Raw genomic sequence first — 72,089 nt, forward strand, 5'->3', positions numbered from 1 at the left:
TAATTCTTTGTGTTTGATTTAAAGTTCGGCTAAAAAATGCCACGGGCTGCTGATTTTGCGAAAGTACCGCTCCTACCGCATAATCCGAAGTATCCGCTGAAATTTCTAAATTCTCATCCTTTTCAGGAAATTTCAACACAGGGGCTTGCGTTAATGCTTGTTTTAATGTTTCGAAAGCACTATTGGCTTCGGCCGTCCACGAGAATCTTGCCTTTTTCCTTTTTAATTTTAACAATGGCTCAGCGATAGCTGCAAAATCTTTTATAAAGGACCTATAATATAAACAAAGTCCTAGAAAAGAAGAGAGCTTCTTTGTCGTGTTTGGAGTCGGATACTTTTGTACAGCAATTATTTTTGATTCGTATGTCTCTATTCCTTTCTGAGAAATTTTGTAACCTAAATATTTTAATTCAGGGGCTGCAAATTTGCACTTTTCGACATTAACTTTTAGACCGGCCTCATTTAATAAAGAAAACACCTGTCTTAAATCCTGTACATGTTGGTCGAGATTATCACTAGTAATAATGATATCGTCTAAATAGATAAATGTGGACTTTCCAAGAACAGGTCTTAACACAATGTCCATATATCGCTGAAATGTTGCCGGCGCCACTGAAAGGCCAAACGGCATACGCAAAAATGCATATAAGTGCCAGACTTGGTTTTAAAAGCAGTCTTAGGCACGTCCTCAGGCCTAACCCCTATTTGAAAATAACCAGTCGTCAAGTCTAAAGTCGTCATATATTTGGTGGATGTTATGTTCCTTAGAATCTCCTCAATAATAGGTAACGGATATACCGGATATTTAGTTATGGAGTTTAATTTACGGTAATCAATTGCGAATCTCCACCTTTTTGGATGTGTCAAAGGATAGTCATTATTTTTCTTACATAAAACCACCGGGCTAGCATAACTACTTGAGATGGGCGTTATGATCTTTTTACGTAGCATATCGGTGATATGCCATTCTATAATTTTTTTCCTTATTCTTATCATGCCGGTATGCTTTTTGGCGAACTAGCATTGAATCTCCGGTGTCAATACTATGTTAGGTGTTAGTAACCTGAGTAAATCCTGGAATATCACTAAATAACGAAGCAAATTCACTTACCACTTGTCGGATTCTTCCTTGCTCGTCATTAGGCAGGTGGTCAAGATTTAACATCGGCGGTTCAGCCTTTTCTTCACGAACTGGTTTCATTGTCAGCTTAAGGGACGCTTCATTAAAATCCAGCGTTGCTTGTGCGTCTGAAAGAAAATCTATTCCTAAGATTATATGTGCTTGCAGATTCTTTACTATAAAAAACATCACCTTTACTTGTTCGTCCTTGATACGGACATATAGCGGTACTTTACCTATACACTTACATAGTTCTCCTTGCGCCGCTAACACTGTCGTATTATCCGAATTATATATGCGGTATTTCCGAAAATACTTCCTAAAAAAATCTTCTGCCACACAGGAACACTGCGCGCCTGTATCCAGGAGTGCGGTGGCTGGGATATTATTCACCAACACTTCAATCTTCGGAAGAGTCAAATTTTTCACCATTACTGTATTTAACTTGAAGGAAGAGGGGTTTTCTTGGCCTTCGGATTTCCGCACCCTCTCGTCAGCAGAAATCCGTTTTAGTTTAAATTATTTTTCATTTCCGTGCTTTCCTTCTTTTTCCACTGGCCTTGAGACCTTTTTCCTGGATTGCTATTGAACTGTCGATGTTCGCCGGCTGTCTTTGAATGCTCGGGTTTCCTTGCCCACTGATTCGCTTTGCTTCCGTAGCCGTGTGCTTGAGTTTGCTGTAGTCTTGACGCACCAAATTGGTTCCGCTGTTGATATTGGCGTCTTCTTTCAACGTCCGCCGTTCTTCTACTTTCAAACTGGATTGCTAGCTCAAATAACTTTTCCAGTGTAGTCGGACTTCTTAATTCAATAAAGTCTTGCACTTGGGGCAGTAACCTCGGCAAAATCACATGAATTATCTCAGGATCCGGACGGTTTCCATACAAGAGCTTGAAGACGTGAATTTTTCTTAAAATAAAGCTTGAGAGGTTTTCGATTCTTTGTTGATATATACTAAAAAGTTCCGTTTCTAATTTCGCACGATCCCTTACAACAGGGAAGGCTTTTACTAGGGCAGTCTTGAAATTCTCGTAAGTATAGGTGGGACTTCCTGCTTGACCCAAGAGACTTCTGCCTATACATTTGAACCAATTAAGCGCTTGGCCCCTCAAAGCGCTGGTAGCTAAGGTAACTTTTTGAAATTCGTGCACGGGGTAGAGATGAAGTGGTCATCCAATTTTTCCAATAAACTGGTTACCGGTGAGTTTCCATTAAATGTGGCTTCTGGTTTCATCGAAGCGCGCATCGTCTGGACGATGTAACCAAATCCTTCCAGGGCGGCAGCTGGCATTTCTGGATTCTGAGTCGCTTCTGCAGGCAGCACAGGTTTTTCTTGAAACTCGGCCATGTTTATTCTTCTTCGTCGGGCGCCACTATCAGGTTCAATGTTCCGTCTTACTTTCTTCGGGAACATGCAAGGACCTGACTCGGAACAGAGAGCTTACTAAAGCTATGTTCAATAACTGTGGTAAATAGACAGGATACACAAGAAGGGTATACAAAACCCTTTATTTTTCTCTATTTACAATAATTTCCGTACTTCGGAATACAAAGACCCACTACTTGTGGCCTAAACGTAAAAATATAAAAATAAAACTAAACTCTAATTTGACTTTGAAATAATAAACGTGGAAGATTGGCGTTATATTAACAGGAAGCCGTATGTAGTACAGAGAACTGTGAACACTACAATACGTTTAAAATTTATCAAGAGGATTAAAACCTCTGGCCTGGAAGGCAACCAGCAACTGCGTAAAACTTCTAAGGTAAGCGGCCTGCTTCGACTCACTGCTTCCTCTCTCTCGCTTGGCAAAAAGCCGCAACTTAAATACCTGGCGTTCGCCAGACAAACTTTGCATAAATACTTTAACGCTTATAATTCTGCCCAGAAGTAGAAAATTAGAAGTGATAGTAAAGATTTAAAATAAAATAAACGTTAGTAAAACTTAAGATCCTTACATACTTCCCGCCAGAGTTAATTAGTTTGAAACTGAGGTGTAAAACGACCTTGTTGAAAACTTTTAGCTCTAGAATCTAACGCGAGGCCAATCTTTTACAAACATTTTTCGCTAGAAACTAGAAATTTAAAAGAAAGAAATTTGTTTTTACAATAGCAGCTCCCAGGACACACAATTTGTTTTCATCTGTACTGCATCTAAACAGGACCTTTTATTCAAATCTGGTTCCTTCCAGAGATCTGGAAGGAAAACTAGTTTAATGAAATATTACAAAATGAAATGGCAAGTAACATGTATAATTATATTTCTCTTAACATTCTTATTTCATTCATGACTATTTTAATTATCTCTCCCCGTGCTCTCTGACATGTGTTGTAAAAGAACACCAAACACGAATGTGTTTATGTCTATGTGTTCAACACTTCCTCCTACAATCAAAACACTAACGTGTTAAAATTCAACATACCAAGACCTCGTAACACACCCTAATTTCAACTCTAAACCCTGACGTACTATTCTGAAAATGGCTAACTCTGAAGTGTAGCGTCAGAGAGCCTAACTACATCATTCAACCTTTAACACACATTCACCATCATTTAGTCTTTTTACAGTCACACGAATAAAAAAAAATTTTAACATTACTTTCACTTTTACCATATCACGGTATTTCTTAACATTTAAAATAACAGTTCACATTGTATATAAGAACATATTAACATGCCGTTAATTTTACACATTTGAAAACATACATTAGTAGTACATTGTTAACTTCTGTTCTTTTCAAAGCAAGTGCCAATTCTTTCTACATTGAAATAATACATTTCAAAAAGTCTTTCAGACTAAACTTCTTTCTTGCCAGAATGTTTTAAATAATATTTATACAATAACTTTTTACAATATTTAAGTCTTTACAAAACGCTATTATACACCAACTTTAGTTTTACGCGCGAGTAATTGAAAAACATAATACCAAAATCGGTAACAACTCATTTCTCGCCCTTTTGGCGATAAAGGTAGACCTCGCATGAGGTAAAACTTCTTGAAATCTGCCACTTGCAGTAAGAATGAAAGATTAACTTAAGTTTGCAAAGTAACATAAAATTTTACTTATCTTTGTGATATTCGGACATTCTTTTCTGGGCCCAGTCCTTAAAGGTAGTGCAGATAGTTGTTTGATTTATCCTCCTTCTTGTACGGGCTCGCCCTTCAGTGCCTTCCTCTAGATGCTTTCTTTTTTCTCCAGTTCGGTCACCCTTGAATACCTTCTTTTTCGCTTCTGCCTGTGGTCTTGGTCGTTTAATGGCAGCTGGTCTTGGCGGAACCGGGAAACTTCTTTCGTGTTCCTGCTTGGACCTCGTAGCTGGCCGTTCAAATTTTCCTTGTAACTTTTCCTCCGCCGCTGATGGCCCTTCCGCAGTTCGGCGACATTTGCTGCGGAGAGTCCTGTCGGATGAGTAGATCTTCCGTTTTAGAGCCGGGTTATAGTTGCCGTGATTTCTCCTGGCTCTCTTTGCATACGTCATCCTTCTCCCTTCTTCATTCTGTGGGTGTTCGTTAGCTCTCTTTTCTGGACGGTGGAACGGTTTCTTTTTCTTGCCACCTTTAATTTTTCCTCGGGGAAACTTTCTTTTCACTTGCTCCTGCCTCTTAATGGCTTGCCCTTGTACTTGTCGTTTTTCCACCTCTGGAGCTTGTGCCTGCGGTGTCTGCCGTGCCGGATCCTGCAAAAGATCTTGGAATATTTTCATTTTATTACGATCATAGTAGGGTTTGATTTGATCAATGTTTGCGGAGCAGGTTTCACCATTTCTAGCTTTTAACACTACTACAGCGTGAGTTATTTTTTCTATGACATATGGTCCTTCAAATCGTGGAAAAAATTTGGAAGTTTTATCTTCTGGTGCTGAAGAAAGTTAATGCTTAATTTTTAAAACTTCATCCCCTACTTTATAAGTTACTCCCCATCGTTTCAAGTCATAATATAATTTTTGTTTTCTCTGTGCTACTTCAGTATTCTTCTTTGCTTCCTTAATTAATTTTTCTATATCACCCATTTTAAATTCTGGGGCTCTTTGTTGCACATAAAATAATTTATCTAACGGCGTTATAATCTTTCTGCCTAAAAATAACTCAGCAGGAGTTTTGCCCGTTGTATCATGTTTTGCGGTCCTAAGGGCGAAAGCAAATTCATTGACCTAGTTATCCCAGCTTTTATGAAAATTTTTAACATAACTACGGATAATTTTCACTATATTTCTATTGACCCGTTCCGCTATATTTGATTGCGGCCGATACGGGACCATTTTCAAATGACGTATGCCCTCTTTTTCGCACATGTCTTCAAATATATTACTTACAAATTGAGGACCATTATCCGATATAACTTTTAGGGGCGCCCCGTATTTTAAAATATATTTATTTAAAATAGAATCAGTAACTAATTTCGCGGAGGCTCGTTTTAAGGGAACAATTTCGGTCCATTTACTAAAATGATCAACCATAACAAGGAGATAGCGACTTTTATTTAACTGACTTTTTGGAAAAGGGCCCAATAAATCGATGCCAATTATTTCATTTGGAAATTCGGATTTAATACTATTTAGAAACCCGGCCGGGCGGAAATTAATATAATTAACTGCTTGACATGTTGGGCAGGACTGGACATACGCCCTTGTTAACTTTTGCAGTTCAGGAAAATAGACTGCCTCGCGTACGCGTTGGATAGTTTTTCGAATACCAGCATGAGAAGCTAAAGGGCTGTCATGGAGCTCCTGCAGGATATTTAATCTAAGACTAGCTGGGATAACAGGTCGAAATTCGTTGTTGGAATTCGTAGTTTTGTATAAAATAATAGACCATCTATTAGTTCGTAATGGGCCGCCCTATTTCTTATCGCCACAATATCTTGGTGGCTAAAATTTTCAGGATCCTTTAAATACTCATAAATGCTTCCAAACTCAGGATCCTTACCCAGTTCGGTTATTACAGTTTCTCGGGAATTTATTGTACAAGCTGTGAGCATTGCCACCTTTACAGTATTACCTTGTTCATCTATTTTAATTCTTGATAGGGCATCTGCTACGATATTTTCCTTTCCGGGGGTATGCTTGATTACCAGATTATATTCTTGTAGTTTGAGTGCCCATCTTATTAACCTTGGGGATAAGTTTTTCCCTGAGTACAATCTAGTTACCGCCGCATGATCAGAGTACACTGTTATTGGCGCCTTTCCAAAATAGACTCGGAACTTTTGCACTGCTAACAGAAATGCAAGTGCCTCTCTCTCGGTCTCGGAATAATTCTTTGTGTTTGATTTAAAGTTCGGCTAAAAAATGCCACGGGCTGCTGATTTTGCGAAAGTACCGCTCCTACCGCATAATCCGAAGTATCCGCTGAAATTTCTAAATTCTCATCCTTTTCAGGAAATTTCAACACAGGGGCTTGCGTTAATGCTTGTTTTAATGTTTCGAAAGCACTATTGGCTTCGGCCGTCCACGAGAATCTTGCCTTTTTCCTTTTTAATTTTAACAATGGCTCAGCGATAGCTGCAAAATCTTTTATAAAGGACCTATAATATGAACAAAGTCCTAGAAAAGAAGAGAGCTTCTTTGTCGTGTTTGGAGTCGGATACTTTTGTACAGCAATTATTTTTGATTCGTATGTCTCTATTCCTTTCTGAGATATTTTGTAACCTAAATATTTTAATTCAGGGGCTGCAAATTTGCACTTTTCGACATTAACTTTTAGACCGGCCTCATTTAATAAAGAAAACACCTGTCTTAAATCCTGTACATGTTGGTCGAGATTATCACTAGTAATAATGATATCGTCTAAATAGATAAATGTGGACTTTCCAAGAACAGGTCTTAACACAATGTCCATATATCGCTGAAATGTTGCCGGCGCCCCTGAAAGGCCAAACGGCATACGCAAAAATGCATATAAGTGCCAGACTTGGTTTTAAAAGCAGTCTTAGGCACGTCCTCAGGCCTAACCCCTATTTGAAAATAACCAGTCGTCAAGTCTAAAGTCGTCATATATTTGGTGGATGTTATGTTCCTTAGAATCTCCTCAATAATAGGTAACGGATATACCGGATATTTAGTTATGGAGTTTAATTTACGGTAATCAATTGCGAATCTCCACCTTTTTGGATGTGTCAAAGGATAGTCATTATTTTTCTTACATAAAACCACCGGGCTAGCATAACTACTTGAGATGGGCGTTATGATCTTTTTACGTAGCATATCGGTGATATGCCATTCTATAATTTTTTCCTTATTCTTATCATGCCAGTATGCTTTTTGGCGAACTAGCATTGAATCTCCGGTGTCAATACTATGTTATGTGTTAGTAACCTGAGTAAATCCTGGAATATCACTAAATAACGAAGCAAATTCACTCACCACTTGTCGGATTCTTCCTTGCTCGTCATTAGGCAGGTGGTCAAGATTTAACATCGGCGGTTCAGCCTTTTCTTCACGAACTGGTTTCATTGTCAGCTTAAGGGACGCTTCATTAAAATCCAGCGTTGCTTGTGCGTCTGAAAGAAAATCTATTCCTAAGATTATATGTGCTTGCAGATTCTTTACTATAAAAAACATCACCTTTACTTGTTCGTCCTTGATACGGACATATAGCGGTACTTTACCTATACACTTACATAGTTCTCCTTGCGCCGCTAACACTGTCGTATTATCCGAATTATATATGCGGTATTTCCGAAAATACTTCCTAAAAAAATCTTCTGCCACACAGGAACACTGCGCGCCTGTATCCAGGAGTGCGGTGGCTGGGATATTATTCACCAACACTTCAATCTTCGGAAGAGTCAAATTTTTCACCATTATTGTATTTAACTTGAAGGAAGAGGGGTTTTCTTGGCCTTCGGATTTCCGCACCCTCTCGTCAGCAGAAATCCGTTTTAGTTTAAATTATTTTTCATTTCCGTGCTTTCCTTCTTTTTCCACTGGCCTTGAGACCTTTTTCCTGGATTGGTATTGAACTGTCGATGTTCGCCGGCTGTCTTTGAATGCTCGGGTTTCCTTGCCCACTGATTCGCTTTGCATCCGTAGCCGTGTGCTTGAGTTTGCTGTAGTCTTGACGCACCAAATTGGTTCCGCTGTTGATATTGGCGTCTTCTTTCAACGTCCGCCGTTCTTCTACTTTCAAACTGGATTGCTAGCTCAAATAACTTTTCTAGTGTAGTCGGACTTCTTAATTCAATAAAGTCTTGCACTTGGGGCAGTAACCTCGGCAAAATCACTTGAATTATCTCAGGATCCGGACGGTTTCCATACAAGAGCTTGAAGACGTGAATTTTTCTTAAAATAAAGCTTGAGAGGTTTTCGATTCTTTGTTGATATATACTAAAAAGTTCCGTTTCTAATTTCGCACGATCCCTTACAACAGGGAAGGCTTTTACTAGGGCAGTCTTGAAATTCTCGTAAGTATAGGTGGGACTTCCTGCTTGACCCAAGAGACTTCTGCCTATACATTTGAACCAATTAAGCGCTTGGCCCCTCAAAGCGCTGGTAGCTAAGGTAACTTTTTGAAATTCGTGCACGGGGTAGAGATGAAGTGGTCATCCAATTTTTCCAATAAACTGGTTACCGGTGAGTTTCCATTAAATGTGGCTTCTGGTTTCATCGAAGCGCGCATCGTCTGGACGATGTAACCAAATCCTTCCAGGGCGGCAGCTGGCATTTCTGGATTCTGAGTCGCTTCTGCAGGCAGCACAGGTTTTTCTTGAAACTCGGCCATGGTTATTGTTCTTCGTCGGGCGCCACTATCAGGTTCAATGTTCCGTCTTACTTTCTTCGGGAACATGCAAGGACCTGACTCGGAACAGAGAGCTTACTAAAGCTATGTTCAATAACTGTGGTAAATAGACAGGATACACAAGAAGGGTATACAAAACCCGTTATTTTTCTCTATTTACAATAATTTCCGTACTTCGGAATACAAAGACCCACTACTTGTGGTCTAAACGTAAAAATATAAAAATAAAACTAAACTCTAATTTGACTTTGAAATAATAAACGTGGAAGATTGGCGTTATATTAACAGGAAGCCGTATGTAGTACAGAGAACTGTGAACACTACAATACGTTTAAAATTTATCAAGAGGATTAAAACCTCTGGCCTGGAAGGCAACCAGCAACTGCGTAAAACTTCTAAGGTAAGCGGCCTGCTTCGACTCACTGCTTCCTCTCTCTCGCTTGGCAAAAAGCCGCAACTTAAATACCTGGCGTTCGCCAGACAAACTTTGCATAAATACTTTAACGCTTATAATTCTGCCCAGAAGTAGAAAATTAGAAGTGATAGTAAAGATTTAAAATAAAATAAACGTTAGTAAAACTTAAGATCCTTACATACTTCCCGCCAGAGTTAATTAGTTTGAAACTGAGGTGTAAAACGACCTTGTTGAAAACTTTTAGCTCTAGAATCTAACGCGAGGCCAATCTTTTACAAACATTTTTCACTAGAAACTAGAAATTTAAAAGAAAGAAATTTGTTTTTACAATAGCAGCTCCCAGGACACACAATTTGTTTTCATCTGTACTGCATCTAAACAGGACCTTTTATTCAAATCTGGTTCCTTCCAGAGATCTGGAAGGAAAACTAGTTTAATGAAATATTACAAAATGAAATGGCAAGTAACATGTATAATTATATTTCTCTTAACATTCTTATTTCATTCATGACTATTTTAATTATCTCTCCCCGTGCTCTCTGACATGTGTTGTAAAAGAACACCAAACACGAATGTGTTTATGTCTATGTGTTCAACACTTCCTCCTACAATCAAAACACTAACGTGTTAAAATTCAACATACCAAGACCTCGTAACACACCCTAATTTCAACTCTAAACCCTGAGGTACTATTCTGAAAGTGGCTAACTCTGAAGTGTAGCGTCAGAGAGCCTAACTACATCATTCAACCTTTAACACACATTCACCATCATTTAGTCTTTTTACAGTCACACGAATAAAAAAAAATTTTAACATTACTTTCACTTTTACCATATCACGGTATTTCTTAACATTTAAAATAACAGTTCACATTGTATATAAGAACATATTAACATGCCGTTAATTTTACACATTTGAAAACATACATTAGTAGTACATTGTTAACTTCTGTTCTTTTCAAAGCAAGTGCCAATTCTTTCTACATTGAAATAATACATTTCAAAAAGTCTTTCAGACTAAACTTCTTTCTTGCCAGAATGTTTTAAATAATATTTATACAATAACTTTTTACAATATTTAAGTCTTTACAAAACGCTATTATACACCAACTTTAGTTTTACGCGCGAGTAATTGAAAAACATAATACCAAAATCGGTAACAACTCATTTCTCGCCCTTTTGGCGATAAAGGTAGACCTCGCATGAGGTAAAACTTCTTGAAATCTGCCACTTGCAGTAAGAATGAAAGATTAACTTAAGTTTGCAAAGTAACATAAAATTTTACTTATCTTTGTGATATTCGGACATTCTTTTCTGGGCCCAGTCCTTAAAGGTAGTGCAGATAGTTGTTTGATTTATCCTCCTTCTTGTACGGGCTCGCCCTTCAGTGCCTTCCTCTAGATGCTTTCTTTTTTCTCCAGTTCGGTCACCCTTGAATACCTTCTTTTTCGCTTCTGCCTGTGGTCTTGGTCGTTTAATGGCAGCTGGTCTTGGCGGAACCGGGAAACTTCTTTCGTGTTCCTGCTTGGACCTCGTAGCTGGCCGTTCAAATTTTCCTTGTAACTTTTCCTCCGCCGCTGATGGCCCTTCCGCAGTTCGGCGACATTTGCTGCGGAGAGTCCTGTCGGATGAGTAGATCTTCCGTTTTAGAGCCGGGTTATAGTTGCCGTCATTTCTCCTGGCTCTCTTTGCATACGTCGTCCTTCTCCCTTCTTCATTCTGGGGGTGTTCGTTAGCTCTCTTTTCTGGACGGTGGAACGGTTTCTTTTTCTTGCCACTTTTAATTTTTCCTCGGGGAAACTTTCTTTTCACTTGCTCCTGCCTCTTAATGGCTTGCCCTTGTACTTGTCGTTTTTCCACCTCTGGAGTTTGTGCCTGCGGTGTCAGCTGTGCCGGATCCTGCAAAAGATCTTGGAATATTTTCATTTTATTACGATCATAGTAGGGTTTGATTTGATCAATGTTTGCGGAGCAGGTTTCACCATTTCTAGCTTTTAACACTACTACAGCGTGAGTTATTTTTTCTATGACATATGGTCCTTCAAATCGTGGAAAAAATTTGGAAGTTTTATCTTCTGGTGCTGAAGAAAGTGAATGCTTAATTTTTAAAACTTCATCCCCTACTTTATAAGTTACTCCCCATCGTTTCAAGTCATAATATAATTTTTGTTTTCTCTGTGCTACTTCAGTATTCTTCTTTGCTTCCTTAATTAATTTTTCTATATCACCCATTTTAAATTCTGGGGCTCTTTGTTGCACATAAAATAATTTATCTAACGGCGTTATAATCTTTCTGCCTAAAAATAACTGAGCAGGAGTTTTGCCCGTTGTATCATGTTTTGCGGTCCTAAGGGCGAAAGCAAATTCATTGACCTAGTTATCCCAGCTTTTATGAAAATTTTTAACATAACTACGGATAATTTTCACTATATTTCTATTGACCCGTTCCGCTATATTTGATTGCGGCCGATACGGGACCATTTTCAAATGACGTATGCCCTCTTTTTCGCACATGTCTTCAAATATATTACTTACAAATTGAGGACCATTATCCGATATAACTTTTAGGGGCGCCCCGTATTTTAAAATATATTTATTTAAAATAGAATCAGTAACTAATTTCGCGGAGGCTCGTTTTAAGGGAACAATTTCGGTCCATTTACTAAAATGATCAACCATAACAAGGAGATAGCGACTTTTATTTAACTGACTTTTTGGAAAAGGGCCCAATAAATCGATGCCAATTATTTCATTTGGAAATTCGGATTTAATACTATTTAGAAACCCGGCCGGGCGGAAATTAATATAATTAACTGCTTGACATGTTGGGCAGGACTGGACATACGCCCTTGTTAACTTTTGCAGTTCAGGAAAATAGACTGCCTCGCGTACGCGTTGGATAGTTTTTCGAATACCAGCATGAGAAGCTAAAGGGCTGTCATGGAGCTCCTGCAGGATATTTAATCTAAGACTAGCTGGGATAACAGGTCGAAATTCGTTGTTGGAATTCGTAGTTTTGTATAAAATAATAGACCATCTATTAGTTCGTAATGGGCCGCCCTATTTCTTATCGCCACAATATCTTGGTGGCTAAAATTTTCAGGATCCTTTAAATACTCATAAATGCTTCCAAACTCAGGATCCTTACCCAGTTCGGTTATTACAGTTTCTCGGGAATTTATTGTACAAGCTGTGAGCATTGCCACCTTTACAGTATTACCTTGTTCATCTATTTTAATTCTTGATAGGGCATCTGCTACGATATTTTCCTTTCCGGGGGTATGCTTGATTACCAGATTATATTCTTGTAGTTTGAGTGCCCATCTTATTAACCTTGGGGATAAGTTTTTCCCTGAGTACAATCTAGTTACCGCCGCATGATCAGAGTACACTGGTATTGGCGCCTTTCCAAAATAGACTCGGAACTTTTGCACTGCTAACAGAAATGCAAGTGCCTCTCTCTCGGTCTCGGAATAATTCTTTGTGTTTGATTTAAAGTTCGGCTAAAAAATGCCACGGGCTGCTGATTTTGCGAAAGTACCGCTCCTACCGCATAATCCGAAGAATCCGCTGAAATTTCTAAATTCTCATCCTTTTCAGGAAATTTCAACACAGGGGCTTGCGTTAATGCTTGTTTTAATGTTTCGAAAGCACTATTGGCTTCGGCCGTCCACGAGAATCTTGCCTTTTTCCTTTTTAATTTTAACAATGGCTCAGCGATAGCTGCAAAATCTTTTATAAAGGACCTATAACATGAACAAAGTCCTAGAAAAGAAGAGAGCTTCTTTGTCGTGTTTGGAGTCGGATACTTTTGTACAGCAATTATTTTTGATTCGTATGTCTCTATTCCTTTCTGAGGGCTGCAAATTTGCACTTTTCGAAATTAACTTTTAGACCGGCCTCATTTAATAAAGAAAACACCTGTCTTAAATCCTGTACATGTTGGTCCAGATTATCACTAGTAATAATGATATCGTCTAAATAGATAAATGTGGACTTTCCAAGAACAGGTCTTAACACAATGTCCATATATCGCTGAAATGTTGCTGGCGCCCCTGAAAGGCCAAACGGCATACGCAAAAATGCATATAAGTGCCAGACTTGGTTTTAAAAGCAGTCTTAGGCACGTCCTCAGGCCTAACCCCTATTTGAAAATAACCAGTCGTCAAGTCTAAAGTCGTCATATATTTGGTGGATGTTATGTTCCTTAGAATCTCCTCAATAATAGGTAACGGATATACCGGATATTTAGTTATGGAGTTTAATTTACGGTAATCAATTGCGAATCTCCACCTTTTTGGATGTGTCAAAGGATAGTCATTATTTTTCTTACATAAAACCACCAGGCTAGCATAACTACTTGAGATGGGCATTATGATCTTTTTACGTAGCATATAGCTGATGTGCCATTCTATAATTTTTTCCTTATTCTTATCATACCGGTATGCTTTGTGGCAAACCGGCATTGAATCTCCGGTGTCAATACTATGGTTAGTAACCTGAGTAAATCCTGGAATATCACTAAATAACGAAGCAATTTCACTCACCACTTGTCGGATTCTTCCTTGCTCGTCATTAGGCAGGTGGTCAAGATTTAACATCGGCGGTTCAGCCTTTTCTTCACGAACTGGTTTCATTGTCAGCTTAAGGGACGCTTTATTAAAATCCAGCGTTGCTTGTGCGTCTGAAAGAAAATCTATTCCTAAGATTATATGTGCTTGCAGATTCTTTACTATAAAAAACATCACCTTTACTTGTTCGTCCTTGATACGGACATATAGCGGTACTTTACCTATACACTTACATAGTTCTCCTTGCGCCGCTAACACTGTCGTATTATCCGAATTATATATGCGGTATTTCCGAAAATACTTCCTAAAAAAATCTTCTGCCACACAGGAACACTGCGCGCCTGTATCCAGGAGTGCGGTGGCTGGGATATTATTCACCAACACTTCAATCTTCGGAAGAGTCAAATTTTTCACCATTACTGTATTTAACTTGAAGGAAGAGGGGTTTTCTTGGCCTTCGGATTTCCGCACCCTCTCGTCAGCAGAAATCCGTTTTAGTTTAAATTATTTTTCATTTCCGTGCTTTCCTTCTTTTTCCACTGGCCTTGAGACCTTTTTCCTGGATTGCTATTGAACTGTCGATGTTCGCCGGCTGTCTTTGAATGCTCGGGTTTCCTTGCCCACTGATTCGCTTTGCTTCCGTAGCCGTGTGCTTGAGTTTGCTGTAGTCTTGACGCACCAAATTGGTTCCGCTGTTGATATTGGCGTCTTCTTTCAACGTCCGCCGTTCTTCTACTTTCAAACTGGATTGCTAGCTCAAATAACTTTTCCAGTGTAGTCGGATTTCTTAATTCAATAAAGTCTTGCACTTGGGGCAGTAACCTCGGCAAAATCACTTGAATTATCTCAGGATCCGGACGGTTTCCATACAAGAGTTTGAAGACGTGAATTTTTCTTAAAATAAAGCTTGAGAGATTTTCGATTCTTTGCTGATATATGCTGAAAAGTTCCGTTTCTAATTTCGCACGATCCCTTACGACAGGGAAGGCTTTTACTAGGGCAGTCTTGAAATTCTCGTAAGTATAGGTGGGACTTCCTGCTTGACCCAAGAGACTTCTGCCTATACATTTGAACCAATTAAGCGCTTGGCCCCTCAAAGCGCTGGTAGCTAAGGTAAATTTTTGAAATTCGTGCACGGGGTAGAGCATGAAGTGGTCATCCAATTTTTCCAATAAACTGGTTACCGGTGAGTTTCCATTAAATGTGGCTTCTGGTTTCATCGAAGCGCGCATGGTCTGGACGATGTAACCAAATCCTTCCAGGGCGGCAGCTGGCATTTCTGGATTCTGAGTCGCTTCTGCAGGCAGCACAGGTTTTTCTTGAAACTCGGCCATGTTTATTCTTCTTCGTCGGGCGCCACTATCAGGTTCAATGTTCCGTCTTACTTTCTTCGGGAACATGCAAGGACCTGACTCGGAACAGAGAGCTTACTAAAGCTATGTTCAATAACTGTGGTAAATAGACAGGATACACAAGAAGGGTATACAAAACCCTTTATTTTTCTCTATTTACAATAATTTCCGTACTTCGGAATACAAAGACCCACTACTTGTGGTCTAAACGTAAAAATATAAAAATAAAACTAAACTCTAATTTGACTTTGAAATAATAAACGTGGAAGATTGGCCTTATATTAACAGGAAGCCGTATGTAGTACAGAGAACTGTGAACACTACAATACGTTTAAAATTTATCAAGAGGATTAAAACCTCTGGCCTGGAAGGCAACCAGCAACTGCGTAAAACTTCTAAGGTAAGCGGCCTGCTTCGACTCACTGCTTCCTCTCTCTCGCTTGGCAAAAAGCCGCAACTTAAATACTTGGCGTTCGCCAGACAAACTTTGCATAAATACTTTAACGCTTATAATTCTGGCCGGAAGTAGAAAATAAGAAGTGATAGTAAAGATTTAAAATAAAATAAACGTTAGTAAAACTTAAGATCCTTACAACATCATACTTTTACTGAAGTGACATGCTAATTTTTTCCGTATTTCAATTCAAAATTATGCCTAGATTTTAAATTTTATAAAATCTAGTGAGAAACTTACCAAGATATTTAAAAATTTATCTTAGCGCACTTATGGTAACATATTTAAAAATTTATCTTGGCGCACTTATGGTAACTTATTATTTTTCATTCATGATGCACGAGCAGAAAAAAAGAACCATCCTTCATTCTTTCAAATAATTTTTTAACAAAGTGCATAAGCAACATTTGTAAAAATACAACTACGTTATACAACTACGTTATAATACAATACGTTGTAGAAATACAACTTCTTTAAAGTGATGGTAAAAAATTTATTATTTCAAAATTTTTTTCGAAAAATTCGCGAAAATCTCTAAGAAATACAAATTTAAAAAATAAGTAAATAAATATCTGCAAATTTTATTTGAATTGACCCTAAATTTCGAATTCTGAAAGGAGGAATCAAGTAAGTTTAATTAAAAAAGAGACATTAATTAATATATACTATATTCAATTAACATATAAAATTGTTATTTCGGTTTTGTATCAGAATACTTATGTTAGAACAATGCTATAAGTAAGTCTAATATATAGCCTAAGGCGCGCTTTCGAGATATGCAGAACGCAGGTTAGATTTTCGCCAATTGGCCCAGTAAAACGGGCGATATAAAATGGCCCTCTGTTTTTTCAGAGTGTATCAGTTTGAAGGTTTTAATATGTCTTTTCATAACCAAACTTAAATTCGACAATAGTTTTCTTCCTCATAAATATACACGAATACCTAATAAAGAATCACTTACGATTATTTGTTTAGGTTAGGTTGTAGAGACATTAGGCTTTACCCTCCTTCTCGAATAAGCGCCGAGTGTGCTAACCATTACACAAGGAAGGCATGCTAAAAGGAGAGGGAATATACCAAGGTTATTTGGATATGGCAAAATAAGCGAAAGCAATCCACCTACGAGAAGTGATACTTTCATGGAGGACCTTTAAGGTATATTAGTGCGTATTCACTTTACACAGGAAAACTCCGGAAACCATCATGCAGCCAGCTCGTTTTCCTGTGTTAGAATCCAGGTCCAGCAGGTTAAGCAGTCGTAAGTAGTAGTAATTACTTAACTTCAAAAAGGTAGACAGCCCTTATATGCTTTGTTGACATGTGCCATTCGCTCGTGAATTGATTCCAAGAACCGATTCACTTTACTGAGCGAGCGAACGGCGATTCGCCAAAAGCAGATGTGTAGATCCTTTTTATTTCGCTAACAATTGTTGCTGGAAATGTGCCAGGAAAGTTTAGTTCCCCTTTTAGAGGAGAAATGTATGTTTGTTCTATCATGTCTAAAGTAAGTTTAAGTTTTATCTTTTCGAAACTTTTTTAACACTTCTTTTATTTCAGAATTTTATTACTGACTCTACGTAGAAAGGAGATTGTAGGAAATCTGAAACTACAGCTGAAAGAAATCAACCCAAGGAGTTAGCGGTTTGACTGAGTCGATTCTCTGGATCTCACTGCTCATTCAATTTTTTTCGCTCTTTATTAACTCCCCGTTCCTGAACTTATCCATCATAAGTTAGTAGTAGCCAGTGGTGGTTCAAAGAACAGATTCACTTCAGTGAGCGAACAGCTCTTATCTGATCACATAAAATTAGCGGTTTTTTTCCAGCTCTAGTACTCTTCCGTGTTCAATTAAAAACAATATGCAATCACTAACTTAAATGAAAAGTAAATAATCTGATTACTCTATAACGTAGATGTTAAATGTAGGGAAATGTGTGGAAGAATTTTATTTTCAACATTAAGACTAGACGAATAATAAAGTAAAGCAATAAGCGAAAAATTACAACTGATTTTAACCCATTTAGAAACACACAATGCTAAAAAGGTTATCTGCTAAATCGAAGTAAATAAATACTTTAAAATAATGTTTAAAACTATGTTTAAAATAATGTGTTTAATGTGTAAAAATAATTAAATTTGCTGATGCAATCTTGTTATGCGGCTTTCCAAAACTTCAAAATATTGCCAAAATTTGTTAGAAAGTTCTTTGCGAGCAAAACATTTAGCCTTCAATTATTCAATTCCAGATATCGAATTACATTATTTCAGACATTAAATTACTCAATTCCAAATAAAATCCATTTCTGGATTTAATCTGGATTTTGCATCTGATGTGACCTGACATAGTTCTTTCTGGGTGTGTAGAATCAGCTTTATTTTTTAACCAATTTAAATTTCAAGATTGGAAGACGTTCCTCCCGACAAGGAAGAACACTCAAGTGAACAAAAACATTCTTTGTTTGGTGTAAAACAGCTGATGATATGTACACAACAGAAGTTCTAGCGCAACTGAACAAATCCTTATAATATAGCAGTCTTAGGTTCGCTGTGCACCGAAGAAAGAAGGGTAAAATTTGCAAACGCTTTCTCTTTTAAAATTAGATTAACTGAAAACCTAATAACAAAGTTGGAGAAGTGGGATAAAACTACTCTAATTGATAGAGTACTCTAGATGATACTGATACAAATTATCATTAACGTAAAGTACGGTAACCCAGAGAGATCGGTACTAACCACCTGAGGCTCGATAAAATTTTAAAGGTTTTTAATGATGATCAAGCGGTCGGTAGAGATTTAATTGATTTAAAAACATTAATTCTAAAATTTATAATTAATTGTTTATTGATATATAACTACATCAGAGCACGGTTTCCCAACGGTATCGGTACTCAAAACTTTGGGGATGTAAAAATTTTAAAGGGGGTTAATGATGATCAAGGGGTTGATAATCGAATATGCAACCTCAGTTGATATACATAACAAAAATCTCATTAATTAAAAAATTAATTCAATTTGCGCAAAAGAGCTATTAAATTCGTTTTGGCATTTTGCGTTGGTTCACTATAAACGGCGTTTCACTTTTCAAATTGTTGCCACCAAATATTACAATCTGGAAGTCCAAATTTGGAATTTGTTTCAGTATAGATTTCATATCTTGTAAAACTTTAACGAATTTTTGATTAAAAAACTCAACTATTTTGAAGCGAGCAATGGCAACACTACGGGGGGGGGAAATATCTCCAGGACGAGAGACTGTGTATCGGAAACTCTAAAGATATTCTCTTTTTAAATATTTTGTAATATTGCTTTTGAATTGAGTTTTATGGTTTAAGAGCGAAGAATATGATATTTAATAAATAAAGGTATTACACAAAAGTTAAAAAAAGCGCGCCTCTGGACGTAATGTAAAATCTGAAAGCTTTCAGATTTTTTTTAATTAATTGATTATTGATATATGACTGCAAAAGGTCGTAAGGAAGAAATAAATGGGGAAAATGCACACAAAAGTTTGGGTTACATATGTTAAAATCAATAATTTTTTTAGTCAATAGATTTTTTTATGCAATAATATTTTTATGCAATGCAAGAACACAGCCAAAAACGAAAGAACGCAAAACTAATGAATTATTTCTGAACGAGATAAATTAAGTTAAGTAATTTTTTACCAAATATTTAAAAAAATTGCATCAGTGCAGCAAGCGTAGCCAGCTCGTTATTTAATTTGTTTCTGAAAACTTATATTCGTAGAATAAATAATAGTAATAATATAAAAATAATAAAACACAAATCTAATACAAACAATTTTCTTTAAAACCTTTGGTCACTTTCTTAGTCTAATTGTAATTTTTAAGTTATTTGTCTGCAATAAATTATTTGTATTGTATGTTGTGTGATGCATATTTATTATTAAAAAAAATGCAAGGATGTCGATGAAGAAAACCTCCTTTTTGAAAGGATTTGATGCGAGAAAAAATTTCCCTGGGAATCCCTGTTGTAAAGTATATCTTTTTTAGGAAGCATTTCGCGAAATAATCTTATAATTCAGCATTATTTCATTCGAAGTTATGTAAGAAAAAAATGCGGTTTGCTTATTTGTGCTTTTTTTATGATTTTAGTTTAATATTGCTGTAAAAAATTTAAACTTATATATCTTAAATAAGATTTTTTGGGGGCGAGGGAAGATTTTGGGGGAAAATATAAATTCAGCCTAAAGAATTCTTATTGATTTTGCTACAGACCTTAATTAAATTACGTACATGCGAACAAATCAATGTAATTAAATTGTTTGCCAATTTAATAATGAGATAAAGGAATAAAATATACAAAAAAGAAATGTATTTCATTTCAGACTTGAAAAAAGATAATTTTTTTTTTACATATAATTCTCTAACGCGTACGTACTGATCATCTTAAAAATTAATTTTCGAATTGTTTAAAAAATCAAGTCCTATCGTATATTATAAATCATAATTTAATAAACTATAATTTAAAATAAAAAAGGACTGCCGTTCTCTTTTATTATTCTTTTCTCAGTAGTTAAGTAATTATTAATTAATATAAAAATGCTTCAGTAAATTGAATATTCTAACAGAAATATTTCAGCTGAAAAAGAAACGTGATAAAATTAAATTTTTTAGTCTTTTCTCTAACAATTTGTTTTTATTTTATTTTATATTAGACGACTGTGTGGACAGTTACCTAAAATAATTATTAAAATTATAAAAATTCAGTTAAATAAAAAAAAAGCAAATATATACACTGTGCGTAGAGAATTCCTGATCCGGGCTTAATTTTGGAAATCGTGAATCGCAAACATATATTTCCAAATACGAAAGTGCTTTTGCATAATGGCATAAGCCGCCCAACCGGATAGTGGTTAGTTACTCTGACTATTGTACCGAAGGGCCTGGGCTCGAATCCCGGAGAAGATGCGTATAACGTCTGTGCAGCATAATGACACTCTAAATATGAGGCGAGCAGAAAGTGCTCTCGAGAGGTTGGTGGTAAGGGAAGAGAGGTGGAGACCTTCCAAGCCGTCCCCTCGGTGTGCTCTCTGTTAAATTTGGGCTGTCACCTATATTGCCAACGACAAGCGAAGTTTGACTCCTTGCCGGGATGATTGTCGTGCTGACTATTGACAGAGATTGGTACCAACAACAAAATGACTCAAAGGCTCGTATTTTTAAATTTAAAACAATTAATTTTGTATGAAAATTCAAAATCTAAAATTTTACATGTTGCTGTGATCTCAATACTTACATTTAGAAAAATTGGTACAATATTTATTTTAAAAAAATGACCCCAAAAATTTGACTTAGATGTGACAAAAATTGATCGAAGTATTTGATATAAAAATTGAGGAGAATTATATTCAGGCTCGCACATAAATTGAAGTGCGAAATGTTTGCATTTATATGCAACTAAAAATAAAATATAGTTTAGAAAAATGTTTCTGTTTTGAAGAGATTTCGTAACGAGTAATTCTATGCAGATCATTGCTAAAAATATTCATCCGCATAATTTTTTTCAAAATGGAGAACTTTTTTACAGAATCCTCTAGTATTCGTATTTTAGAAAACACTGGTAGGCGAGTATTGGCATATAGCCAACTCGTAACACGATTTGCATTGATTAAAAATGAAAAATATATGAACTTTAATTAATTTTTGTACCATTAATATGATTCTGAAGTAATAAAACTTCATGAGAATAATAATAACGCGTCTTGAGATTTTCAAAATTTGTAAATTATTTGAGGGAAAATTGTTTCATCATACCAAATGCAATAAAAATGTAAAATAAAGTTGCTAGTAAATCGCAAAAGAGTACTTTTGAAAGAGGGGGAATCAACCTCAATTAAGGGGGGGGGGATCAACCTCGATTTATTCTGATTTATTTCCTAACTGAATCTTTACTTTGAATTGAATATGAAAAAATCTGATGTGGACATCACATGACTTCCTTGTACGGCCTGTTAAATTATACACATTTTATTTAAACTTATTTCTTCGAATATCATTAGAAATAGATTTCTTAATCAATTAATTTTCTCTCCTCGCGGGAAGGGAAAAGTACATAAAATCTCACAGCTACTTCATCAAAAATTGTAAAATACAGAAAAACGTAAAACACCAAATACAGTTAAGAACATTCAAAAAAAAAATTTTTTTTAATTAAAATTAGAGTTTCTACGCAAAAACAAGCAATTCAGCCCGCGGGTAGGAAGACAGACTTTTTGATGCACAAAATTAAATGTTTACTTTTAGTACTCCTCGGCAAAAACGGCAGTGAAGCTGGTGCCCAAACTGACTTAATTCACTATTCTACTAAAATTTCAAATGTAAACAAATGGTAGCTTCGTTAGGCTTAGCGATACTAAAACAACTTTTAAATTGTTGATAATTATGCAATTGTTGCATGCAGATTAACTAAAGGTATAAAAATCATAACCGGAACAACATAATCAAATCACTTTTACGCAAAAAATGCGTATTTACCGACATATAAGAATTTTAAAAAATGAGCTCAGCGAGCCGGGTAACGGAGTGGGTATACAGATACATATATATTTATATACGTTTAATGTGGCTGATTTCAATCAAAAAGGGAGATGCACAACTGCATGTCATAGCAGTCCTATAAAAACTGTAATATTCTGAGGCTACTCGTTTTTGAGTCATGTGAGATACATATATATGTACGTATATGTCACAAAAAAATCTCTTCCTAATTAATTCTAAATAATCCATTTTACAATCTGTTTTTGGAAAAAGAGTCCTTTATTGTGTCCATATGCACACTGCGGGGGTGGTAAGGGGGACAGTTTTATATCTCCCTTTCTAGTAGGCCAATTGACGAAATTCAACTTGCGTTTTTCATGTCTCGAAAGCGCGACTTAGGATATGTATTAGACTTATATGTAACATTGTTCTAATACAGGTATTTTGACACAAAATTGTACCTTTTCTGAAATGACATGAATTTTTTTTTTTTTTTCCATATTTTAATTCTACGGCTCAAATTACGCCAAACTGCCAAGTTTTGTGAAAATCGCATACGTAGTTTTTAAAAAATGAGCTCTCAAAATTTTAGCTCCTCCATGTTAATTGAATTTGATATATATTTATTGATATCTCTTTTTTTATTAAACTTATTTGATTCTTCCTTTCACATTTCGAAATTTAGGTTCTTTCCAAATAAAGTTCCTTTATTTTTTATGATTTATTTTTAAAATTTGTATTTTTAAATAATTTTTATAAATTTTTCGAAAAATATTTTGAATTATATCCTATTAAAGTTTTGCCATCATATTAAAGATGATGTATTTCTAAGCCTACCTGCCAAAAATTAGAGTTTTTCAATCAAAATTTCCCAAGATATACGTAAATTAGCATTTCGGCACGTTTTGAAATTTGGCGTGTTTATTATAAGGGATAATAACGAAAATGTGGTTTACGCACTTTGTTAAAACTATTTGAAAGTATCAAAGACGACTTTATTTCCGCTAGTGGACAATGTAGAAAAAGGAAAAAATTGGTTGCAATAAATTAAGAAGTTCGCCAAGTGAATTATTCTTGGCCCAAATTGAAAAAAATTCGCCATGATAAATCTTTAAATTTCTCCATAAATGTCTCACCAAAAATTACAAAATTTAATATCTAGGCATAATTTGAGTCGTAGAATCGAAATATGGAAAAAATTGCTATGTTATTTCAGAAAAAGTGCGATTATATGTCAAAATACCTATGTTAGAACAAAGCTATATATTAATCTAATATATATCCTAAGTCGCGCTTTCGAGACATGAGAAAAGCAATTTGAATTACGCCAATGTTATATTTGTAAATTTTGCAGGACTAGTTTTGATGGTTTGACTTCAGAACCACAGCTGCCATTCTTATCTTATCGTATCTTACCACCCTATCTTATCTCATCTACATGCACTTATGCATCTGACGAAGCTGGATTCTGCAGTTAAACCATTGAAACTAGTCCTACAAAATGTACAAATATGACGCTGATTCTTGTTGTCTGGCTTCTCCAATAATCATTATTCGGCCTGTTATTTTAACTTAAATTATTAGAAGCATAGGTCATATGATTTGCCGAAGCAAAATATTGCAAAATCCCTGAATTTGGTAACCAAAATTTCGTTAAGTTCACACAAAACATAAAACAAGTAAAAAAAAAGTAAAAAAATGTATGACTATGAATCTTATTTTCTGCATCGTTATTAAAGATGGATTACAGCGGTATCGTTCCTTTTCTTTGTTGATAGACGCATTATTCTCAGTTTAACTTAACTGGCGTCGGGTACTTCCGCTAATAGTAAAATACTAGTTTATTATTTTCAATTTAATTTTTAAAAAAATATATCTGAAAGATTTCAGATTTTAAATGACTTCCAAAGGTGCGTTTTTTTAATATTTTGTGTGTTACATTTATTTATTAACTAGCAGCTTCGCTGCCAGCCTTCGTCTGGCTTTTAAATGTACCGGAAAAATGGCTGAAGGGAACACCAAACGTTAAATTAAAAAACTGCGTAGAATTTTACTCTGCAGAACAACTTCATAAAAAAAAGTTATTACGTATAACAAATTTACAGTGAAATAAGCAATATCCCTTAATACATATATTAATTATCCTAATAAATAAATTAATCATCTTCTCTTTGCAAAATCTTAACTCAAATGGTATAAAGGAGGTTAAGAACTTTGTTTTCTAAAAAAATCGCTCAAAACTTTTCAATATCTTCAAAACAGTAAAATGAGCAATAAATAACATAAAAGAATACAAAAAACAAAAAATTCGGAAAAGCAAAGTATAATTAATGATATTTTATCTTATATTTTCAAGAGAAAAAAATTACAATGAAATAAGCTATATCCCTTAATATAAATATTAATTATCCTAATAAAAAATTAACCAACTTTCCGTTGAAGAAAAAAAATCATGCAAAACTTTTCAATATCTTACAAACAGTGAAATAAGCAAAAAATAACATGAAAGCAACTCAAAAAACATAAAATTCCGCGCAGAATTTTACTCTGCAGAACAACTTTATCAAAATAAAAAATCGATAAAAATATATTATATAATAAAATGACAATGAAATATGCCAATCTCTTAAAAACAGTGATATAAGAAATGCGATGAAAAATTGTTGCCAAACGCATATTTCTAAAAGAATGAAACTATTCAAAATGATGCAATTACATCAAAAATCTACCAACAACAATAGGACAGGAAAATTGTTGCCAAAATCACATTTTTAAAGATATGAGATGTGAGAAGTGTACTCGGAAGCTTCATTTAAAAAAAGTTTTTAAAATACAAAATATTATCATTTTTCCAAAATTCTTTTTGTAAAAGCAGTCGCAAGGATGAAAGTTTAACGTGTCCAAAAATCAAAGAAAAATAAACTGTACATTTTTAAAAATAAACTTTTTTAGAAAAAAATCCAGTTGAAAAAGTGTTAAGCTTCCTTTGTTAAATAAATTCGTACTGAATCGATTTATTGAAACACGAAATTTATTTTAAGTTCGTAAAATAGCTAAGTGCCTATGTTTCATGACGATGGGAAAATGGAGTGCGTAGAGTAACATCTCGCTTTCCTATAGCCCATTATGTCTCAAAATGACGCGATTTCGTCACAAAACATAAAATAAAAAACATTCTAATTCGAATTTCGAAAAAATCGCTTCGAGGTGCACTTACTCTTGTCTAGATGCACCCATGTACCAAATTTCGTAGCCGTGGATCTGTTAGCTTACGCTCAGCGCGAACGAAAGGCACACACACACACACAGAGACTCTTTCTTTCATTATATGTAGAGACTATCACGTTCTTTTCACTTAAATCATAAAATTCAGTTTAACAGCAATATCGCAAAATAATTTTAAAATAAGCATATCTTTAGAATTTCCGGATACAGAGACTCGCGCGCTGATATCCAGCGTGCGTTTTTTTTTTTTTTTTTTTTTTTTTTCTGTACAACGTTGCCATTTCTCGCTTTGAAATCCTTGAGTTTATTAATCAAAAATTCATTAAAGTTTTACAAAATACGAAATCGATAATTAAACAAATTGCAAATTTGGTCTTTCACATGCCCATATTCGTAGGAGAATTACGTCATTCGAAATTAGATGGCTCTAGGTACCGTTGTTTTATCACAATGCGAGAAATATACGTACATTTATACACATTTTTCATTATTTAATTTCTTCAAATATAATACAGGACTCTAACATTTTGTGGCAACAGTTTCGAAAGGGAAACAGACATTTATAGTGAACCAGTGCAAAATCGCAAAACGAAAACAATAGTCCTACAGGGACAAATCGCCTTTGGGCTAAAAAATGGGAAGTATTTCAGATTTTAACGGTTGCCCAAAAGGGTTTGTTAAAGTTCTTTTCTTTTTTCGCTCTCGCTGAGCTGGCAGACTACCAATCTGCTCTTGCTAGCTCCTTTTTTTTATTTTGTTTTTTGTTGTTGATGCTGCCGTTGTCTTTTTAGCGTCGTATTAGTAAACATCGTTTCCTTCACACTTTCGCCACATGTAATTCAACAGCAACATTACAAAATATTTAAAAGTAGCGTAACGGTATTTGTTTAAGAATTCTCTACGCAATGTTATGTTTTCGCGTACAGTTTTATAATTTTTCCAATTTTTTGGTCAGTTCATCATATCAATGTTCAACTTTCTTAGCAAGATGGTTTACAAAACTTTTTTTGTCTTATTATTCACTTTATGAGTGTTAACTTTATTTATTAAATACCTCGTTTTTCGCACTTACGCTGAATAAAAGTTTTAAATCACAAAACCTTTAAAAACACCATATGTTTAGAATTCCAGATAGAGTGTTAGAAGTTGCCATACGTATTTTTATATTCGCTATATTATTAACTTGAAAATTAGCCTTTTCCGCGGCCAGCCGTTTAAAATAGCTATCAAAGGAAGAAAAAGTGTATAAGGATTTTAATGAGTCCAACTAGAGTAATTTCATTAAGATATTTAATATTTCTACTTAGAAATCTCATGATTTTAATACGCGTTTATTTAAATCAAATACGTTGTAGAATTCATCACTTTGTAATTTTAAGTTACTGTTGGAAGTGAAGAATCTTAAGAACTGATAAGCGAATAATCGCTTGAGTTCGTGTGACGGGAAACAACAAGATAGAAGGATAAACTAACGCTTTATTATTCCAACTAAAGTTTAACAAAACTCCGTCTTGGAGTGTACAATAAAGCCGACACTTCGGCTTGAGCTTAAGAAACTAAGAATTAACCTAAACTAATCTTAACTAAAAGGGTATAGCCGAAGGTATCAAAATTCTAACAGAGTTGGCCCCTTAACGTTAATAGACTACAAAGCTATCAAAAGCCTAAAGTACGGCCGCACGTGATAATAGCTTAAGAGAGAATAGCCTAAAAAAGCGGAAACGTGCAGCCAGAATACCTGGTATCTCTCTCTCGGAGACCGAAGAACTTCACGGTTAAATACCGCTCTTCCTCATTATGTATTCAGACGTGATTCTAAAACTACGTTCTGGCCGGAAGTGGTAAAATGAAGTTAAGAATATATAGAAAAGGAACTTTAACTCAAAATTTAACTGTTAATAAAATTAACAAAATCCTTACAACTGTCAACATCCTGTTTAATTAAATCAATCACATTAAAAAGTGGAAAAAAATATTCTTAGGAACAATGTTTATTGCATTTAAATTGCTTGATTTATTACTCAGTAACGTTCCAGATTAAATATAAAAATACTTTTAGACTTCACTGAATGGCAACATGACATGCTGGGGCGCGGAAGGATAAAAGCATTTTGTTTCCGGTTGCGGTAATACATTGCTCTTATAGAGCTGAGTTTGTTAATTAAAATTGGAAGATAAATATCTTACATTTTTCCAAATAGGAGCAGTATCGTACGCTGAAAATAAAAATGTTTTATTTCGAACAGTCTTGTTACTGCTCGCTTTCAAATCGTTGAGTTTGTTAATCAAAAATTTATTAAAGTTTTACAAAATATGAAATAAATAATTAAATGAATTCGAAATTCAAAATTTGGGCTTCCAGGTGCACATGTTCATCTGAAGAGCTACATTACGCAAAATTTGATAACTCTAGATACCGTCGTTTGTTCACAATGTGAGGAACATACATCCATGCAGATTTTTCATTATTTAATTGCTTTAAAAATAAACAGGGCGATAATATCTAGAGGCAACAATTTGAAAAGTGGTGCGCTGTTTAAGTGAACCAACGTATTTCGAGACGAATAATCCCTTTTGGGCAAAAACCAAAATACAAAGTTCAAACCTCGGGCTTCGATGTGCACATGTTTGAATGGAGAACTATGTACGTTGAAAATTTGGCTGCTCTAGGGACCGTCGCTTTTCCACAATGCAAGGAACATACATATATACTTAATATTCATTGTTTTGTAAGGTTTATCCTAAGTTTCTAACAGTTACTTTTAAATTAAAACTTCATTCCTATCCTAATTTCAGCTTAGAAATTCCTTACTTAAAGTCGAAGTTCCACTGACTTCGTTAGAGAGCCAGAGATGCTGATTAGGGCGTGTTTGTCTTTTGGCTACACTGTGATGGAATGGTTACCAGACTGCTGAATACTGCTAGTTCTCCCCGATTTCAAACCTAAACGAAAGAGCTGGCTGCATATTTGCCCCCACATGTTTCTAAATGTGTTTTGTCCACATTTATAAGCATCATATTCACATTTCTAAGGCAAACGCGAATATGGCGTTTCCTTTAGAAAATCCACCACGAAGGCATCCATTGTCTTATGAAGTTAAACCTAGCGTGCTTTAAATATTCAAATGATCAAATGACGTAATTTTTTTTTTTTTTTTTTTTTTTTTTTTTTTTCCCAGGAGATGATGTGCAAGAATGTGCAATGCGCTCCCCGGGACTCGATCGAACCTGAACCTCTCGAATACGCGCCGAGTGTGCTCCTTTACATTGCAAAGGCATGCTGGAAGAAAGGAGACCTTATAACACTACTGAAAATCGACAGTTTTCGATATATAAATTTAAGTAGGAAAATATGTATAGTGTACAATGTATTATTTGGAATGCGTGTAAAAGTAATTTAACATACATACGCTTCTGTCATATACGTTCTCCAAAATGATTGTAAGATAAAATACGTGTGAACAGTTCAGCACTAAATTTTAATGCCTGGTGATGCCACTTAAGAAATAAATCACGTAAGTTAGATTTTATAATTACAACACTTTTTTCTCATGTAACACTTTATAGTAAACTTCATTTCGACGGACAAAAACTTTGGGCTCGAACTCTGATAAACAATGCCTCTGCCTTGTAATTTCAGTAATCTGGTGAAAATCATACTATTACTACTACTACTACTGCTGCTACTGCTACCAAAATTCAAACGCAGGTGATGAAAATTATAACAGATGAAAATTACCAATGATGCCACACAAAAGCAGCGACTCTTGAACAAAAAAATAATAACACAACAACAAAATAATAATACTTTTAAATGAGTCTCAATATAACAGTCATTTTTTTCCTTCACCCCATAGTGTAGAATGTCGAAAAACAGTTTCTTTGAATATGGCAAAACATATGACAGCTATTTGTCTAAAGCGAGGTATGCCTTCATGGAGTATGTTCTATAGGAAACTGGCTTATATTTATGTTAGACATTGAGAAAACTAAAAGAAACTTTCATTCGAAGGAAAGCAGCAAAATGTGCAGATTCGTAGTTTTGGTGGAAAGTCGATGAATGTATTAATGCAGAATTTTCATTACTATCGTAATTCACCATTGAATAAATTTATTATCGAATTGGTTGGAACTTGCTATGGAACAGAATCGAATAGGATTTATTCTGCAAGGCGGTGAAAACAACATAATGTTTTATCGAACGATTTTCATGGCTTTCCTTTTTTTAGATTTGCCTTCAGGAAATGTTTTATTTGCCCATTTGGTATTATTCCGGTTAAATAATTTTTGAGGTATCTGAGTGATAAAGAGCTTTGAAAAGATATCTATTCCATAATTCTGTACAAGTCTTTCATCTTGGCGGCAGCAGTCATAGAAGATCAATTGAAAGCAAATATATTGGAATTCTAGTCACGAGCTTGATTCATTTGGTAGCTGCTTTGAATATACATTAACTCGTGAATCAGTAGTTCGAATATACTCAGCTACATATTTACTTTTGTTCGATAAAACGTGAAACTCAGCCTGTAAATGGATTAGAAGCTAACGTTCAGATATTGCCAATGTATGTTAACCTGATTCCTAAACTGTTTCTGAGTATGGACAAGAAACCCAATTCATTTACCAAAAAAAAAAGTTATCTTTGACAAGATGCAAAGGTTATTTTTTGTTTTGATGAGATCTTGCTGCAATCTGTCGTTTTTTAAATCCTTTTTGGCATACAAGCAACGAAAAAGCATACACGCGTACACACTACAAACATACAAAAAAAAAATTCAGAACGTTTTCAGTAAATAATAAGCAAAGAATGTCAATATTTACGTGAGAAGTGAAATCCTAAAAACATTCCTTTATCCTCTAAATTGAGAATCGAACTTTCTAGGCACACTTCCAACAAGAGCTCTACTATCGGTGGATGGACTTTACATGAAAAACGGGGAAAATAAATGGACTTTTCGTGGAAACTGCCTATGGAAGCAATGAACAAATCTCTAACAAAAACGCATGGGCATACTCTTTGTTTCCTTGTTCTGAAGGAAGGAAAGAAAGAAACTAAATTTAATGAAAATTTAAAATAAAAAAGCATAAAATCATCTGGAAAGATGAGCCTGACTATTAACTCATTCTATTTTGTCTTATCGTATCATTTACTATATTAATATTGCGAAGTTCCAACCTTTATTTAATAGCTAAGTGTATAGGAACTTCGTGAACTGGTAAACGAATAATCGCTTTAGTTCAGGAACAGAGACGTAAACTCAAGAAGGGTTAGTTACCCTTTATTTCTCAAAATAATAATTTAACAGTCGGTTCCTTTCTCGGTGTCCGCCGATAACATCGCGGCAAAATCATCGCGGACGAAAACGTCGCGGAGAAAACAACGCAAGGCGAAAATGTCGTGTTACAAAACATCGTAGGAGAAAACATCGCAAAGAGAAAACATCGCAGTTCTAAAACATCGTCGTCGAAAATAAAGCGGTTCAAAAACTTCGCGGTTTAAAAACATTGTCGTTGAAAACATCGTGGTAAAAAATAAAGTATCTACAAATCATCGCATGACGCTAACATCGCAGACATGCTTTTTTCAGGTTTTAATAAATCTAAATGGATATTCCCATAATGATTTGTGAACGCAAGATGTAAAGAAGGATAATTTTTGCTTTCACATTATTTTATTAACTAATAAAGTTTTGCTGAAAAAGTAAGAATGAAACTTAAGCATAGAAAATTAAATGCAACTTATAGATTATACTTTTCATGAAAAATTACCAGTAAAAATTTTATAAAAAATGATTTATTAATGGCCTTTGTTAGTTAACTACTCGTATGTCGGTTTAAAATTCTATTAAGTGCTATACATTGCATTAATTTTCTACGCTTAAGTTTCCTTTTTATTTTCTCAGCAAAAAATTATTAATTAATAAAAATTATGAAAGTAAAAATTATCCTTCTTTCCATCTTGCGCTCACAAATCACTATGGGAATATCCATTTAAGTTATTAAAGCCTGAAAAAAGCATGTTTGCGATATTATCGTCATGCGATGATTTGTAGATACTTTATTTTTTACCACGATGTTTTCGACGACGATGTTTTTAAACCGCGAAGTTTTTGAACCGCTTTATTTTCGACGACGATGTTTTCTACCACGATGTTTTAGAACTGCGATGTTTTCTCTTTGCAATGTTTTCTCCCACTATGTTTTGTAGCAAGACGTTTTCGCCTTGCGTTGTTTTCTCCGCGACGTTTTCTTCTGCGATATTTTTGCCGCGATGTTTTCGGCTGTAACCTCCTTTCTCAGAGCTAATTATAAATTACAGGTAATCAGATACACAAAAAAGAAAAAAAATTCTCTACAAATTTATCAATATATTACCATAGATAACATATGTCTCGGAAGCTGCAAATCGTATCCATGATTGGGTCAGTCTTCTTAGTTTTTATATTAAACTTGTGTGGAAACAACATGCTCAAGTTTTAACTGTAGGTAACTGTAGGGCGAGATAACCTAGACATACGCGGAAGCTTTGCCCCATGAGCAGATTTTTAACGCACTTTTGGCCACTTCTGAGACACAGCCGCCAGTTATAAAACGCATCATTTGTTGCTTTAGTGTTAATCACTTTAGATATAATGTAGCTCATGTTGATAAAAATAAAATACCGCTTGGATATTTGCTAGAAACCAATGAAAATTTTGTTGAAATTTACTAATTATATATATGGAAAAACATGAACTGTAATTTTTCTTTCCAGTATAAATTGTTAAGTTATATTGCAAAGGAAAATGTCTTTTTTCATTGTATGGAATGAATATAAACTGTGTTTTCACGATGATGTATGTAATAGAAATTAAAAATTTGAAACCATAAGAAAATATTACGCTGAAGTTGGAGATTTACTTTCCTAGAAGTCTAACCCAAAGTTAAATGATTTTGCAGTGATATGTAGGTCTATCTGAACGTTAAATTATTTTCAAAGCAATAACATAAATAAAAACTGTAAACGCATTGTTTTTCTCCAGCTAAGTGTTGAAAGATCATCTAATAAAAAAAATCATTTTTTTGCTTCATGGTGAAACATTATCTTCGATGTTATCATTTCCTTAGAGAAAAATGTTTGAGGGGTCAGTGCTTTAAGTCCTTTTAAAAATAATAAAATATCATTTAACGCAATATTCTGTCGATATATACAGCTTTTGTCCGGAAAAAATAGGTTGGTGAAGAATCATAGATGTAGTCGTAACTTAAATTATCAGACAATAATTCGAACTTCGAAGTTCAGATTTTCAGCGTGAAGGTGCAGTTGCCCCTCGCTCCCTATTTTAACTTCGCTAATTTTCTTGTCCTTTGTGTTACATGTTTGATCAGATAGCCTGGCTCAGTAAAAGTAGGCGGCCAGTGTAACCGGATTAAAAATCCGGTTAGAACCACGTGCAGTGCTGATAAGGACCACGTGTTTCTGAGACTCCTTCCCCTTTATTTTTCTTCTTACTAGGTATTTCTTTCTTCTGATGAGGAAGGACCTCTAGCTGCCCTTGAAATTGATTGAGTGTTTCAATATACTTACACTAAATACAAGGTTATTCTTACGATGTTGAATACCAGATGATAAGTTTAAAAAACAGGATCCATTTATTATATCAGAAGAAATAGCAGTTACAAAATCATATTTCCGGAGTAAATAAAAAAGAATTACTAATAACTTTTTGTATGAAGTTTACTGCATCGTTACATTTAAGAAAAAGGCCCCCATATTCTTTTGCGAGTCCTTTTATAGCCTCTGGAAAGGCGGAGCTTCCAAGAAATGACGTCAGCCTCGTCAGCCAATCCAGTTCGCTTTAAATATTTCCAGAACATACTATATCTGTACGTGTAGAATAGGCGGGGTAAACAACTTGACTACGGGGCTGTGAATTTAATTACACGTACTTTCAAATAAGAGAACGTCGCCATTAAAAATGAAAAGAACATACAGTTAGAATTTTAAGTGTATTCTTGATTATGGAATTTTATTATTACAAATATTCCCCCCATCTGAAAAGGCTTGAAGCCGGGCGTCTCGACCACAAGACATTCCAGATAGAAAAAATGTTTTAAATAATTGCTTAATTTGTTTGAAAAACTCGCATCCAGAATTCGAGTTACAATAATATTAATCTTAAATAGACACTCTTACTATAACTCAGTGAATAATAATATCAATATATAAATTGTAAATAATATATCTTAATACATTGACATTTATAGAAAATAAAGAAAAATAACATTATGCATGCATTATTGGGAAAACATTTCTCGAAAACAGTTTCAGTTCTGCATCCAGGTCTTTAGAGTTTGCTGCAAAACATTAGAGCAGTTCTTATTTTACAAATCTTTCATTTCCAGTTCGCCGTGGCTATAATATTAAAAATTTCTATTTGAGGTCAGGTATTCCTCTATTTTTTTCTTCATATTGTAAGGATCTTAAGTTTTACTAACGTTTATTTTATATTAAAATTTTACTATCACTTCTTATTTTCTACTTCCGGCCAGAATTAAAAGCTTTAACTTATTTATGCAAATTTATCTTGCGAACGCCAAGTACTTAAGTTGTGGCTTTTTGCCAAGCAAGAGAGAGGAAGGAGCTATTAGAAGCAGGTCGCTTGCCACAGTAGTTTTACTCGGTTGCTGGTTGCCTTCAGGGCCAGAGGTTTAACCCTCTTGATAATTTTAAACGTATCGTAGTGTTAGCAGTTCTCTGTACTACATACGGCTTTTTGCTAATATACGGCCAATCTTGGAGTAGGCACTTGTTGGATTAATCCAAAGTTAGTTTAGTTAGAGTTTAGTTAATATTTTTATATTCTTACGTTCAGACCACAAGTAGTTGGTCTCTGTATTCCGGAAGTCTCTGTAAGTCCGGAAATCATTGTAAAGAGAGAAAAATAAAGGGTTTCGTATACCCTTTCTGTGTGTATTGTCTACTTCCCAAATTTATTGAACATAGCTTTAGTCAGCTCCCTGTTCCGAGTCAGGACAGTCAATGTTCCCTAAGCAAGTAAGGAGGAACGCAGAACCTGATAGTGGCGCCCGACGAAAAAGAATAGCCATGGCCGAGTTTCAAGAAGAACCTGTGCTGCCTGCAGAAGCGGCTCAGAATCCAGAAATGCCAGCTGCCGCCCTGGAAGGATTTGGTTACATCGTCCAGACCATGCGCGCATCGATGAAACGAGAAGCAACATTTAATGGAAACTCACAAGTAACCAGTTTATTGGAAAAATTGGATGACCACTTCATGTTGTATCCAGTGCATGAGTTCCGGAAAGTCACCTTAGCTACCAGCGCTTTGAGGGGCCAAGCGCTTAATTGGTTCAAATGTATAGGCAGAAGCCTCTTGGGTCAAGCGGAAAGTCCCACCTATACTTACGAAAATTTCAAGACTGCCTTAGTAAAAGCCTTCCCTGTCGTAAGAGATCGTGCAAGATTAGAAACGGAACTCTTCAGCATATATCAGCAACGAATCGAAAATCTTTCCACCTTTAGTTTAAGAAAAATTCACCTCTTCAAACTCTTGTATGGAAACCGCCCGGATCCTGAGATAATTTAAGTGATTTTGCCGAGGTTACTTCCCCAAGTACAAGACTTTATTGAATTAAGGAATCCGACTACACTGGAAAAGTTATTTGAGCTAGCAATCCAGTTTGAAAGTAGAAGAACGGCGGACATTGAAATAAGACGCCAGTATGAGCAACGAAGCCAATTTGGTGCGCCAAGACCACAGCAAAGTCAAGAACACGGCTACGGAAGCAAAACGAATCAGTGGGCAAGAAAACCCGAGTATCCAAAAATAACCGGCGAACGTCGATAGTTCAATAGTAAGCCACAAAAAAAGTCTGAAGGGCAGTGGAAAAAGAAGGAAGGCATGGAAAGAAGAAACAAGATTTAAACTAAAACGGATTTCTGCTGACGGGAGTGTGTGGAAATCCGAAGGCCAAGAAAACCCCTCTTCCTTCAAGTTAAATACAGTGATGGTGAAAAATTTGACTCTTCCAAAGATTGAAGTGTTGACGAATAACATCCCAGCCACCGCACTCCTGGATACAGGCACGCATTGTTCCTGTGTGGGAGAAGATTTTTTTAGGAAGTATTTCCGTAAATACCGCATATGTATTTCGGATAATACGACAGTGTTAGCTGCGCAGGGAGAAAGATGCAAGTGCATAGGTAAATTACCGTTATACGTTCGTATCAAGGACGAGCAAGTAAAGATTATGTTTTTTTATCGTAAAGAATTTGCAAGCACATGTCATCTTAGGAATAGACTTTCTTTCAGACGCTCAAGCAACGCTAGATTTTAATGAAGTGTCCCTTAAGCTGACGATGAAACCAGTTCGAGAAGAAAAAACAGAACCACCAATGTTAAACCTTGACCACCTGCCTAATGACGAGCAAGGAAGAATCCGACAAGTGGTAAGTGAATTTGCTTCGTTATTTAGTGATATTCCAGGATTTACTCAGGTTACTAACCATAGTATTGACACCGGAGATTCAATGCCGGTTTGCCACAAAGCATACCGGTATGATATGAATAAGGAAAAAATTATAGAATGGCACATCAGCTATATGCTACGTAAAAAGATCATAATACCCATCTCAAGTAGTTATGCTAGCCCGGTGGTTTTATGTAAGAAATATAATGACTATCCATTGACACATCCAAAAAGGTGGCGATTCACGATTGACTACCGTAAATTAAACTCCATAACTAAATATCCGGTATATCCGTTACCTATTATTGAAGAAATTCTAAGGAACATAACATCGACCAAATATATGACGACTTTAGACTTAACGACTGGTTATTTTCAAATAGGGGTTAGGCCTGAGGACGTGCCTAAGCCTGCTTTTATAACCAAGTCTGGCACTTATGCATTCCTGCGTATGCCGTTCGGCCTTTCAGGGGCACCGGAAACATTTCAGCGATGTATGGATATTGTGTTAAGGCCTGTTCTTGGAAAGTCCACATTTATCTATTTAGACGATATCATTATTACTAGTGATAATCTGGACCAACATGTACAGGATTTAAGACAGGTGTTTTCATTATTAAATGAGGCCGGTCTAAAAGTTAATGTCGAAAAGTGCAAATTTGCAGCCCCTGAATTCAAATATTTAGGTTACAAAATATCTCAGAAAGGAATCGAGACAGACGAATCAAAAATAATTGCTGTACAAAAGTATCCGACTCCAAGCACGGCGAAGATGCTCTCTTCTTTTCTAGGACTTTGTTCATAGTCCTTTATAAAAGATTTTGCAGCTATTGCTGAACCATTGTTAAAATTAAAAAGGAAAAAGGCAAGATTCTCGTGGACGGCCGAAGCCAATAGTGCGTTCGAAAAATTAAAGCAAGCATTAACGCAAGCCCCTGTGGTGAAATTTCCTGAAAAGGATGAGAATTTAGAAATTTCAGCGGATGCTTCGGATTATGCGGTAGGAGCGGTACTTTCACAAAATCAGCAGCCCGTGGCATTTTTTAGCCGAACTTTAAATCAAACACAAAGAAACTATTCCGCGACCGAGAGAGAGGCACTTGCAGTTCTGTTAGCAGTGCAAAAGTTCCGAGTCTATTTTGGAAAGGCGCCAATAACAGTACACTCTGATCATGCGGCGGTAACTAGATTGTACTCAGGGAAAATCTTATCCCCAAGGTTAATAAGATGGGCACTCAAGCTACAAGAATATAATCTGGTAATCAAGCATACCCCCGGAAAGGAAAATATCGTAGCAGATGCCCTATCCAGAATTAAAATAGATGAAGAAGGTAATACTGTAAAGGTGGCAATGCTGACAGCATGTACAATAAATTCCCGAGAAACTGTAATAACCGAACTGGGTAAGGATCCTGAGTTTAAAAACATTTATGAGTATTTAAAGGATCCTGAAAATTTTAGCCACCAAGATATTGTGGCGATAAGAAATAGGGCGGCCCATTACGAACTAATAGATGGTCTATTATTCTATACAAAAACTACGAATTCCAACAACGAATTTCGACCTGTTATCCCAGCTAGTCTTAGATTAAATATCCTGCAGGAGCTCCATGACAGCCCTTTAGCTTCTCATGCTGGTATTCGAAAAACTATCCAACGCGTACGCGAGGCAGTCTATTCTCCTGAACTGCAAAAGTTAACAAAAGCGTATGTCCAGTCCTGCCCAACATGTCAAGCAGTTAATTATATTAATTTCCGCCCGGCCGGGTTTCTAAATAGTATTAAATCCGAATTTCCAAATGAAATAATTGGCATCGATTTATTAGACCCTATCCCAAAAAGTCAGTTAAATAAAAGTCGCTATCTCCTTGTTATGGTTGATCATTTTAGTAAGTGGACCGAAATTGTTCCCTTAAAACGAGCCTCCGCGAAATTAGTTACTGATTCTATTTTAAATAAATATATTTTAAAATACGGGGCGCCCCTAAAAGTTATTTCGGATAATGGTCCTCAATTTGTAAGTAATGTATTTGAAGACATGTGCCAAAAACTGGGCATACGTCATTTAAAAATGGTCCTGTATCGGCCGGAATCAAATATAGCGGAACGGGTCAATAGAAATATAGTGAAAATTATCCGTAGTTATGTTAAAAATTCTCATAAAAGCTGGGATAACTATGTCAATGAATTTGCTTTCGCCCTTAGAACCGCAAAACATGATACAACGGGCAAAACTCCTGCTGAGTTATTTTTAGACAGAAAGATTATAACGCCGTTAGATAAATTATTTTATGTGCAACAAAGAGCCCCAGAATTTAAAATGGGTGATATAGAAAAATTAATTAAAGAAGCAAAAAAGAATACTGAAGTAGCACAGAGAAAACAGAAGCTTTATTATGATATGAAACGACGGGGAGTAACTTATAAAGTAGGGGATGAAGTGTTAAAAATTAAGCATTCACTTTCTTCAGCACCAGAAGATAAAACTCCCAAATTTTTTCCACGATTTGAAGGACCATATGTCATGGAAAAAATAACTCAGGATGCAGTGGTGTTAAAAGCCAGGAATGGTGAAACATGCTCCGCAAACATTGGCCAGATAAAACCATTCTATAATCGTAATAAAATGCAAATATTTAAAGATCTTTTGCAGGATCCGGAACGGCAGGCACAAGCTCAAGAGGTGGAACAACGACAATCACAAGTGCAGGCCATTAGGAGGCAGGAGCAATTGAAAAGAAAGTTTCCCCGTTGGAAATTGAAGGTAACAAGAAAAAGAAGCCGTTCCACCGACCACAAAAGAGAGAGCACGACCACCCCCAGAACGAAGAAGGGAGAAGTACGACGAATGTAAAGAGAGCCAGGAGAAATGACGGCAACTATAACCCGGCTCCAAAACTGAAGATTTACCCATCGGACAGGAGTCTACGCAGCAAATGTCGACGAATTGATGAAGGAACACCAGCTGCGGGGCCAAAAAAACAAGGAAAATTTGAACAGCCAGCAACGAGATCCAAGCAGGAACGATAGAGAGTTGTCCCTGTTCCGCCAAGACCAGTTGCCATCAAATGGCCGAGACCACAGGCAGAGGCTAAAAAGAAGGTCTTCAAGGGTGACCAAACTGGAAGGAAAAGAAAGCTCATGGAGGAAGGAACTGAAGGGCGAACCCGCACAAGAAGGAGGATAAATATAACCGTAATCTTCGCTACCTTCCAGGAGTGGGCAGAAAAAAGGATGTCCGAATATCACAAAGATAAGTAAAACTTTATATTACTTTGAAACCTTAAGTTAATCTTTCATTCTTACTGCAAGTGGCAGAATTCAAGACGTTTTACCTCATGTGAGGTCTACCTTTATCGCCAAAAAGGCGAGAAATGAGTTGTTACCTATTTTGGTATTATGTTTTTCAATTACTCGCGAGTAAAACTAAAATTAATATATAATAGGAATGTGTAAATACTTGAATATTGTAAAAGTTATTTTATAAAATTTTATTTAAAAGATTCTGGCAAGAAAGAAGTTTTAGTCTGAAAGACTTTTGAAATGTAGTATTTCAATGTAGAAGAATTGGCACTTGCTTGGAAAAGAATAGAAGTTAACAATGTACTACTAATATATGTTTTAAAATGCGTAAAATTAACGGCATGTTAATATGTCCTTATATACAATGTGAACTGTTATTTTAAACGTTAAGAAATACTGTGATATGTTAAAAGTGAAAGTAATGCCAAAAAAATTTAACTTATTCGTGTGACTATAAAAAGAGCAAATTATTGTGAATATGTGTTAAAGGTTGAATGAATGTAGTTAGGCTCTCTGACGCTACACTTCAGAGTTAGCCACTTTTAGAACCTCAGGGTTTAGAGATGAATATAAGGTGTGTTCTGAGGTCTTGTTATGTTGAATTTTAACACGTTAGTGTTTTGATTGCAGGCGGTAGTGTTGAACACTTGTACATAAACACGTTCGTGTTTGGTGTTTTCCTTCACAACACATGTCAGAGAGCACGGAGAGATAATTAAATAACGTCATGAATGAAATAATAATGTTAAGAGAAATATAAGTATTCATATTACTTGCCATTTAATTGTGTAACATTTCATTAAACTAGTTTTCCTTCCAGATCTCTGGAAGGAACCAGATTTCAAGTAAGAACTCCTGTTTAGATGCAGTACAGATGAAAAGTAATTGTAGTAATGTAAATTCGTTTAAAAATTGTAATGTAAAAACGACTTTTTTTTTAATTTCTAGTTTCTAGTGAGAAATGTTTTTAAAAGATTTGCCTCGCGTTAGATTCCAGAGCTAAAAGTTTTCAACAAGGTCGTTTTAGACCTCAGTTTCAAACTAATTAACTCTGGCGGGAAGTATGTAAGGATCTTAAGTTTTACTAACGTTTATTTTATTTTAAATCTTTACTATCACTTCTTATTTTCTATTTCCGGCCAGAATTAAAAGCTTTAACTTATTTATGCAAATTTGTCTTGCGAACGCCAAGTACTTAAGTTGTGGCTTTTTGCCAAGCAAGAGAGAGGAAGAGCTATTAGAAGCAGGCCGCTTGCCATAGTAGTTTTACTCGGTTGCTGGTTACCTTCAGGGCCAGAGGTTTAATCCTCTTGATAATTTTAAACGTATCGTAGTGTTAGCAGTTTTCTGTACTACATACGTCTTTTTGCTAATATACGGCCAATCTTGGAGTAGGCCCTTGTTGGATTAATCCAAAGTTAGTTTAGTTAGAGTTTAGTTAATATTTTTATATTCTTACGTTCAGACCACAAGTGGTTGGTCTCTGTATTCCGGAAGTCTCTGTAAGTCCGGAAATCATTGTAAAGAGAGAAAAATAAAGGGTTTCGTATACCCTTCCTGTGTGTATTGTCTACTTCCCAAATTTATTGAACATAGCTTTAGTAAGCTCCCTTTTCCGAGTCAGGACAGTCAGTGTTCCCTAAGCAAGTAAGGAGGAACGCAGAACCTGATAGTGGCGCCCGACGAAGAAGAATAACCATGGCCGAGTTTCAAGAAAAACCTGTGCTGCCTGCAGAAGCGACTCAGAATCCAGAAATGCCAGCTGCCGCCCTGGAAGGATTTGGTTACATCGTCCAGACCATGCGCGTATCGATGAAACCAGAAGCAACATTTAATGGAAACTCACCTGTAACCAGTTTTTTGGAAAAATTGGATGACCACTTCATGCTGTATCCAGTGCATGAGTTCCGGAAAGTCACCTTAGCTACCAGCGCTTTGAGGGGCCAAGCGCTTAATTGGTTCAAATGTATAGGCAGAAGCCTCTTGGGTCAAGCGGGAAGTCCCGCCTATACTTACGAAAATTTCAAGACTGCCTTAGTAAAAGCCTTCCCTGTCGTAAGAGATCGTGCAAGATTAGAAACGGAACTCTTCAGCATATATCAGCAACGAATCGAAAATCTTTCCACCTTTATTTTAAGAAAAATTCACCTCTTCAAACTCTTGTATGGAAACCGCCCGGATCCTGAGATAATTTAAGTGATTTTGCCGAGGTTACTTCCCCAAGTACAAGACTTTATTGAATTAAGGAATCCGACTACACTGGAAAAGTTATTTGAGCTAGCAATCCAGTTTGAAAGTAGAAGAACGGCGGACATTGAAATAAGACGCCAGTATGAGCAACGAAGCCAATTTAGTGCGCAAGACCACAGCAAAGTCAAGAACACGGCTACGGAAGCAAACCGAATCAGTGGGCAAGGAAACCCGAGTATCCAAAAATACCGGCGAACGTCGACAGTTCAATAGTAAGCCACAAAAAAAGTCTGAAGGCCAGTGGAAAAAGAAGGAAGGCATGGAAAGAAGAAACAAGATTTAAACTAAAACGGATTTCTGCTGAAGGGAGGGTGCAGAAATCCGAAGGCCAAGAAAACCCCTCTTCCTTCAAGTTAAATACAGTGATGGTGAAAAATTTGACTGTTCCAAAGATTGAAGTGTTGATGAATAACATCCCAGCCACCGCACTCCTGGATACAGGCACGCAGTGTTCCTGCGTGGCAGAAGATTTTTTTTAGGAAGTATTTCCGTAAATACCGCATATATAATTCGGATAATACGACAGTGTTAGCTGCGCAGGGAGAAAGATGCAAGTGCATAGGTAAATTACCGTTATACGTTCGTATCAAGGATGAGCAAGTAAAGATTATGTTTTTTTATCGTAAAGAATTTGCAAGCACATGTCATCTTAGGAATAGATTTTCTTTCAGAGGCAGAAGCAACGCTGGATTTTAACGAAGCCTCCCTTAAGCTGACGATGAAACCAGTTCGAGAAGAAAAAACAGAACCACCAATGTTAAACCTTGACCACCTGCCTAATGACGAGCAAGGAAGAATCCGACAAGTGGTGAGTGAAATTGCTTCGTTATTTAGTGATATTCCAGGATTTACTCAGGTTACTAACCATAGTATTGACACCGGAGATTCAATGCCGGTTTGCCACAAAGCATACCGGTATGATAAGAATAAGGAAAAAATTATAGAATGGCACATCAGCTATATGCTACGTAAAAAGATCATAACGCCCATCTCAAGTAGTTATGCTAGCCCGGTGGTTTTATGTAAGAAAAATAATGACTATCCATTGACACATCCAAAAAGGTGGCGATTCACGATTGACTACCGTAAATTAAACTCCATAACTAAATATCCGGTATATCCGTTACCTATTATTGAAGAAATTCTGAGGAACATAACATCGACCAAATATATGACGACTTTAGACTTAACGACTGGTTATTTTCAAATAGGGCTTAGGCCTGAGGACGTGCCTAAGACTGCTTTTATAACCAATTCTGGCACTTATGCATTCCTGCGTATGCCGTTTGGCCTTTCAGGGGCACCGGAAACATTTCAGCGATGTATGGACATTGTGTTAAGGCCTGTTCTTGGAAAGTCCACATTTATCTATTTAGACGATATCATTATTACTAGTGATAATCTGGACCAACATGTACAGGATTTAAGACAGGTGTTTTCATTATTAAATGAGGCCGGTCTAAAAGTTAATGTCGAAAAGTGCAAATTTGCAGCCCCTGAATTGAAATATTTAGGTTACAAAATATCTCAGAAAGGAATCGAGACAGACGAATCAAAAATAATTGCTGTACAAAAGTATCCGACTCCAAACACGGCGAAGATGCTCTCTTCTTTTCTAGGACTTTGTTCATAGTCCTTTATAAAAGATTTTGCAGCTATTGCTGAACCATTGTTAAAATTAAAAAGGAAAAAGGCAAGATTCTCGTGGACGGCCGAAGCCAATAGTGCGTTCGAAAAATTAAAGCAAGCATTAACGCAAGCCCCTGTGTTGAAATTTCCTGAAAAGGATGAGAATTTAGAAATTTCAGCGGATGCTTCCGATTATGCGGTAGGAGCGGTACTTTCACAAAATCAGCAGCCCGTGGCATTTTTTAGCCGAACTTTAAATCAAACACAAAGAAACTATTCCGCGACCGAGAGAGAGGCACTTGCAGTTCTGTTAGCAGTGCAAAAGTTCCGAGTCTATTTTGGAAAGGCGCCAATACCAGTGTACTCTGATCATGCGGCGGTAACTAGATTGTACTCAGGGAAAATCTTATCCCCAAGGTTAATAAGATGGGCACTCAAGCTACAAGAATATAATCTGGTAATCAAGCATAACCCCGGAAAGGAAAATATCGTAGCAGATGCCCTATCCAGAATTAAAATAGATGAAGAAGGTAATACTGTAAAGGTGGCAATGCTGACAGCATGTACAATAAATTCCCGAGAAACTGTAATAACCGAACTGGGTAAGGATCCTGAGTTTAAAAACATTTATGAGTATTTAAAGGATCCTGAAAATTTTAGCCACCAAGATATTGTGGCGATAAGAAATAGGGCGGCCCATTACGAACTAATAGATGGTCTATTATTCTATACAAAAACTACGAATTCCAACAACGAATTTCGACCTGTTATCCCAGCTAGTCTTAGATTAAATATCCTGCAGGAGCTCCATGACAGCCCTTTAGCTTCTCATGCTGGTATTCGAAAAACTATCCAACGCGTACGCGAGGCAGTCTATTCTCCTGAACTGCAAAAGTTAACAAGAGCGTATGTCCAGTCCTGCCCAACATGTCAAGCAGTTAATTATATTAATTTACGCCCGGCCGGGTTTCTAAATAGTATTAAATCCGAATTTCCAAATGAAATAATTGGCATCGATTTATTGGGCCCTATCCCAAAAAGTCAGTTAAATAAAAGTCGCTATCTCCTTGTTATGGTTGATCATTTTAGTAAGTGGACCGAAATTGTTCCCTTAAAACGAGCCTCCGCGAAATTAGTTACTGATTCTATTTTAAATAAATATATTTTAAAATACGGGGCGCCCCTAAAAGTTATTTCGGATAATGGTCCTCAATTTGTAAGTAATGTATTTGAAGACATGTGCCAAAAACTGGGCATACGTCATTTAAAAATGGTCCCGCATCGGCCGCAATCAAATATAGCGGAACGGGTCAATAGTAATATAGTGAAAACTATCCGTAGTTATGTTAAAAATTCTCATAAAAGCTGGGATAACTATGTCAATGAATTTGCTTTCGCCCTTAGAACCGCAAAACATGATACAACGAGCAAAACTCCTGCTGAGTTATTTTTAGGCAGAAAGATTATAACGCCGTTAGATAAATTATTTTATGTGCAACAAAGAGCCCCAGAATTTAAAATGGGTGATATAGAAAAATTAATTAAAGAAGCAAAAAAGAATACTGAAGTAGCACAGAGAAAACAGAAGCTTTATTATCATATGAAACGACGGGGAGTAACTTATAAAGTAGGGGATGAAGTGTTAAAAATTAAGCATTCACTTTTTCAGCACCAGAAGATAAAACTGCCAAATTTTTTCCACGATTTGAAGGACCATATGTCATAGAAAAAATAACTCAGGATGCAGTGGTGTTAAAAGCCAGGAATGGTGAAACATGCTCCGCAAACATTGGCCAGATAAAACCATTCTATAATCGTAATAAAATGCAAATATTTAAAGATCTTTTGCAGGATCCGGAACGGCAGGCACAAGCTCAAGAGGTGGAACAACGACAATCACAAGTGCAGGCCATTAGGAGGCAGGAGCAATTGAAAAGAAAGTTTCCCCGTTGGAAATTGAAGGTAACAAGAAAAAGAAGCCGTTCCACCGACCACAAAAGAGAGAGCACGACCACCCCCAGAACGAAGAAGGGAGAAGTACGACGAATGTAAAGAGAGCCAGGAGAAATGACGGCAACTATAACCCGGCTCCAAAACTGAAGATTTACCCATCGGACAGGAGTCTACGCAGCAAATGTCGACGAATTGATGAAGGAACACCAGCTGCGGGGCCAAAAAAACAAGGAAAATTTGAACAGCCAGCAACGAGATCCAAGCAGGAACGATAGAGAGTTGTCCCTGTTCCGCCAAGACCAGTTGCCATCAAATGGCCGAGACCACAGGCAGAGGCTAAAAAGAAGGTCTTCAAGGGTGACCAAACTGGAAGGAAAAGAAAGCTCATGGAGGAAGGAACTGAAGGGCGAACCCGCACAAGAAGGAGGATAAATATAACCGTAATCTTCGCTACCTTCCAGGAGTGGGCAGAAAAAAGGATGTCCGAATATCACAAAGATAAGTAAAACTTTATATTACTTTGAAACCTTAAGTTAATCTTTCATTCTTACTGCAAGTAGCAGAATTCAAGACGTTTTACCTCATGTGAGGTCTACCTTTATCGCCAAAAAGGCGAGAAATGAGTTGTTACCTATTTTGGTATTATGTTTTTCAATTACTCGCGAGTAAAACTAAAATTAATATATAATAGGAATGTGTAAATACTTGAATATTGTAAAAGTTATTTTATAAAATTTTATTTAAAAGATTCTGGCAAGAAAGAAGTTTTAGTCTGAAAGACTTTTGAAATGTAGTATTTCAATGTAGAAGAATTGGCACTTGCTTGGAAAAGAATAGAAGTTAACAATGTACTACTAATATATGTTTTAAAATGCGTAAAATTAACGGCATGTTAATATGTCCTTATATACAATGTGAACTGTTATTTTAAACATTAAGAAATACTGTGATATGTTAAAAGTGAAAGTAATGCCAAAAAAATTTAACTTATTCGTGTGACTATAAAAAGAGCAAATTATTGTGAATATGTGTTAAAGGTTGAATGAATGTAGTTAGACTCTCTGACGCTACACTTCAGAGTTAGCCACTTTTAGAATAGTACCTCAGGGTTTAGAGATGAATATAAGGTGTGTTCTGAGGTCTTGTTATGTTGAATTTTAACACGTTAGTGTTTTGATTGCAGGCGGTAGTGTTGAACACTTGTACATAAACACGTTCGTGTTTGGTGTTTTCCTTCACAACACATGTCAGAGAGCACGGAGAGATAATTAAATAACGTCATGAATGAAATAATAATGTTAAGAGAAATATAAGTATTCATATTACTTGCCATTTAATTGTGTAACATTTCATTAAACTAGTTTTCCTTCCAGATCTCTGGAAGGAACCAGATTTCAAGTAAGAACTCCTGTTTAGATGCAGTACAGATGAAAAGTAATTGTAGTAATGTAAATTCGTTTAAAAATTGTAATGTAAAAACGACTTTTTTTTTTAATTTCTAGTTTCTAGTGAGAAATGTTTTTAAAAGATTTGCCTCGCGTTAGATTCCAGAGCTAAAAGTTTTCAACAAGGTCGTTTTAGACCTCAGTTTCAAACTAATTAACTCTGGCGGGAAGTATGTAAGGATCTTAAGTTTTACTAACATTTATTTTATTTTAAATCTTTACTATCACTTCTTATTTTCTATTTCCGGCCAGAATTAAAAGCTTTAACTTATTTATGCAAATTTGTCTTGCGAACGCCAAGTACTTAAGTTGTGGCTTTTTGCCAAGCAAGAGAGAGGAAGAGCTATTAGAAGCAGGCCGCTTGCCATAGTAGTTTTACTCGGTTGCTGGTTGCCTTCAGGGCCAGAGGTTTAATCCTCTTGATAATTTTAAACGTATCGTAGTGTTAGCAGTTTTCTGTACTACATACGTCTTTTTGCTAATATACGGCCAATCTTGGAGTAGGCACTTGTTGGATTAATCCAAAGTTAGTTTAGTTAGAGTTTAGTTAATATTTTTATATTCTTACGTTCAGACCACAAGTGGTTGGTCTCTGTATTCCGGAAGTCTCTGTAAGTCCGGAAATCATTGTAAAGAGAGAAAAATAAAGGGTTTCGTATACCCTTCCTGTGTGTATTGTCTACTTCCCAAATTTATTGAACATAGCTTTAGTAAGCTCCCTTTTCCGAGTCAGGACAGTCAGTGTTCCCTAAGCAAGTAAGGAGGAACGCAGAACCTGATAGTGGCGCCCGACGAAGAAGAATAACCATGGCCGAGTTTCAAGAAAAACCTGTGCTGCCTGCAGAAGCGACTCAGAATCCAGAAATGCCAGCTGCCGCCCTGGAAGGATTTGGTTACATCGTCCAGACCATGCGCGTATCGATGAAACCAGAAGCAACATTTAATGGAAACTCACCGGTAACCAGTTTTTTGGAAAAATTGGATGACCACTTCATGCTGTATCCAGTGCATGAGTTCCGGAAAGTCACCTTAGCTACCAGCGCTTTGAGGGGCCAAGCGCTTAATTGGTTCAAATGTATAGGCAGAAGCCTCTTGGGTCAAGCGGGAAGTCCCACCTATACTTACGAAAATTTCAAGACTGCCTTAGTAAAAGCCTTCCCTGTCGTAAGAGATCGTGCAAGATTAGAAACGGAACTCTTCAGCATATATCAGCAACGAATCGAAAATCTTTCCACCTTTATTTTAAGAAAAATTCACCTCTTCAAACTCTTGTATGGAAACCGCCCAGATCCTGAGATAATTTAAGTGATTTTGCCGAGGTTACTTCCCCAAGTACAAGACTTTATTGAATTAAGGAATCCGACTACACTGGAAAAGTTATTTGAGCTAGCAATCCAGTTTGAAAGTAGAAGAACGGCGGACATTGAAATAAGACGCCAGTATGAGCAACGAAGCCAATTTGGTGCGCCAAGACCACAGCAAAGTCAAGAACACGGCTACGGAAGCAAAGCAAATCAGTGGGCAAGGAAACCCGAGTATCCAAAAATACCGGCGAACGTCGACAGTTCAATAGTAAGCCACAAAAAAAGTCTGAAGGCCAGTGGAAAAAGAAGGAAGGCATGGAAAGAAGAAACAAGATTTAAACTAAAACGGATTTCTGCTGAAGGGAGGGTGCGGAAATCCGAAGGCCAAGAAAACCCCTCTTCCTTCAAGTTAAATACAGTGATGGTGAAAAATTTGACTGTTCCAAAGATTGAAGTGTTGATGAATAACATCCCAGCCACCGCACTCCTGGATACAGGCACGCAGTGTTCCTGCGTGGCAGAAGATTTTTTTAGGAAGTATTTCCGTAAATACCGCATATATAATTCGGATAATACGACAGTGTTAGCTGCGCAGGGAGAAAGATGCAAGTGCATAGGTAAATTACCGTTATACGTTCGTATCAAGGACGAGCAAGTAAAGATTATGTTTTTTTATCGTAAAGAATTTGCAAGCACATGTCATCTTAGGAATAGACTTTCTTTCAGAGGCAGAAGCAACGCTGGATTTTAACGAAGCGTCCCTTAAGCTGACGATGAAACCAGTTCGAGAAGAAAAAACAGAACCACCAATGTTAAACCTTGACCACCTGCCTAATGACGAGCAAGGAAGAATCCGACAAGTGGTGAGTGAAATTGCTTCGTTATTTAGTGATATTCCAGGATTTACTCAGGTTACTAACCATAGTATTGACACCGGAGATTCAATGCCGGTTTGCCACAAAGCATACCGGTATGATAAGAATAAGGAAAAAATTATAGAATGGCACATCAGCTATATGCTACGTAAAAAGATCATAACGCCCATCTCAAGTAGTTATGCTAGCCCGGTGGTTTTATGTAAGAAAAATAATGACTATCCATTGACACATCCAAAAAGGTGGCGATTCACGATTGACTACCGTAAATTAAACTCCATAACTAAATATCCGGTATATCCGTTACCTATTATTGAAGAAATTCTGAGGAACATAACATCGACCAAATATATGACGACTCTAGACTTAACGACTGGTTATTTTCAAATAGGGCTTAGGCCTGAGGACGTGCCTAAGACTGCTTTTATAACCAAGTCTGGCACTTATGCATTCCTGCGTATGCCGTTTGGCCTTTCAGGGGCACCGGAAACATTTCAGCGATGTATGGACATTGTGTTACGGCCTGTTCTTGGAAAGTCCACATTTATCTATTTAGACGATATCATTATTACTAGTGATAATCTGGACCAACATGTACAGGATTTAAGACAGGTGTTTTCATTATTAAATGAGGCCGGTCTAAAAGTTAATGTCGAAAAGTGCAAATTTGCAGCCCCTGAATTAAAATATTTAGGTTACAAAATATCTCAGAAAGGAATCGAGACAGACGAATCAAAAATAATTGCTGTACAAAAGTATCCGACTCCAAACACGGCGAAGATGCTCTCTTCTTTTCTAGGACTTTGTTCATAGTCCTTTATAAAAGATTTTGCAGCTATTGCTGAACCATTGTTAAAATTAAAAAGGAAAAAGGCAAGATTCTCGTGGACGGCCGAAGCCAATAGTGCGTTCGAAAAATTAAAGCAAGCATTAACGCAAGCCCCTGTGTTGAAATTTCCTGAAAAGGATGAGAATTTAGAAATTTCAGCGGATGCTTCGGATTATGCGGTAGGAGCGGTACTTTCACAAAATCAGCAGCCCGTGGCATTTTTTAGCCGAACTTTAAATCAAACACAAAGAAACTATTCCGCGACCGAGAGAGAGGCACTTGCAGTTCTGTTAGCAGTGCAAAAGTTCCGAGTCTATTTTGGAAAGGCGCCAATACCAGTGTACTCTGATCATGCGGCGGTAACTAGATTGTACTCAGGGAAAATCTTATCCCCAAGGTTAATAAGATGGGCACTCAAGCTACAAGAATATAATCTGGTAATCAAGCATACCCCCGGAAAGGAAAATATTGTAGCAGATGCTCTATCCAGAATTAAAATAGATGAAGAAGGTAATACTGTAAAGGTGGCAATGCTGACAGCATGTACAATAAATTCCCGAGAAACTGTAATAACCGAACTGGGTAAGGATCCTGAGTTTAAAAACATTTATGAGTATTTAAAGGATCCTGAAAATTTTAGCCACCAAGATATTGTGGCGATAAGAAATAGGGCGGCCCATTACGAACTAATAGATGGTCTATTATTCTATACAAAAACTACGAATTCCAACAACGAATTTCGACCTGTTATCCCAGCTAGTCTTAGATTAAATATCCTGCAGGAGCTCCATGACAGCCCTTTAGCTTCTCATGCTGGTATTCGAAAAACTATCCAACGCGTACGCGAGGCAGTCTATTCTCCTGAACTGCAAAAGTTAACAAGGGCGTATGTCCAGTCCTGCCCAACATGTCAAGCAGTTAATTATATTAATTTCCGCCCGGCCGGGTTTCTAAATAGTATTAAATCCGAATTTCCAAATGAAATAATTGGCATCGATTTATTGGGCCCTATCCCAAAAAGTCAGTTAAATAAAAGTCGCTATCTCCTTGTTATGGTTGATCATTTTAGTAAGTGGACCGAAATTGTTCCCTTAAAACGAGCCTCCGCGAAATTAGTTACTGATTCTATTTTAAATAAATATATTTTAAAATACGGGGCGCCCCTAAAAGTTATTTCGGATAATGGTCCTCAATTTGTAAGTAATGTATTTGAAGACATGTGCCAAAAACTGGGCATACGTCATTTAAAAATGGTCCCGTATCGGCCGCAATCAAATATAGCGGAACGGGTCAATAGAAATATAGTGAAAATTATCCGTAGTTATGTTAAAAATTCTCATAAAAGCTGGGATAACTATGTCAATGAATTTGCTTTCGCCCTTAGAACCGCAAAACATGATACAACGGGCAAAACTCCTGCTGAGTTATTTTTAGGCAGAAAGATTATAACGCCGTTAGATAAATTATCTTATGTGCAACAAAGAGCCCCAGAATTTAAAATGGGTGATATAGAAAAATTAATTAAAGAAGCAAAAAAGAATACTGAAGTAGCACAGAGAAAACAGAAGCTTTATTATGATATGAAACGACGGGGAGTAACTTATAAAGTAGGGGATGAAGTGTTAAAAATTAAGCATTCACTTTTTCAGCACCAGAAGTAAAACTGCCAAATTTTTTCCACGATTTGAAGGACCATATGTCATAGAAAAAATAACTCAGGATGCAGTGGTGTTAAAAGCCAGGAATGGTGAAACATGCTCCGCAAACATTGGCCAGATAAAACCATTCTATAATCGTAATAAAATGCAAATATTTAAAGATCTTTTGCAGGATCCGGAACGGCAGGCACAAGCTCAAGAGGTGGAACAACGATAATCACAAGGGCAGGCCATTAGGAGGCAGGAGCAATTGAAAAGAAAGTTTTCCCGTTGGAAATTGAAGGTAACAAGAAAAAGAAGCCGTTCCACCGACCACAAAAGAGAGAGCACGACCACCCCCAGAACGAAGAAGGGAGAAGTACGACGAATGTAAAGAGAGCCAGGAGAAATGACGGCAACTATAACCCGGCTCCAAAACTGAAGATTTACCCATCGGACAGGAGTCTACGCAGCAAATGTCGACGAATTGATGAAGGAACACCAGCTGCGGGGCCAAAAAAACAAGGAAAATTTGAACAGCCAGCAACGAGATCCAAGCAGGAACGATAGAGAGTTGTCCCTGTTCCGCCAAGACCAGTTGCCATCAAATGGCCGAGACCACAGGCAGAGGCTAAAAAGAAGGTCTTCAAGGGTGACCAAACTGGAAGGAAAAGAAAGCTCATGGAGGAAGGAACTGAAGGGCGAACCCGCACAAGAAGGAGGATAAATATAACCGTAATCTTCGCTACCTTCCAGGAGTGGGCAGAAAAAAGGATGTCCGAATATCACAAAGATAAGTAAAACTTTATATTACTTTGAAACCTTAAGTTAATCTTTCATTCTTACTGCAAGTGGCAGAATTCAAGACGTTTTACCTCATGTGAGGTCTACCTTTATCGCCAAAAAGGCGAGAAATGAGTTGTTACCTATTTTGGTATTATGTTTTTCAATTACTCGCGAGTAAAACTAAAATTACTATATAATAGGAATGTGTAAATACTTGAATATTGTAAAAGTTATTTTATAAAATTTTATTTAAAAGATTCTGGCAAGAAAGAAGTTTTAGTCTGAAAGACTTTTGAAATGTAGTATTTCAATGTAGAAGAATTGGCACTTGCTTGGAAAAGAATAGAAGTTAACAATGTACTACTAATATATGTTTTAAAATGCGTAAAATTAACGGCATGTTAATATGTCCTTATATACAATGTGAACTGTTATTTTAAACGTTAAGAAATACTGTGATATGTTAAAAGTGAAAGTAATGCCAAAAAAATTTAACTTATTCGTGTGACTATAAAAAGAGCAAATTATTGTGAATATGTGTTAAAGGTTGAATGAATGTAGTTAGGCTCTCTGACGCTACACTTCAGAGTTAGCCACTTTTAGAATAGTACCTCAGGGTTTAGAGATGAATATAAGGTGTGTTCTGAGGTCTTGTTATGTTGAATTTTAACACGTTAGTGTTTTGATTGCAGGCGGTAGTGTTGAACACTTGTACATAAACACGTTCGTGTTTGGTGTTTTCCTTCACAACACATGTCAGAGAGCACGGAGAGATAATTAAATAACGTCATGAATGAAATAATAATGTTAAGAGAAATATAAGTATTCATATTACTTGCCATTTAATTGTGTAACATTTCATTAAACTAGTTTTCCTTCCAGATCTCTGGAAGGAACCGGATTTCAAGTAAGAACTCCTGTTTAGATGCAGAACAGATGAAAAGTAATTGTAGTAATGTAAATTCGTTTAAAAATTGTAATGTAAAAACGACTTTTTTTTTTTTAATTTCTAGTTTCTAGTGAGAAATGTTTTTAAAAGATTTGCCTCGCGTTAGATTCCAGAGCTAAAAGTTTTCAACAAGATCGTTTTAGACCTCAGTTTCAAACTAATTAACTCTGGCGGGAAGTATGTAAGTATCTTAAGTTTTACTAACGTTTATTTTATTTTAAATCTTTACTATCACTTCTTATTTTCTATTTCCGGCCAGAATTAAAAGCTTTAACTTATTTATGCAAATTTGTCTTGCGAACGCCAAGTACTTAAGTTGTGGCTTTTTGCCAAGCAAGAGAGAGGAAGAGCTATTAGAAGCAGGCCGCTTGCCATAGTAGTTTTACTCGGTTGCTGGTTGCCTTCAGGGCCAGAGGTTTAATCCTCTTGATAATTTTAAACGTATCGTAGTGTTAGCAGTTTTCTGTACTACATACGTCTTTTTGCTAATATACGGCCAATCTTGGAGTAGGCACTTGTTGGATTAATCCAAAGTTAGTTTAGTTAGAGTTTAGTTAATATTTTTATATTCTTACGTTCAGACCACAAGTGGTTGGTCTCTGTATTCCGGAAGTCTCTGTAAGTCCGGAAATCATTGTAAAGAGAGAAAAATAAAGGGTTTCGTATACCCTTCCTGTGTGTATTGTCTACTTCCCAAATTTATTGAACATAGCTTTAGTAAGCTCCCTTTTCCGAGTCAGGACAGTCAGTGTTCCCTAAGCAAGTAAGGAGGAACGCAGAACCTGATAGTGGCGCCCGACGAAGAAGAATAACCATGGCCGAGTTTCAAGAAAAACCTGTGCTGCCTGCAGAAGCGACTCAGAATCCAGAAATGCCAGCTGCCGCCCTGGAAGGATTTGGTTACATCGTCCAGACCATGCGCATATCGATGAAACCAGAAGCAACATTTAATGGAAACTCACCGGTAACCAGTTTTTTGGAAAAATTGGATGACCACTTCATGCTGTATCCAGTGCATGAGTTCCGGAAAGTCACCTTAGCTACCAGCGCTTTGAGGGGCCAAGCGCTTAATTGGTTCAAATGTATAGGCAGAAGCCTCTTGGGTCAAGCGGGAAGTCCCACCTATACTTACGAAAATTTCAAGACTGCCTTAGTAAAAGCCTTCCCTGTCGTAAGAGATCGTGCAAGATTAGAAACGGAACTCTTCAGCATATATCAGCAACGAATCGAAAATCTTTCCACCTTTAGTTTAAGAAAAATTCACCTCTTCAAACTCTTGTATGGAAACCGCCCGGATCCTGAGATAATTTAAGTGATTTTGCCGAGGTTACTTCCCCAAGTACAAGACTTTATTGAATTAAGGAATCCGACTACACTGGAAAAGTTATTTGAGCTAGCAATCCAGTTTGAAAGTAGAAGAACGGCGGACATTGAAATAAGACGCCAGTATGAGCAACGAAGCCAATTTGGTGCGCCAAGACCACAGCAAAGTCAAGAACACGGCTACGGAAGCAAAGCGAATCAGTGGGCAAGGAAACCCGAGTATCCAAAAATACCGGCGAACGTAGACAGTTCAATAGTAAGCCACAAAAAAAGTCTGAAGGCCAGTGGAAAAAGAAGGAAGGCATGGAAAGAAGAAACAAGATTTAAACTAAAACGGATTTCTGCTGAAGGGAGGGTGCGGAAATCCGAAGGCCAAGAAAACCCCTCTTCCTTCAAGTTAAATACAGTGATGGTGAAAAATTTGACTGTTCCAAAGATTGAAGTGTTGATGAATAACATCCCAGCCACCGCACTCCTGGATACAGGCACGCAGTGTTCCTGCGTGGCAGAAGATTTTTTTAGGAAGTATTTCCGTAAATACCGCATATATAATTCGGATAATACGACAGTGTTAGCTGCGCAGGGAGAAAGATGCAAGTGCATAGGTAAATTACCGTTATACGTTCGTATCAAGGACGAGCAAGTAAAGATTATGTTTTTTTATCGTAAAGAATTTGCAAGCACATGTCATCTTAGGAATAGACTTTCTTTCAGAGGCAGAAGCAACGCTGGATTTTAACGAAGCGTCCCTTAAGCTGACGATGAAACCAGTTCGAGAAGAAAAAACAGAACCACCAATGTTAAACCTTGACCACCTGCCTAATGACGAGCAAGGAAGAATCCGACAAGTGGTGAGTGAAATTGCTTCGTTATTTAGTGATATTCCAGGATTTACTCAGGTTACTAACCATAGTATTGACACCGGAGATTCAATGCCGGTTTGCCACAAAGCATACCGGTATGATAAGAATAAGGAAAAAATTATAGAATGGCACATCAGCTATATGCTACGTAAAAAGATCATAACGCCCATCTCAAGTAGTTATGCTAGCCCGGTGGTTTTATGTAAGAAAAATAATGACTATCCATTGACACATCCAAAAAGGTGGCGATTCACGATTGACTACCGTAAATTAAACTCCATAACTAAATATCCGGTATATCCGTTACCTATTATTGAAGAAATTCTGAGGAACATAACATCGACCAAATATATGACGACTTTAGACTTAACGACTGGTTATTTTCAAATAGGGCTTAGGCCTGAGGACGTGCCTAAGACTGCTTTTATAACCAAGTCTGGCACTTATGCATTCCTGCGTATGCCGTTAGGCCTTTCAGGGGCACCGGAAACATTTCAGCGATGTATGGACATTGTGTTAAGGCCTGTTCTTGGAAAGTCCACATTTATCTATTTAGACGATATCATTATTACTAGTGATAATCTGGACCAACATGTACAGGATTTAAGACAGGTGTTTTCATTATTAAATGAGGCCGGTCTAAAAGTTAATGTCGAAAAGTGCAAATTTGCAGCCCCTGAATTAAAATATTTAGGTTACAAAATATCTCAGAAAGGAATCGAGACAGACGAATCAAAAATAATTGCTGTACAAAATATCCGACTCCAAACACGGCGAAGATGCTCTCTTCTTTTCTAGGACTTTGTTCATAGTCCTTTATAAAAGATTTTGCAGCTATTGCTGAACCATTGTTAAAATTAAAAAGGAAAAAGGCAAGATTCTCGTGGACGGCCGAAGCCAATAGTGCGTTCGAAAAATTAAAGCAAGCATTAACGCAAGCCCCTGTGTTGAAATTTCCTGAAAAGGATGAGAATTTAGAAATTTCAGCGGATGCTTCGGATTATGCGGTAGGAGCGGTACTTTCACAAAATCAGCAGCCCGTGGCATTTTTTAGCCGAACTTTAAATCAAACACAAAGAAACTATTCCGCGACCGAGAGAGAGGCACTTGCAGTTCTGTTAGCAGTGCAAAAGTTCCGAGTCTATTTTGGAAAGGCGCCAATACCAGTGTACTCTGATCATGCGGCGGTAACTAGATTGTACTCAGGGAAAATCTTATCCCCAAGGTTAATAAGATGGGCACTCAAGCTACAAGAATATAATCTGGTAATCAAGCATACCCCCGGAAAGGAAAATATCGTAGCAGATGCTCTATCCAGAATTAAAATAGATGAAGAAGGTAATACTGTTAAGGTGGCAATGCTGACAGCATGTACAATAAATTCCCGAGAAACTGTAATAACCGAACTGGGTAAGGATCCTGAGTTTAAAAACATTTATGAGTATTTAAAGGATCCTGAAAATTTTAGCCACCAAGATATTGTGGCGATAAGAAATAGGGCGGCCCATTACGAACTAATAGATGGTCTATTATTCTATACAAAAACTACGAATTCCAACAACGAATTTCGACCTGTTATCCCAGCTAGTCTTAGATTAAATATCCTGCAGGAGCTCCATGACAGCCCTTTAGCTTCTCATGCTGGTATTCGAAAAACTATCCAACGCGTACGCGAGGCAGTCTATTCTCCTGAACTGCAAAAGTTAACAAGGGCGTATGTCCAGTCCTGCCCAACATGTCAAGCAGTTAATTATATTAATTTCCGCCCGGCCTGGTTTCTAAATAGTATTAAATCCGAATTTCCAAATGAAATAATTGGCATCGATTTATTGGGCCCTATCCCAAAAAGTCAGTTAAATAAAAGTCGCTATCTCCTTGTTATGGTTGATCATTTTAGTAAGTGGACCGAAATTGTTCAATTAAAACGAGCCTCCGCGAAATTAGTTACTGATTCTATTTTAAATAAATATATTTTAAAATACGGGGCGCCCCTAAAAGTTATTTCGGATAATGGTCCTCAATTTGTAAGTAATGTATTTGAAGACATGTGCCAAAAACCGGGCATACGTCATTTAAAAATGGTCCCGTATCGGCCGCAATCAAATATAGCGGAACGGGTCAATAGTAATATAGTGAAAATTATCCGTAGTTATGTTAAAAATTCTCATAAAAGCTGGGATAACTATGTCAATGAATTTGCTTTCGCCCTTAGAACCGCAAAACATGATACAACGGGCAAAACTCCTGCTGAGTTATTTTTAGGCAGAAAGATTATAACGCCGTTAGATAAATTATTTTATGTGCAACAAAGAGCCCCAGAATTTAAAATGGGTGATATAGAAAAATTAATTAAAGAAGCAAAAAAGAATACTGAAGTAGCACAGAGGAAACAGAAGCTTTATTATGATAGGAAACGACGGGGAGTAACTTATAAAGTAGGGGATGAAGTGTTAAAAATTAAGCATTCACTTTCTTCAGCACCAGAAGATAAAACTGCCAAATTTTTCCACGATTTGAAGGACCATATGTCATAGAAAAAATAACTCAGGATGCAGTGGTGTTAAAAGCCAGGAATGGTGAAACATGCTCCGCAAACATTGGCCAGATAAAACCATTCTATAATCGTAATAAAATGCAAATATTTAAAGATCTTTTGCAGGATCCGGAACGGCAGGCACAAGCTCAAGAGGTGGAACAACGACAATCACAAGGGCAGGCCATTAGGAGGCAGGAGCAATTGAAAAGGAAGTTTCCCCGTTGGAAATTGAAGGTAACAAGAAAAAGAAGCCGTTCCACCGACCACAAAAGAGAGAGCACGACCACCCCCAGAACGAAGAAGGGAGAAGTACGACGAATGTAAAGAGAGCCAGGAGAAATGACGGCAACTATAACCCGGCTCCAAAACGGAAGATTTACCCATCGGACAGGAGTCTACGCAGCAAATGTCGACGAATTGATGAAGGAACACCAGCTGCGGGGCCAAAAAAACAAGGAAAATTTGAACAGCCAGCAACGAGATCCAAGCAGGAACGATAGAGAGTTGTCCCTGTTCCGCCAAGACCAGTTGCCATCAAATGGCCGAGACCACAGGCAGAGGCTAAAAAGAAGATCTTCAAGGGTGACCAAACTGGAAGGAAAAGAAATCTCATGGAGGAAGGAACTGAAGGGCGAACCCGCACAAGAAGGAGGATAAATATAACCGTAATCTTCGCTACCTTCCAGGAGTGGGCAGAAAAAAGGATGTCCGAATATCACAAAGATAAGTAAAACTTTATATTACTTTGAAACCTTAAGTTAATCTTTCATTCTTACTGCAAGTAGCAGAATTCAAGACGTTTTACCTCATGTGAGGTCTACCTTTATCGCCAAAAAGGCGAGAAATGAGTTGTTACCTATTTTGGTATTATGTTTTTCAATTACTCGCGAGTAAAACTAAAATTAATATATAATAGGAATGTGTAAATACTTGAATATTGTAAAAGTTATTTTATAAAATTTTATTTAAAAGATTCTGGCAAGAAAGAAGTTTTAGTCTGAAAGACTTTTGAAATGTAGTATTTCAATGTAGAAGAATTGGCACTTGCTTGGAAAAGAATAGAAGTTAACAATGTACTACTAATATATGTTTTAAAATGCGTAAAATTAACGGCATGTTAATATGTCCTTATATACAATGTGAACTGTTATTTTAAACGTTAAGAAATACTGTGATATGTTAAAAGTGAAAGTAATGCCAAAAAAATTTAACTTATTCGTGTGACTATAAAAAGAGCAAATTATTGTGAATATGTGTTAAAGGTTGAATGAATGTAGTTAGGCTCTCTGACGCTACACTTCACAGTTAGCCACTTTTAGAATAGTACCTCAGGGTTTAGAGATGAATATAAGGTGTGTTCTGAGGTCTTGTTATGTTGAATTTTAACACGTTAGTGTTTTGATTGCAGGCGGTAGTGTTGAACACTTGTACATAAACACGTTCGTGTTTGGTGTTTTCCTTCACAACACATGTCAGAGAGCACGGAGAGATAATTAAATAACGTCATGAATGAAATAATAATGTTAAGAGAAATATAAGTATTCATATTACTTGCCATTTAATTGTGTAACATTTCATTAAACTAGTTTTCCTTCCAGATCTCTGGAAGGAACCAGATTTCAAGTAAGAACTCCTGTTTAGATGCAGTACAGATGAAAAGTAATTGTAGTAATGTAAATTCGTTTAAAAATTGTAATGTAAAAACGACTTTTTTTTTTAATTTCTAGTTTCTAGTGAGAAATGTTTTTAAAAGATTTGCCTCGCGTTAGATTCCAGAGCTAAAAGTTTTCAACAAGGTCGTTTTAGACCTCAGTTTCAAACTAATTAACTCTGGCGGGAAGTATGTAAGGATCTTAAGTTTTACTAACATTTATTTTATTTTAAATCTTTACTATCACTTCTTATTTTCTATTTCCGGCCAGAATTAAAAGCTTTATCTTATTTATGCAAATTTGTCTTGCGAACGCCAAGTACTTAAGTTGTGGCTTTTTGCCAAGCAAGAGAGAGGAAGAGCTATTAGAAGCAGGCCGCTTGCCATAGTAGTTTTACTCGGTTGCTGGTTGCCTTCAGGGCCAGAGGTTTAATCCTCTTGATAATTTTAAACGTATCGTAGTGTTAGCAGTTTTCTGTACTACATACGTCTTTTGCTAATATACGGCCAATCTTGGAGTAGGCACTTGTTGGATTAATCCAAAGTTAGTTTAGTTAGAGTTTAGTTAATATTTTTATATTCTTACGTTCAGACCACAAGTGGTTGGTCTCTGTATTCCGGAAGTCTCTGTAAGTCCGGAAATCATTGTAAAGAGAGAAAAATAAAGGGTTTCGTATACCCTTCTGTGTGTATTGTCTACTTCCCAAATTTATTGAACATAGCTTTAGTAAGCTCCCTTTTCCGAGTCAGGACAGTCAGTGTTCCCTAAGCAAGTAAGGAGGAACGCAGAACCTGATAGTGGCGCCCGACGAAGAAGAATAACCATGGCCGAGTTTCAAGAAAAACCTGTGCTGCCTGCAGAAGCGACTCAGAATCCAGAAATGCCAGCTGCCGCCCTGGAAGGATTTGGTTACATCGTCCAGACCATGCGCGTATCGATGAAACCAGAAGCAACATTTAATGGAAACTCACCGGTAACCAGTTTTTTGGAAAAATTGGATGACCACTTCATGCTGTATCCAGTGCATGAGTTCCGGAAAGTCACCTTAGCTACCAGCGCTTTGAGGGGCCAAGCGCTTAATTGGTTCAAATGTATAGGCAGAAGCCTCTTGGGTCAAGCGGGAAGTCCCACCTATACTTACGAAAATTTCAAGACTGCCTTAGTAAAAGCCTTCCCTGTCGTAAGAGATCGTGCAAGATTAGAAACGGAACTCTTCAGCATATATCAGCAACGAATCGAAAATCTTTCCACCTTTAGTTTAAGAAAAATTCACCTCTTCAAACTCTTGTATGGAAACCGCCCGGATCCTGAGATAATTTAAGTGATTTTGCCGAGGTTACTTCCCCAAGTACAAGACTTTATTGAATTAAGGAATCCGACTACACTGGAAAAGTTATTTGAGCTAGCAATCCAGTTTGAAAGTAGAAGAACGGCGGACATTGAAAGAAGACGCCAGTATGAGCAACGAAGCCAATTTGGTGCGCCAAGACCACAGCAAAGTCAAGAACACGGCTACGGAAGCAAAGCGAATCAGTGGGCAAGGAAACCCGAGTATCCAAAAATACCGGCGAACGTAGACAGTTCAATAGTAAGCCACAAAAAAAGTCTGAAGGCCAGTGGAAAAAGAAGGAAGGCATGGAAAGAAGAAACAAGATTTAAACTAAAACGGATTTCTGCTGAAGGGAGGGTGCGGAAATCCGAAGGCCAAGAAAACCCCTCTTCCTTCAAGTTAAATACAGTGATGGTGAAAAATTTGACTGTTCCAAAGATTGAAGTGTTGATGAATAACATCCCAGCCACCGCACTCCTGGATACAGGCACGCAGTGTTCCTGCGTGGCAGAAGATTTTTTTAGGAAGTATTTCCGTAAATACCGCATATATAATTCGGATAATACGACAGTGTTAGCTGCGCAGGGAGAAAGATGCAAGTGCATAGGTAAATTACCGTTATACGTTCGTATCAAGGACGAGCAAGTAAAGATTATGTTTTTTTATCGTAAAGAATTTGCAAGCACATGTCATCTTAGGAATAGACTTTCTTTCAGAGGCAGAAGCAACGCTGGATTTTAACGAAGCGTCCCTTAAGCTGACGATGAAACCAGTTCGAGAAGAAAAAACAGAACCACCAATGTTAAACCTTGACCACGTGCCTAATGACGAGCAAGGAAGAATCCGACAAGTGGTGAGTGAAATTGCTTCGTTATTTAGTGATATTCCAGGATTTACTCAGGTTACTAACCATAGTATTGACACCGGAGATTCAATGCCGGTTTGCCACAAAGCATACCGGTATGATAAGAATAAGGAAAAAATTATAGAATGGCACATCAGCTATATGCTACGTAAAAAGATCATAACGCCCATCTCAAGTAGTTATGCTAGCCCGGTGGTTTTATGTAAGAAAAATAATGACTATCCATTGACACATCCAAAAAGGTGGCGATTCACGATTGACTACCGTAAATTAAACTCCATAACTAAATATCCGGTATATCCGTTACCTATTATTGAAGAAATTCTGAGGAACATAACATCGACCAAATATATGACGACTTTAGACTTAACGACTGGTTATTTTCAAATAGCGCTTAGGCCTGAGGTCGTGCCTAAGACTGCTTTTATAACCAAGTCTGGCACTTATGCATTCCTGCGTATGCCGTTTGGCCTTTCAGGGGCACCGGAAACATTTCAGCGATGTATGGACATTGTGTTAAGGCCTGTTCTTGGAAAGTCCACATTTATCTATTTAGACGATATCATTATTACTAGTGATAATCTGGACCAACATGTACAGGATTTAAGACAGGTGTTTTCATTATTAAATGAGGCCGGTCTAAAAGTTAATGTCGAAAAGTGCAAATTTGCAGCCCCTGAATTAAAATATTTAGGTTACAAAATATCTCAGAAAGGAATCGAGACAGACGAATCAAAAATAATTGCTGTACAAAAGTATCCGACTCCAAACACGGCGAAGATGCTCTCTTCTTTTCTAGGACTTTGTTCATAGTCCTTTATAAAAGATTTTGCAGCTATTGCTGAACCATTGTTAAAATTAAAAAGGAAAAAGGCAAGATTCTCGTGGACGGCCGAAGCCAATAGTGCGTTCGAAAAATTAAAGCAAGCATTAACGCAAGCCCCTGTGTTGAAATTTCCTGAAAAGGATGAGAATTTAGAAATTTCAGCGGATGCTTCGGATTATGCGGTAGGAGCGGTACTTTCACAAAATCAGCAGCCCGTGGCATTTTTTAGCCGAACTTTAAATCAAACACAAAGAAACTATTCCGCGACCGAGAGAGAGGCACTTGCAGTTCTGTTAGCAGTGCAAAAGTTCCGAGTCTATTTTGGAAAGGCGCCAATACCAGTGTACTCTGATCATGCGGCGGTAACTAGATTGTACTCAGGGAAAATCTTATCCCCAAGGTTAATAAGATGGGCACTCAAGCTACAAGAATATAATCTGGTAATCAAGCATACCCCCGGAAAGGAAAATATCGTAGCAGATGCCCTATCCAGAATTAAAATAGATGAAGAAGGTAATACTGTAAAGGTGGCAATGCTGACAGCATGTACAATAAATTCCCGAGAAACTGTAATAACCGAACTGGGTAAGGATCCTGAGTTTAAAAACATTTATGAGTATTTAAAGGATCCTGAAAATTTTAGCCACCAAGATATTGTGGCGATAAGAAATAGGGCGGCCCATTACGAACTAATAGATGGTCTATTATTCTATACAAAAACTACGAATTCCAACAACGAATTTCGACCTGTTATCCCAGCTAGTCTTAGATTAAATATCCTGCAGGAGCTCCATGACAGCCCTTTAGCTTCTCATGCTGGTATTCGAAAAACTATCCAACGCGTACGCGAGGCAGTCTATTCTCCTGAACTGCAAAAGTTAACAAGGGCGTATGTCCAGTCCTGCCCAACATGTCAAGCAGTTAATTATATTAATTTCCGCCCGTCCGAGTTTCTAAATAGTATTAAATCCGAATTTCCAAATGAAATAATTGGCATCGATTTATTGGGCCCTATCCCAAAAAGTCAGTTAAATAAAAGTCGCTATCTCCTTGTTATGGTTGATCATTTTAGTAAGTGGACCGAAATTGTTCCCTTAAAACGAGCCTCCGCGAAATTAGTTACTGATTCTATTTTAAATAAATATATTTTAAAATACGGGGCGCCCCTAAAAGTTATTTCGGATAATGGTCCTCAATTTGTAAGTAATGTATTTGAAGACATGTGCCAAAAACTGGGCATACGTCATTTAAAAATGGTCCCGTATCGGCCGCAATCAAATATAGCGGAACGGGTCAATAGAAATATAGTGAAAATTATCCGTAGTTATCTTAAAAATTCTCATAAAAGCTGGGATAACTATGTCAATGAATTTGCTTTCGCCCTTAGAACCGCAAAACATGATACAACGGGCAAAACTCCTGCTGAGTTATTTTTAGGCAGAAAGATTATAACGCCGTTAGATAAATTATTTTATGTGCAACAAAGAGCCCCAGAATTTAAAATGGGTGATATAGAAAAATTAATTAAAGAAGCAAAAAAGAATACTGAAGTAGCACAGAGAAAACAGAAGCTTTATTATGATATGAAACGACGGGGAGTAACTTATAAAGTAGGGGATGAAGTGTTAAAAATTAAGCATTCACTTTCTTCAGCACCAGAAGATAAAACTGCCAAATTTTTTCCACGATTTGAAGGACCATATGTCATAGAAAAAATAACTCAGGATGCAGTGGTGTTAAAAGCCAGGAATGGTGAAACATGCTCCGCAAACATTGGCCAGATAAAACCATTCTATAATCGTAATAAAATGCAAATATTTAAAGATCTTTTGCAGGATCCGGAACGGCAGGCACAAGCTCAAGAGGTGGAACAACGACAATCACAAGGGCAGGCCATTAGGAGGTAGGAGCAATTGAAAAGAAAGTTTCCCCGTTGGAAATTGAAGGTAACAAGAAAAAGAAGCCGTTCCACCGACCACAAAAGAGAGAGCACGACCACCCCCAGAACGAAGAAGGGAGAAGTACGACGAATGTAAAGAGAGCCAGGAGAAATGACGGCAACTATAACCCGGCTCCAAAACGGAAGATTTACCCATCGGACAGGAGTCTACGCAGCAAATGTCGACGAATTGATGAAGGAACACCAGCTGCGGGGCCAAAAAAACAAGGAAAATTTGAACAGCCAGCAACGAGATCCAAGCAGGAACGATAGAGAGTTGTCCCTGTTCCGCCAAGACCAGTTGCCATCAAATGGCCGAGACCACAGGCAGAGGCTAAAAAGAAGGTCTTCAAGGGTGACCAAACTGGAAGGAAAAGAAAGCTCATGGAGGAAGGAACTGAAGGGCGAACCCGCACAAGAAGGAGGATAAATATAACCGTAATCTTCGCTACCTTCCAGGAGTGGGCAGAAAAAAGGATGTCCGAATATCACAAAGATAAGTAAAACTTTATATTACTTTGAAACCTTAAGTTAATCTTTCATTCTTACTGCAAGTGGCAGAATTCAAGACGTTTTACCTCATGTGAGGTCTACCTTTATCGCCAAAAAGGCGAGAAATGAGTTGTTACCTATTTTGGTATTATGTTTTTCAATTACTCGCGAGTAAAACTAAAATTAATATATAATAGGAATGTGTAAATACTTGAATATTGTAAAAGTTATTTTATAAAATTTTATTTAAAAGATTCTGGCAAGAAAGAAGTTTTAGTCTGAAAGACTTTTGAAATGTAGTATTTCAATGTAGAAGAATTGGCACTTGCTTGGAAAAGAATAGAAGTTAACAATGTACTACTAATATATGTTTTAAAATGCGTAAAATTAACGGCATGTTAATATGTCCTTATATACAATGTGAACTGTTATTTTAAACGTTAAGAAATACTGTGATATGTTAAAAGTGAAAGTAATGCCAAAAAAATTTAACTTATTCGTGTGACTATAAAAAGAGCAAATTATTGTGAATATGTGTTAAAGGTTGAATGAATGTAGTTAGGCTCTCTGACGCTACACTTCAGAGTTAGCCACTTTTAGAACCTCAGGGTTTAGAGATGAATATAAGGTGTGTTCTGAGGTCTTGTTATGTTGAATTTTAACACGTTAGTGTTTTGATTGCAGGCGGTAGTGTTGAACACTTGTACATAAACACGTTCGTGTTTGGTGTTTTCCTTCACAACACATGTCAGAGAGCACGGAGAGATAATTAAATAACGTCATGAATGAAATAATAATGTTAAGAGAAATATAAGTATTCATATTACTTGCCATTTAATTGTGTAACATTTCATTAAACTAGTTTTCCTTCCAGATCTCTGGAAGGAACCAGATTTCAAGTAAGAACTCCTGTTTAGATGCAGTACAGATGAAAAGTAATTGTAGTAATGTAAATTCGTTTAAAAATTGTAATGTAAAAACGACTTTTTTTTTTAATTTCTAGTTTCTAGTGAGAAATGTTTTTAAAAGATTTGCCTCGCGTTAGATTCCAGAGCTAAAAGTTTTCAACAAGGTCGTTTTAGACCTCAGTTTCAAACTAATTAACTCTGGCGGGAAGTATGTAAGGATCTTAAGTTTTACTAACATTTATTTTATTTTAAATCTTTACTATCACTTCTTATTTTCTATTTCCGGCCAGAATTAAAAGCTTTAACTTATTTATGCAAATTTGTCTTGCGAACGCCAAGTACTTAAGTTGTGGCTTTTTGCCAAGCAAGAGAGAGGAAGAGCTATTAGAAGCAGGCCGCTTGCCATAGTAGTTTTACTCGGTTGCTGGTTGCCTTCAGGGCCAGAGGTTTAATCCTCTTGATAATTTTAAACGTATCGTAGTGTTAGCAGTTTTCTGTACTACATACGTCTTTTGCTAATATACGGCCAATCTTGGAGTAGGCACTTGTTGGATTAATCCAAAGTTAGTTTAGTTAGAGTTTAGTTAATATTTTTATATTCTTACGTTCAGACCACAAGTGGTTGGTCTCTGTATTCCGGAAGTCTCTGTAAGTCCCGAAATCATTGTAAAGAGAGAAAAATAAAGGGTTTCGTATACCCTTCTGTGTGTATTGTCTACTTCCCAAATTTATTGAACATAGCTTTAGTAAGCTCCCTTTTCCGAGTCAGGACAGTCAGTGTTCCCTAAGCAAGTAAGGAGGAACGCAGAACCTGATAGTGGCGCCCGACGAAGAAGAATAACCATGGCCGAGTTTCAAGAAAAACCTGTGCTGCCTGCAGAAGCGACTCAGAATCCAGAAATGCCAGCTGCCGCCCTGGAAGGATTTGGTTACATCGTCCAGACCATGCGCGTATCGATGAAACCAGAAGCAACATTTAATGGAAACTCACCGGTAACCAGTTTTTTGGAAAAATTGGATGACCACTTCATGCTGTATCCAGTGCATGAGTTCCGGAAAGTCACCTTAGCTACCAGCGCTTTGAGGGGCCAAGCGCTTAATTGGTTCAAATGTATAGGCAGAAGCCTCTTGGGTCAAGCGGGAAGTCCCACCTATACTTACGAAAATTTCAAGACTGCCTTAGTAAAAGCCTTCCCTGTCGTAAGAGATCGTGCAAGATTAGAAACGGAACTCTTCAGCATATATCAGCAACGAATCGAAAATCTTTCCACCTTTATTTTAAGAAAAATTCACCTCTTCAAACTCTTGTATGGAAACCGCCCGGATCCTGAGATAATTTAAGTGATTTTGCCGAGGTTACTTCCCCAAGTACAAGACTTTATTGAATTAAGGAATCCGACTACACTGGAAAAGTTATTTGAGCTAGCAATCCAGTTTGAAAGTAGAAGAACGGCGGACATTGAAAGAAGACGCCAGTATGAGCAACGAAGCCAATTTGGTGCGCCAAGACCACAGCAAAGTCAAGAACACGGCTACGGAAGCAAAGCGAATCAGTGGGCAAGGAAACCCGAGTATCCAAAAATACCGGCGAACGTAGACAGTTCAATAGTAAGCCACAAAAAAAGTCTGAAGGCCAGTGGAAAAAGAAGGAAGGCATGGAAAGAAGAAACAAGATTTAAACTAAAACGGATTTCTGCTGAAGGGAGGGTGCGGAAATCCGAAGGCCAAGAAAACCCCTCTTCCTTCAAGTTAAATACAGTGATGGTGAAAAATTTGACTGTTCCAAAGATTGAAGTGTTGATGAATAACATCCCAGCCACCGCACTCCTGGATACAGGCACGCAGTGTTCCTGCGTGGCAGAAGATTTTTTTAGGAAGTATTTCCGTAAATACCGCATATATAATTCGGATAATACGACAGTGTTAGCTGCGCAGGGAGAAAGATGCAAGTGCATAGGTAAATTACCGTTATACGTTCGTATCAAGGATGAGCAAGTAAAGATTATGTTTTTTTATCGTAAAGAATTTGCAAGCACATGTCATCTTAGGAATAGATTTTCTTTCAGAGGCAGAAGCAACGCTGGATTTTAACGAAGCGTCCCTTAAGCTGACGATGAAACCAGTTCGAGAAGACAAAACAGAACCATCAATGTTAAACCTTGACCACCTGCCTAATGACGAGCAAGGAAGAATCCGACAAGTGGTGAGTGAAATTGCTTCGTTATTTAGTGATATTCCAGGATTTACTCAGGTTACTAACCATAGTATTGACACCGGAGATTCAATGCCGGTTTGCCACAGAGCATACCGGTATGATAAGAATAAGGAAAAAATTATAGAATGGCACATCAGCTATATGCTACGTAAAAAGATCATAACGCCCATCTCAAGTAGTTATGCTAGCCCGGTGGTTTTATGTAAGAAAAATAATGACTATCCATTGACACATCCAAAAAGGTGGCGATTCACGATTGACTACCGTAAATTAAACTCCATAACTAAATATCCGGTATATCCGTTACCTATTATTGAAGAAATTCTGAGGAACATAACATCGACCAAATATATGACGACTTTAGACTTAACGACTGGTTATTTTCAAATAGGGCTTAGGCCTGAGGACGTGCCTAAGACTGCTTTTATAACCAAGTCTGGCACTTATGCATTCCTGCGTATGCCGTTTGGCCTTTCAGGGGCACCGGAAACATTTCAGCGATGTATGGACATTGTGTTAAGGCCTGTTCTTGGAAAGTCCACATTTATCTATTTAGACGATATCATTATTACTAGTGATAATCTGGACCAACATGTACAGGATTTAAGACAGGTGTTTTCATTATTAAATGAGGCCGGTCTAAAAGTTAATGTCGAAAAGTGCAAATTTGCAGCCCCTGAATTGAAATATTTAGGTTACAAAATATCTCAGAAAGGAATCGAGACAGACGAATCAAAAATAATTGCTGTACAAAAGTATCCGACTCCAAACACGGCGAAGATGCTCTCTTCTTTTCTAGGACTTTGTTCATAGTCCTTTATAAAAGATTTTGCAGCTATTGCTGAACCATTGTTAAAATTAAAAAGGAAAAAGGCAAGATTCTCGTGGACGGCCGAAGCCAATAGTGCGTTCGAAAAATTAAAGCAAGCATTAACGCAAGCCCCTGTGTTGAAATTTCCTGAAAAGGATGAGAATTTAGAAATTTCAGCGGATGCTTCCGATTATGCGGTAGGAGCGGTACTTTCACAAAATCAGCAGCCCGTGGCATTTTTTAGCCGAACTTTAAATCAAACACAAAGAAACTATTCCGCGACCGAGAGAGAGGCACTTGCAGTTCTGTTAGCAGTGCAAAAGTTCCGAGTCTATTTTGGAAAGGCGCCAATACCAGTGTACTCTGATCATGCGGCGGTAACTAGATTGTACTCAGGGAAAATCTTATCCCCAAGGTTAATAAGATGGGCACTCAAGCTACAAGAATATAATCTGGTAATCAAGCATACCCCCGGAAAGGAAAATATCGTAGCAGATGCCCTATCCAGAATTAAAATAGATGAAGAAGGTAATACTGTAAAGGTGGCAATGCTGACAGCATGTACAATAAATTCCCGAGAAACTGTAATAACCGAACTGGGTAAGGATCCTGAGTTTAAAAACATTTATGAGTATTTAAAGGATCCTGAAAATTTTAGCCACCAAGATATTGTGGCGATAAGAAATAGGGCGGCCCATTACGAACTAATAGATGGTCTATTATTCTATACAAAAACTACGAATTCCAACAACGAATTTCGACCTGTTATCCCAGCTAGTCTTAGATTAAATATCCTGCAGGAGCTCCATGACAGCCCTTTAGCTTCTCATGCTGGTATTCGAAAAACTATCCAACGCGTACGCGAGGCAGTCTATTCTCCTGAACTGCAAAAGTTAACAAGGGCGTATGTCCAGTCCTGCCCAACATGTCAAGCAGTTAATTATATTAATTTCCGCCCGGCCGGGTTTCTAAATAGTATTAAATCCGAATTTCCAAATGAAATAATTGGCATCGATTTATTGGGCCCTATCCCAAAAAGTCAGTTAAATAAAAGTCGCTATCTCCTTGTTATGGTTGATCATTTTAGTAAGTGGACCGAAATTGTTCCCTTAAAACGAGCCTCCGCGAAATTAGTTACTGATTCTATTTTAAATAAATATATTTTAAAATACGGGGCGCCCCTAAAAGTTATTTCGGATAATGGTCCTCAATTTGTAAGTAATGTATTTGAAGACATGTGCCAAAAACTGGGCATACGTCATTTAAAAATGGTCCCGTATCGGCCGCAATCAAATATAGCGGAACGGGTCAATAGAAATATAGTGAAAATTATCCGTAGTTATGTTAAAAATTCTCATAAAAGCTGGGATAACTATGTCAATGAATTTGCTTTCGCCCTTAGAACCGCAAAACATGATACAACGGGCAAAACTCCTGCTGAGTTATTTTTAGGCAGAAAGATTATAACGCCGTTAGATAAATTATTTTATGTGCAACAAAGAGCCCCAGAATTTAAAATGGGTGATATAGAAAAATTAATTAAAGAAGCAAAAAAGAATACTGAAGTAGCACAGAGAAAACAGAAGCTTTATTATGATATGAAACGACGGGGAGTAACTTATAAAGTAGGGGATGAAGTGTTAAAAATTAAGCATTCACTTTCTTCAGCACCAGAAGATAAAACTGCCAAATTTTTTCCACGATTTGAAGGACCATATGTCATAGAAAAAATAACTCAGGATGCAGTGGTGTTAAAAGCCAGGAATGGTGAAACATGCTCCGCAAACATTGGCCAGATAAAACCATTCTATAATCGTAATAAAATGCAAATATTTAAAGATCTTTTGCAGGATCCGGAACGGCAGGCACAAGCTCAAGAGGTGGAACAACGACAATCACAAGGGCAGGCCATTAGGAGGTAGGAGCAATTGAAAAGAAAGTTTCCCCGTTGGAAATTGAAGGTAACAAGAAAAAGAAGCCGTTCCACCGACCACAAAAGAGAGAGCACGACCACCCCCAGAACGAAGAAGGGAGAAGTACGACGAATGTAAAGAGAGCCAGGAGAAATGACGGCAACTATAACCCGGCTCCAAAACGGAAGATTTACCCATCGGACAGGAGTCTACGCAGCAAATGTCGACGAATTGATGAAGGAACACCAGCTGCGGGGCCAAAAAAACAAGGAAAATTTGAACAGCCAGCAACGAGATCCAAGCAGGAACGATAGAGAGTTGTCCCTGTTCCGCCAAGACCAGTTGCCATCAAATGGCCGAGACCACAGGCAGAGGCTAAAAAGAAGGTCTTCAAGGGTGACCAAACTGGAAGGAAAAGAAAGCTCATGGAGGAAGGAACTGAAGGGCGAACCCGCACAAGAAGGAGGATAAATATAACCGTAATCTTCGCTACCTTCCAGGAGTGGGCAGAAAAAAGGATGTCCGAATATCACAAAGATAAGTAAAACTTTATATTACTTTGAAACCTTAAGTTAATCTTTCATTCTTACTGCAAGTGGCAGAATTCAAGACGTTTTACCTCATGTGAGGTCTACCTTTATCGCCAAAAAGGCGAGAAATGAGTTGTTACCTATTTTGGTATTATGTTTTTCAATTACTCGCGAGTAAAACTAAAATTAATATATAATAGGAATGTGTAAATACTTGAATATTGTAAAAGTTATTTTATAAAATTTTATTTAAAAGATTCTGGCAAGAAAGAAGTTTTAGTCTGAAAGACTTTTGAAATGTAGTATTTCAATGTAGAAGAATTGGCACTTGCTTGGAAAAGAATAGAAGTTAACAATGTACTACTAATATATGTTTTAAAATGCGTAAAATTAACGGCATGTTAATATGTCCTTATATACAATGTGAACTGTTATTTTAAACGTTAAGAAATACTGTGATATGTTAAAAGTGAAAGTAATGCCAAAAAAATTTAACTTATTCGTGTGACTATAAAAAGAGCAAATTATTGTGAATATGTGTTAAAGGTTGAATGAATGTAGTTAGGCTCTCTGACGCTACACTTCAGAGTTAGCCACTTTTAGAACCTCAGGGTTTAGAGATGAATATAAGGTGTGTTCTGAGGTCTTGTTATGTTGAATTTTAACACGTTAGTGTTTTGATTGCAGGCGGTAGTGTTGAACACTTGTATATAAACACGTTCGTGTTTGGTGTTTTCCTTCACAACACATGTCAGAGAGCACGGAGAGATAATTAAATAACGTCATGAATGAAATAATAATGTTAAGAGAAATATAAGTATTCATATTACTTGCCATTTAATTGTGTAACATTTCATTAAACTAGTTTTCCTTCCAGATCTCTGGAAGGAACCAGATTTCAAGTAAGAACTCCTGTTTAGATGCAGTACAGATGAAAAGTAATTGTAGTAATGTAAATTCGTTTAAAAATTGTAATGTAAAAACGACTTTTTTTTTTAATTTCTAGTTTCTAGTGAGAAATGTTTTTAAAAGATTTGCCTCGCGTTAGATTCCAGAGCTAAAAGTTTTCAACAAGGTCGTTT

The sequence above is a fragment of the Stegodyphus dumicola genome, chromosome 3, assembly GCF_044657685.1.
Source record: "Stegodyphus dumicola isolate Sdum_Otavi_A_Nest chromosome 3, ASM4465768v1".
Taxonomy (NCBI): Eukaryota; Metazoa; Arthropoda; class Arachnida; order Araneae; family Eresidae; genus Stegodyphus; species Stegodyphus dumicola.